General features: G+C 42.5%; 3 non-coding genes across 3 annotated transcripts; 1 reads left to right on the forward strand and 2 right to left on the reverse strand.

The window, feature by feature from the left end:
- Nucleotides 1-10,273: 10,273 nt before the first annotated feature.
- Nucleotides 10,274-10,348, reverse strand: Trnat-ugu (transfer RNA threonine (anticodon UGU)). Its single transcript has one exon. It is a non-coding gene; the product is annotated as a tRNA-Thr (tRNA).
- Nucleotides 10,349-27,044: 16,696 nt separating this feature from the next.
- Trnav-cac (transfer RNA valine (anticodon CAC)) lies at nt 27,045-27,118 on the forward strand. Its single transcript has one exon. It is a non-coding gene; the product is annotated as a tRNA-Val (tRNA).
- Nucleotides 27,119-70,220: 43,102 nt separating this feature from the next.
- Nucleotides 70,221-70,294, reverse strand: Trnat-ugu (transfer RNA threonine (anticodon UGU)). Its single transcript has one exon. It is a non-coding gene; the product is annotated as a tRNA-Thr (tRNA).
- Between the last annotated feature and the right edge of the window lie 1,795 nt (nt 70,295-72,089).

Below are 72,089 nucleotides of genomic sequence, written 5' to 3' on the forward strand. Positions count from 1 at the left end.
AAAGGCTGAGCAAATTAAAAATCTCAGAATATTGAGCTGGATTATGCAAGGTATAGTGAGGGCCACAGTAGCCCAAGCTACTTGTCCACGTGAGTGGGGACACAATCATGTCCCAGGGCTGAGTGGAGGGTGGGCTGAACTTAGCTCCCTACTTGCCTCTTTGGTGGGGGTATTCTTGGAGGAAGGGTCTGCCCAAGAATCGCGGGAGCTGTGGGTGTGAGTCCTCCCCTTCTAGAAACGAAGACTCTGAGACTCAGAGTTATGAAGTGATTTCATCCAAGTTCACACAGCCTGACAGTTACAAAGCTGCTGTGGTCTGCCATTTCCTCAGCTGAACCCTGGCCCTTATTCCTCCTGGCCCCATAGAACTGTCTCTTTGCCTCTCCAGCCCATTGTCGACCTCTGCCCTCTTTGCCTCTGCACCCAAAAACACAGGCATAACCCTGTGTTTTGCTCTGCCAGAATTTTTATTTTTTTATTTTTTAATGTGGTGCTGAGGATCAAACCCAGTGTCTCACACGTGCTAGGCAAGCGCTCTACCCCAGCCACCCTGCCACAGAATTTAATTGAGACTTGGAAGTCCAGAACCTACTATTTACTTGAATTGAGTGAGGGAAACTATAAAAAGAAAATGTATACATAGAGAAAAAAATTAATTAATATGTCAAATTATTTACTCTTCAGTTCTACATAAGGTTTGGCTGCCAGATAAGTCTAAAATTATTACTAAAGTCCCCAAGCCCCTCATTTTGCAAACCAGGACACTATGCTCAGAGAGACAATTTGATTCATATTGTAATGTAAAGGGGGAAGTTTCATGTGACTCAGATCGTATTTTATTTATTTTATTTTATTTTTATTTTATGGAATTGAACCCAGGGGTGCTCTACCACTGAGCCACATCCCCAGCCCTTTCTATATTTTATTTTGAGACAGGGTCTTGCTCAGTTGCTTAGGGCCTCACTAAGTTAATGAGGCTGACTTTGAATTTGTGATCCTCCTGACCCAGTCTCCCGAGCCACTGTTAGATAGATCACACTTTAAATATGTTTCTGAAGCTTATGTTTTTAAGCCAATTCCTGGATAAAATGTGCTGTGAGCCTAAAAATAAAAAATCTTTTTTTCCCAGATAAGCATCTCTCAATTTTATCTGCTTTGTGAGCTTGGATTTTGGCGTAAAGAGTTTTCTTAGAGTAGGTTCAGCTGTGTTTCCTAAAGAATTATTTTTGTAGGATGCAACATGTGCTTGGAGGATCTTTTTTCCTCAATGTTCCCAGAAAGAAAATGTCTGCTAATGGTGCAAAAAGATACAGTTTTCTTTGGTGGTTTTACTACACAGATGCCTGCATCTCTCCATAATAATATCACCAATTCTTTCCACCCCAGCCCCTGCCCTAGCCCGGCATTCGATATTTGCATGTTCTGCAAGGAGTCATATTCAATTCACTTAGAGAACTGGCGAGCTGAATGCAAAATATGGGCTTCTGCATGCTGGGAGTAGCGGTCAGCTTACAGACCCTCAAATGCGAGCTTCCTCTGGAAAGAGCAATGGCACCCTGATCCCCACAGCCTGAGACGGATGGAAGCCAAGATGGACTCTAGGGCAGGGGCCACAATAACCCGGAGAGGCCTTGTGAGTGTCCATACCTTGTCCAAATGGACATTGGGAGCAGAGAATACTTGTCTCCTTGTCTTGAGGGGAGGGTAGAATTCCATGATGGGGCTTCTGAAATCAAGGGAAAAGCAAGAGTAATAACAGATGATAGTAAGAGCAATTCTTTTTTGTTTGTTTGCCGTGTTGAGGATTGAACCCAGGGCCTCACGCATGTCAGGCAAGTGCTCTTCCGCTGAGCCACATCCCCAGCCCCTAGGAACAGTCTCATCATAGCTTGAAGGCAAATCCAGACAAGCTACTTATTATGTAGTTGTGGATACCTCTAGCAGGCCTGATACAACTAGTTTTCTATTGTGAGACTTTGATATAAAAATAATGATCCCGACTTTTATATGATGTACACTGGTAAAAGTGTGACTTTGTCCGTTCTCACAAGGACCTTGTGAAATAGGCACTGTGGTTATACCCATTTTACAGATGAGGAAGCTAAGCACAGAGAAGTCAAACTGATTGCTTTCATCACAGAGCAAAACCACTATTTGAACCCATATCTCTCTGACTATCCAGTCTTTAGTTTCACTTATTTATCTTTGTGGTACTGGGGATTGGACCCATGTGTGCTCTATAACTGAGCTACATTCCCAGCCCTTTTTAATTTTGAGATGGGGGCTTGCTAAGTTGCCCAGGCCAGCTTTGAACTTAAAATCTTCCTGCCTCAGTCTCTCCAGTACCTGGGTTTACATGTGGGCACCACCACACCTACCTCAGGCCACCAGTCTCAGCCGCTGTGATGGTTCTTGTTAGGTACACCAGTGATCTTAACCACCACGTTGGTTAATTTTCTGTGTCAACCTGAACGGATCACAAGATGCCCAGATTTTTGGCTAACCATTATTTCTGTTTGGGGAAAGAGATTGGCATGGGAATCAATAGACTGAGGAAGCAACTGGCCTTCACCCATGTGGATGGGCATCATCCAATCTGCTGAAGGCCTGAATAGAATAAAGAGGCAGAAGAGGGGAGGATTTTCTCTCTACCTGAACTAGAACATGGATCTTCTCCTGTCCTCACAATGACTCTTAAATAAGTAATACTCCTAGTTCCCAAGCCTGGATCTCCCCATCAACCTTCCCAGGTCTCTAGTTTGTAGACTTCACATTGTAGAGATATTTCAGTCTCCATAATCACCTAATTCATTTCCTCTTAATATGCATAGACACACAAATATATATATATATATATAATATACATCTCTCTATATATATCTAGACATATCTACATATTTATAGATCTCTCTATGTAGATATATAGATCTCTCTATATAGATTTTTATATATCTAGATATATACATCTATAGTATAGATCTAGATAGCTATATACATCTATAATATATAAAATATATATTATGTAGATATATATCTAGATATATACATAGAGATCTATATATATCTATAATATAGATCTATATATCTAGATAAATATTTAGATATATAAGATTTAGATCTATAGCTCTATAGAGTTATATCTATATATCTTATATAGATCTAGATCTAGATCTATCTGAATAGAAATATATCTATCTTCTGTTGCCTCTGTTTCTTTGCAGAGCCCTGACTAATGGGATCCTGTGCTGGACAGCTACATGCTAGGTGTACTGAATCTCTCAGCAGAAAGAGGGTACATTTGCACATTATCTCCTTCAGGTTAGAGAATATCTGAATGACAAATTCAATTAATGATAGAGTGAATATGATACTAAATCACCTCCTTGGAGTCCAAATTTAAATTAACAACGTGTGTCAATTTTCTTGGGGGCATTGCGAAAGAGAATTTCTCAATTCCATTTAATAGGAGTTTTAAGTTTTCAAAACACCCCCTCAGGAATTCCTTTAATGACTTTCAACATCAACACATGAGATGATGTCCCAGAGAAGAGAGGGAAAGTTACAATTCGGGTGGAGAATGGAGAAAAGTATACTGATGACATCTACCCAGCACACCGGGGACACTGTCCACCCTGTATTAAAAACTAACGTGACACGTTTAGGGGATTTTCCTTCCTTCATTCTTTCATTGATTGTCAATTTGTTACTAAGTCCTGATCACACGCCCACAAGGCCTTTCTAGGGGGAGAGAGGATTCAGAAAATCGAGGTAACAGTATCAAAATACAGTTAGAAGGAATAAATGCTAATGTTCTGTCACACAAAAGGGTATTTATAGCTTACCAAAATCTATTATATATTCACTAAGAGCTAGAAAAAAGAGGAATTTAAAGTTTCCCAATACAAAGAAATGGTATATGTTTAAAAAAATTGAAATGCTAATTACCCTGATTTGATCATGACACATTTTATCCATATGTTGAATTATCACTCTACACCCCATAAATGTGAGCAATTAAAAAAAATATTTTTTTAAAGAGGATGGACTCTGGATCCAGGCCACATGACTCTGCTATGGGGTGTCTGTAAGATCTTGGGCACATTATTGAATCATTTAATGTCTCAATCTTCTCATCAATAAAATGAGGATATACCGGGCATGGTGGCATGTGCCTGTAGTCTCAGTGGCCTGGGAGGCTGAGGTAGGAGGATTGTAAGTTTGAGACCAACATCAGCAACTTAGTGAGGCCCTAAGCAACTTAAGGAGACCCTGTCTCTAAATAAAAAAATAAAAAGGGTTGGGAATGTGGTTCAGGGTTAAGCACTCCTGGGTTCAATCCCCAGTACCAAAAATAAAATAAAATAATAAAATGAGGATAACTCTCCTTCCTCCTCTCAACTGTCTAAACTATAGTTAGAATTAAGTTAGTTACTATTTAATACATGTAAGTGGTTAAGAGTGGGCATGGTCCATTAATAGGCATCACTTATGTCTTCCCTGTTATTATATAATAGAAAATGTGCTGCCAGTATCTACCCAGCTGCTGAGGTTAAAATCCTGGGAATATCCTTCCTTTTCCTTTAACTCCATGTGCCCATGTTATGGTTTAGATGTGGTATCCTCTAAAAGCTCACGTGTGAGACAGCGCAGAAAGGTTCTGAGGAGAAATGATTGGGTTGTGACAACCTTAACCCAACCAGTGAATGAATCCCTGATGGGATTAGCTGAGTGGTAACTGGAGGCAGGTGGGTGTGGCTGGAGGAGGTGGGCATTGGGGGCGTGGTTTGGGGGCGTGGCTTTGGGTATATATTTGTATCTGGAGAGTGGAGTCTCTCTCTGCTTCCTGATCACCATGTGAGCTGCTTCCCTCCACCACACTCTTCCACCTTGATGTTCTGCCTCACCTCAAGCCCCAAGGAATGGAGCCTGCTGTCTATGGACTGAGACCTCTGAAACTGTGAGCCCCCAAATACACTTTTCCTCCTCTACAGTTGTTCTGGTCTAGTCCTTTAGTCATAGCAGTGAGAAAGCTGTCTAAAACATGTACTAACACTTCCCAAGTCATGTGAGGCTTGAAGTACTCTGCTAGTTACTTCATACAATTTACCTCATTTAAATCTCAAAATAACACTATGAAGGTGCTCCTGTTCTTGCCTGCATTTATTTTTTTGTTTACTTATTTAAAATATTTTTTAGATGTTGATAGACCTTTATTTTGTTGATTTATTTATATGTGGTGCTGAGAATCGAACCTGGTGCCTCACACATGTGAGGCAAGCGCTCTACCACTGAGCCAGAACTCCAGTCCCTCTTGCCTGCATTTAAATGGATGTCATCATCATTATCACCTTCATCATCACCATCATGGCCACCATAATTACTATCACTATCACCATCAGCACCATCACAATCACCATCACCACCATCACAATCACCATTATCACCATCACAATCACCATCACCAGCATCACAATCACCATTATCACCATCACAATCACCATCATCACCATCACAATCACCATTATCACATCACAATCACTATCACCAGCATCACAATCACCATCATCACCATCACAATCACCATCACCAGCATCACAATCACCATCACAATCACCATCATCACCATCACCATCACCATCATCATCATCACAATCACCATCAGCACATCACAATCCCCATCACCACCATCACAATCACCATCACAATCATCATCATCACCATCACAATCACCATCACCACCATCACAATCACCATCAGCACCATCACAATCACCATCACCACCATCACTATCACCATCACAATCACCATCACAATCACCATCATCACCATCACAATCACCATCACCACCATCACCATCACCATTATCACCATCACCATCACCATCACCAGCATCACAATCACCATCACCACCATCACCATCACCATCACCATCAGCACCATCACAATCACCATCACCACCATCACCATCACCATCACCATTATCACCATCACAATCACCATCACCACCATCACAATCACCATTATCACCATCACAATCACCATCACCAGCATCACAATCACCATTATCACCATCACAATCACCATCATCACCATCACAATCACCATTATCACCATCACAATCACCATCATCACCATCACAATCACCATTATCACATCACAATCACTATCACCAGCATCACAATCACCATCACAATCACCATCATCACCATCACCATCACCATCATCACCATCACAATCACCATCACCACCATCACAATCACCATCACCACCATCACAATCACCATCACCACCATCACAATCACCATCACCATCACCATCAGCACCATCACCATCACCATCACCATCAGCACCATCACCATCACCATCATCACCATCACAAACACCATCACCATCAGCACCATCACAATCACCATCATCACCACTACAATCATCACCACCATCATCACTGTCATCACATCACCATCATCACCATTACAATAAACATCATCAACACCATCATCACTACTATCACCATCACCATCACCATCATCACCATTATCATTACTATCATCACCATCAGTATAGTCACCATCATCATCATCACCACCAAGGACATTGTAATGTTAAGCATTTGTCTCTTGGCTCCAAATCTTTCACAGTCTGTCATGTGATGCTGGGGTCAGGACTCTGCAAATTCCATTTCTGTTTTGCCAGCAGCTATCTGTTAGGGTCACCAATGAGGGGCACTAGAGGGAGCCTGCCAGATGGAGGAGAGTAGAGCCTTACTCCTCCTGGTTTTTCTTGCCATTGTCAGAATCTCATCTGTAAGTCCATTGGCAAGTCCACTGGTTCCAGTAGCATGAGCTGGCTCCAAGTTGCAGTTTTAACTACTATCAGAACCAGGATCATCCAACTCTGTCAGAGAGAGCAGCACCAGCAAGTCCTTCCTCCTCAAAACAATGGCCTCCTACACTGCGGGCTCCTTCCCCAGCCTCTTCTCCCTCCCTCCCTTCTCCTCCATCTCTCTTTTCAAATTTCCTGTTAAGTGTCAGAAATCCCAACTTCTTAGTTCCCTCAACATGTAGGGTGGTCACCACTTCTTGTTGTCATTCCCTCTGTGATATTTCAGGGTCCCTTTTTGTCTTTTTGGTTTTCTAATACATGATGAATAATACTTGACATTAAGTTCTTTCTAAGGAAATAATTGGAATCTCAACCAAGCTCAGGAGATTGAGTACCGAGAATAAACAAATAGGAAACTGACAGCCTAGCAGGAGTAAGTTATTTACACAACCAGTTTCAATAAAAGGAAGAAAGTCAGAAATGTCCCTAGAGAGGAACAAACAAAAGAAAAAGAACAGTTTGGCAGCATCTATTAAAAGTTATTGCAATGCACACCCAGAGAACAGGAACGCATTGTATGATTTTGGCAGGTTTTGCTTTGAGCTGGAGTAGGACAATTCTTGGAAAAAGAATGTCAAAGAGACAATCCAGTCGATGTCCACTTCATCATTTTTAAGACCCAACCCAGTTATGGCTTCCTCCAGGTAATCTGCTATGGAGTACTCTTGGATGCTCCCCAGTACCCCCAAACTCCTTCTTCCTAGTTAGTGTTCTGTGAGAGAGAGAGAAGAAAAGTCAGAATACTTTCTGACTTTGGTGTCCCTTGAGGAGGTACGGAGAGGGCTAGGACTTATTTTTTATTCTTTTTTTGTTTTTAAATTTAATTTTGATTCATTGCACACAAATGGGGTACAACTATCGTTTCTGTGGTTGTACACAAAGTAGAGTCACACCATTTTCATAATCATACATGTACATAGGGTAATGATGTTTGTCTCATTCTATTTTTTTTCCTTCCCCCACCCACTCTCCACTCCTTATTTTCCTCTATACAATCCATCCTTCCTCCATTCTTGCCTCCCTCCCACCCCCTGTTATGTATCATCCATTTGGCAGAGAAATCATTTGTTTTTTTGGGACTGACTTATTTCACTTAACATATTCTCCTACTCCATCCATTTACCTGCAAATCCATAATATTATTCTTCTTTATGGCTGAATAATATTCCATTGTGTATATATACCACAGTTCTTTTTTTATCCATTCATCTGTTGAAGGGCATCCAGGTTGGTTCCATAGCTTAGCTAGTTTGAATTGAGCTGCTATAAACATTGATGTGTCTGCATCACTGTAGTATGCTGACTTTAAGTCCTTTGGGTATAGGCCAAGGAGTGGGATAGCTGGGTCAAATGGTGGTTCCATTCCAAGTTTTCTAAGGAATCTTCACACTGCTTTCCAGAGTGGTTACACCAGTGTGCAGTCCTGTCAGCAATGTCTGAGTGTGTCTTTTCCCCCACGTCTTCGCCAACACCCACTGCTGCTTGTGAGGGCCAGAACTGATGGCCCAGTTTTTGCCAATGAAATAGAAGAGTAGGGTGGAGTATGCTCTGTAGTGGAGGAGCCCCCACAGACACAGGCTCTGGGTTTGATCCAAACATACCACACGAAACACACCACACAAAAGCAAAATGGAAGAAGAAAGTTCTAGAGGAGGCATCTGATTGAGACAAAGTCTTTTCAGGGATACCAAGAGCATGACCCTCGTTACCCACCCCCCTTTTATTCTGCTCTGGCTACTTCCTGTCCTTGAATATGCTTGAGATGCTTGAAGCTGTGGCTGCCATATTGAATGAAGAGGTGACAAACCCAAAGAGGAAGGATTACTGGGAAGGACAGAAAGAATCTATATTTGTCAGAACTCTGCAGAGAAACAGACCCACTGGAGCTATAGACCTATCTCCTAATCATAGGAGATCTTGGCCCATGCGATCATGGAGAAAAGGTCCCACCATCTGCAAACCAGAGAATTCAAATGCTGGTGATGTTGTTAGAAGGCCTGAGAGATGAAGGGCCAACGATGTAGATTCCAGCCGAAGCCCTGAGAACGGAGAGAACCCAGGGAAGGAGAATTTCGATGTCCCAGCTCAAGCAGTGGAACAGGAGGAGGGTGAATCCAACCTTCTTCTTCTGTCTTTTGTTCTATTCAGGCCCTCGATGGACTGGATGATGCCCACACATGCTGGGGAAAGCCACCTGCTGGGCTTGTTCCAGCCATTCAAATGCTAATCACTCCATGATACACTGTGCAGGCACACCAAGAGATAATGTCTAGTTATACATCTGGGCATCCTGTGGTCCTGTGAAGTTGACACATAAATCAACCATCACAAAACCTGTGTTCTCCAGGAGGCAGCTGAGTTACCTAACCAGGTTAGGAATAGCTAGCTTCAGAATTCTTGCTAAGAAATCAAACCTTCCTGTCATCCCAGTGGCTCAGGAGGCTGAGGCAGGAGGACTATGAATTCAAGGCCAGCCTCAACAACTTAGGCCCTAAGCAACTCAGCCAGATCCTGACTCTAAGTAAAATAGAAAAAAAAGGGCTGGGGATGGGGCTCAGTGGTTAAGCACTCCTGGGTTCAACCCCTAGTACCAAAAAAAAAAAAAAAAAAAAAGACATTAAACCTTATGGTTGAATAATTTATTGGTTCATCTGTTTCTTGTACTAAATGCCTTTTACCTGGTAGATCTTTCAGTCCCTCTTGGGACTGTATTTCTCTCCTCTTGGTTTATCAATGTTCTTCTTAGTTTCCCTATAATTTTTTTTAGGGTGTGGTTTACTTCCTTTTGTATATCGAAAAGAGTTATTCGTTCACCTTCTTTCCCCTGCTAGATATCCAATTATGATGGCCAGGGACTCTAATGCTTCTGGATATTCCACAGAATACCTAATACGTGGTAAGTACCTAATAAGTGCATACCATATCCTGTACCCATCTATGTGAGTTATAGCTACATCTCATATCATAGTCACTGTTTATAATTTGTTCTGTGAAAAGAATCTAAGTTAAAAGCACCAACTGTGGATTCACTTAGAACTGAGTTTACATGTTGGCTCGATCCCCTGTGAGCTAGGAGGCCTGGATAAATCCTGATCATCTTCCAAGTCCCCTTCTAATGTGACCTCCTACCTAAAACTGCCTGGGCTCACTCCCCTCCAAATTGCAAAGCATGATTTCTCTCTTCTTAGCTCTTCACTCCTTATTCTGAAATGTAGACTTTTAAATTCATGTTTACACATACATGTGATCATTCTACATGAATTCTGTTGCTACTTGAGGTTCTTTTGTTTTTTTTTAGTTCAACATAATATAGATCTGCCTTATCTGCATAGTATTTAGTAAGATAGATTAATCAAAATTCAATTATTCCATTATTAATGGACATTTTTTTTGGGGGGGTGCTGGGGATCGAACCCAGGGCCTTGTGCTTACAAGGCAAGCACTCTACCAACTGAGCTATCTCCCCAGCCCCAATGAACATTTTTTATTTCTACCTTATATACAGGATATAAATTCACAATTATTGTACATGCTTCTTTCCAAAAACATGCACGTGTCTCTAGGACAGACACTGAGCTGTGGAACAACTTGTAGCGGATAGACACGTTTAGCAAGTAAACAGACTGTACTTCTAAATAGGTTGTCACATTAATGGGAGTTGACGAGCATTCAACTGCTCTTCCATTGACATATCTTCTCAGATCTAGAACAGAAGGAAGGGGCCTGTCAACTGCTCAGAAGAGCTTGTTGCCTGGGGTTATTACCCATTTCATCTTCCACAGCCCTGTTCCCCTCTGCGGGGTGGTTTGGTAATGAGATGGAGGAGCATAGGCTTTGCAATCTACCAAACAGCTCTGCCACATTCTGAATTCATTTTTTGTTTACCTTTCCTTTCCTCCCTTTCTTTTTTTTCTTTCTTTCCTTCCTTCCTTCCTTCCCCCCCTCCTTCCCTCCCTCCCTTCCTCCCTCCCTCCTTCCCTCTCTTCTCCTTTATTCTCCCTCCCTCCCTCCTTCCTTCCCTCCCTCCCTCCCTCCTTCCCTCTCTTCTCCTTCCTTCCCTTCTTCCTTCCTTCCTTCCTTCCTTCCTTTCCTCCTTCCTTCCTTCCCTCCCTCCTTCCCTCTCTTCTCCTTCCTCCCTCCCTCCTCTCCCTCCCTCCTTCCCTCCTTCCCGTCCTCCCTCCCTCCTTCCCTCTCTTCTCCTTCCTTCCTTCTTTTACTTTCAGTTGAACCCAGGGGCTCTTAGAGCCTCCCTAGGTGGAGGAGGCTGGGTTCAAACTTTAAATCTTCCTGCCTCAGCCTCTGGGCTCTGGCAAATTCTGGTTGCATGGTCTGGGAAATGTGCCAGGCTTCTTTGAGCTTTGTTTCCTACTTTGTAAGATTGGGTGAGGAGTCTTCCAGGATATGACAGTAACAGAAGGTGCTTAGCCAACCTCTTTGCCTTACTAACTACTTCTCTGTGCTACCTTTCTTCCCTCATTCTTTCCTATCATCCTTCAGTCCTGGGAGGTCTTGGGGAATTTATTATATTTGTACTCCAAGTCGGTCAGGCAAATTGGTTTAAAATAAAGATGGGCATTGATCTTCTATGTAGGATTTCATTCTCTGGGATGGTTTGCTTCTGAATGGGCCCATTCATATCTAAATCAGGACAACTTTCTGATTGTTCCCTAACCAGTTTTTTGTTTGTTTGTTTTGCTTTGTTTTGGTTTTGGTACCAGAGATTGAACCCAAGGGTGCTTAACCACTGAGCCACATCCCCAGCCCTTTTTATTTTTTATTTAGAGACAGGATCTCACTGAGTCACTTAGGGCCTCACTCAGTTGCTGAGGCTGGCTTTGAACTCACCATCCTCCTGCCTCAGCTTCCCGAGCTGCCAAGATGACAGGGTCCACCACCATGCCCAACACTACCCATTATTAAGTCCCCAGCCAATTCCTGTTGAAGAGATGAGTTGATTCTCCTTCACAGCAGTTCCAGGATAGAACCTTTTTGGGGATCAGAGGTTTCTGAAACAAATAAAAGAAAAAGAGACCAATCCCTATTTGCCCCTTTGACAATATGATAATTGAAGTGTTATCACTTCAACCCAGGCAGGCAAACTTCTCACCACAACAAAAGGACTTCTAAGAAGGGTGAAGTGGCACATGCCTGTAATTCTGCAGGCTTGGGAGAATGAGACTGGAGGATCCCAAGTTCAAAGCCTCAGCAACTTCGTGAGACCCTAAGCCACTGAGTGAGACCCTGTTTCTAAATAAAAAATGAAATGCGCTGGGGATGTGGCTCAGGGGTTAAGCACCCTTGGGTTCAATCCCGGGTACCAAAAAAAAAGTGTTGGGTGTCCTTCAGAAGAACCCTGTGGGATGCCACAGAGGTGGGACACGGGGTTAGGGGGAAAGTGTCGCAAAATCACCAGGCCATTTGTATAGATTCAGGAATCAAACTCATGGGTGGGTCTGCTGAAGAAAAGCAGGCAGAGTCCTTTAGAAATGCAGCTAGAATAGAAAATCTGTCATGTGCCACACCAAGATGAAGGAAGAGGGGTCCGGATAAAAGCAGGGCTTCTCAGCTCGTGCGGCTCTGTGAACAGGGCGACATCCAGGCAAGCCCTCTCCGAAGCAGAAGAAATGCACAGATGCTTCATGGAAAAAGCCCGGCATAGAAGGAAGACCAGAGTGGGGGCGTGGGGGTGAGGGGAGGGAGGGGAGGCAAAGGGGAAGAGCTGGCAAATGAAGGTGACCAAATTATGCCAGATGCATGTATGAACATACCACAATGCAGTCCAATTTGACACATAACCGTAAGGCATCAATTAAAAAATAAATAAACAAATGGAGGGAAGACCAATAGAGTAGAGGAAGGTGATGGGATGCGGGGAGGAAGAGAGGGAGCTGGGGCTCAAAATGGAGAAAACGATGTCATATGCATTGGTCAATACGTCCAAAGGAACCTCGCTATCACGTACAACTATAACACACTGAAAAAAGAAAAGACAAAAAAGGAAAGGAAAACAACATCTCAAGTGAAGATTATTGTTTGGATAGTGGTTAAAAATGTAGCATGTTGGCTGGGCGTGGTGGTGCACGCCTATAATCCCAGCAGCTCGGGAGTCTGAGGCAGGAGGATCGTGAGTTCAAAACCAGCCTCAGCAATTTAGTGAGGCCTTAAGCAACTTAGTGAGACCCTGTCTCTACATAAAATACAAAGCAGGGCTGGGGATGTGGCTCAGTGGTCGAGTGCCCCTGGGTTCAATCCCTGGTACCAAAAGAAAGAAAGAAAGAAAAAAAAAAGGTAGCATATTATAAAAAACGTTTTGCTACTATTTTAATAAACTTTATATAAAAAAATTGTTGCTTCCCCCAAAGGGAAACTTTTTAGGATAGAAAGGAATATGTTTCTTAAAACCAAACAAAAATTCAATCTCCTACATTGTAAAAACAAAACCAAAAACAACAACAATAACAAAAACCCTCTCCTGGTAGGGATTGGAATTGAATTTATAGATTGAGAGGCAATTAAATTTAATTAAACATTTATTTTATTAAGTATCATAACATTATATCTAACAATAAATATAGAATTTATAACATGTAATATATACAGAATATAAAGTAACATATCATAGATATAATATATAGGATATGAAATATAAATCTAACAAAATATAAGAAATAAGATAATTTAGTATTGTTATACTAAAAATAGCTGATATTTATGAAGTGCTTTCTAGGCACCCGGCTCTGTTCTAAGCATCAGAACAGAGAGGTGCTCTTAAGTGTACACGAGGGATTCAGGACTTAAAAGGGTTGTTAATCTGCCCAAGGTCATGCAGTTAGTGAGGGGAGATGCTGGAATTTTAACCAAGGTGATGTGACTAAAGAATCCACAGCCTTAACCGTTCCAGTATATGAAGTTCTGCGCTGGGCATTATGATGCAGGTTGGAGATGAAGCTCAGCCGTCCTGAAAGACGTTACATCTAGCAAAGGAGGTAGAGACTCCTAGGAATGGCTCCAATACGAGGTGGAAGAGATCATGTGTCAAGAAGAAATTCCGATGGCATGCAAGAGAAACTGGTTGAAGCAGCAAAGGAAGTTATGATAAAGACATTGATATTGTCAAAGAATCACTGGAGAGACTTATCATTCATATTAGAAAATGATCAGAGATAAAGAGAGATGGGTCTGAAAGCAGGATCATCCTTTAACCAAAACTAACTATATTGAATATTGTTCAATATATTATAGGACAAAAAGATGGAAATAAAAGATGTTCTTAGTTTGTTAAACACATAGTACCCAGGGTTAGTTTATGGGTTTTGAACATTCTTAGCTCTCTAGTATGATTGTGAATAGAAAGGACTGAGAATAAAAAAAGAGTCTGATTGATATTCATGTGAGGGTATTAAGAGTTTGTATTTGTGACGTCTTACTGTATCAAGGAGTTGTCAGAATGGTCTGAATTCTGAAAAGCAAAAGATTGGTGAAAAGGATCATCATATTTCCCAGCAAAATTTAAGTCCCAATTAAAATTTAAATTTAATCCCCCTGGCCATCTTAAACATATACCAAAGACCGCTATGCTAATTAGCTTTGTGTCACTATTATAAAATACTTGAGATAATTAACTTATAAAGAGAAGAGGTTTATCATGGTTTATGGTTTTAGAGGTCCCAGTCTACGATTGGGCAGACACATTGCTTTTAGGTCTCTGGAGGGGGTGCCAGATGCCAAAGGTGGTGAGCGTGTGATGGAGCAAATGCTCACCTCGTGTTCAGGAACTAAAAGAAGAAGAGGGGTTGGGGCAGTCCCACAACTTTCTAGGGGCACATCCTCAGTAACCTAAGGGCCTCTCGCTAGGCCTGCTTCTTGAAGGTTCCATCACCTCCCAGTAGTACCACCCTGGGAACCTGCTGTTATCACATGAATCTTTGGGAGCCATTTGATGTCCAAACCATAGTTATCTCACAATGAGGAGGATGGTAAGTGACAGAACAAAATCTTTTTGGAAGAGAAAAAGTTCTTCTTTCTTTTCAGAGAATATCATGCTGCTGGGTCTGATGCTCACTAACTTTTAGAAGACAACCAGGGAAGAATGACAAGTGACATTGGGTAAATGACTCTTCCTGACACCTGGGCATCGTGCGTTTTCTATGGGCCTACCAGCAGCACCTTTCTGCTCTTTCAAGAAGTAGAGAGATGAAATGAACTTCTCCTTCCTTGACTATAAACAGATGGCTTATCAGCTCTAGGGTTTTGATTGTACATTCAAGTCCCTACCTGCCATCTCTCAGAACATATCTAAAAATAATCACCCAAGCTGTGAGTCCAGCTTTTGAGCTCAGGAAATATTTGCTGATTTATGAACTGCACACATTGGTAAAACTGACAAAGCTCCATCCATCACTCAGCCTAGGCTGCTCCTCTCCAGCTCCCCCCACCTCCCCTGCATGGTTTAGAATCCCCATTTACAATGAGACTGGAACAACACAGCCTCATAACCTTAGCAGGCTTTCAGCTGGCACTGACCTCTGAGACCATCCAGGGAGGCTCATGCCAGCTGGACCCATTGATGAGATGCTTTCCTGAGCAGAAAGCCCCAACCCAAACTTCTTTTAGTGAAATTCCATTCCAGGCAGACACCTGGTTTCATCCCACTGATTGGGCCTGTGCAGACATTTGTCTATCTTCTGAGAATTATTCTTCAAATGCTGGGGAATGTCAAGGCTTCTGTAGCTCCAAATCCAAATGAAAAATGAGATTTGGCTTATGTGCTATGAATTGAAAAAAATCTTACTACTTCTCATACCTATTGGTCTCTCAGCAGAATGCTTCAATTTCCTCTGTTTCTTCTTCTGCTACTTAACTTCAGATTGCTTCAAAGTTTCCAATACAATGGTATAACCCACTCAATTAGAATAACTTCTTCCTCCTCAGAGAAGGGGGAAAATTCCTCTGCTTCTCTAGAAATATGTGAGGAGATGAATCCCCAAAGACAGATAATCCTTGGTTATATTTTGCTGGCTTCAGAAAGAGCAGAGACCAGGTATGGTGGCACACGCTGTAATCCCCGCAGCTTGGGAGGCTGAGGCAGGAGGATCACAAGTTCGAAGCCAGCCTCAGCAACTTAGAGAGGCCCTAAGTAAATTAGCAAGACCCTGCCTCTAAGTAAAATATAAAAAAGGGTGGAGGATGTGGTTCAGTGGTAAAAGTGCCCCTGGGTTCAATCCGTGGTACCCCAAAAAGGAGCAGAACTAGACTCTGGGTCATATGATTTTGAAACCACTGCAATGTGCTGCAATTGCAAATCCAATTGTCCACTGAAGCCAGGCAATAGAAAAAGTGGAGCAGGACATATTTGTCTTATAGTGGCACCGTGGTGGAGAGGTTGCTGCTTACAAGATACTCTGTACTACCCTATATTTCCCAGCCTCCCCTATGGTTAGGTTAGGGCCACGTGACTGGTTCTGACCAATGGGCTTTTAGTGGAAGACCTTTATATTACTTCTGGGGCATGGGCGTTAACAGACAATGTGCCTTATCTCCTCCTCCTTCTTCTGGGTCACATCTTTGCACGAGAAAGATAGCTTGGGGTCTACATTTTTGCATGATGTGAAGTAGAAATAAATCTTCTATTTTTATTTTTTATTTTTTGGTACTGGGGATTGAACCTAGGGGTACTTTACCATTGAGCTACATTCTCAGCCCTTTTAATTTTTTTAAAAAAATTGGAGACAGGGTCTTGCTACGTTGCTTAGGGACTCCCTAAATTGCTGAGGCTGTCCTCAAACTTGTGATCCTCCTTCCTCAACCTCTCAAGTCACTGGGATTATAGGCCTGCACCACCACCCCCAGCAAGAATAGAAATAAATCTTTATTGTTACGTTTCTGAAATTTTTTGTCTGTCTAGAGTGGCCTCTAATGTTAGTTACTCAAATACAACCTCTTTAAGTTGTATATTTCAACACAAGACACTTTATCAAACATAATGACACTGCACTGTCCTAAGAAAGCATGCTATTTTCTGTTTTTCTTTAAAATCTTAACAGAGACAGTGGTCAATACTTATTTTATCTTCACCATGTCCCTTTATTATCCCCAGTTTACAAATGAGAACACTGAGGTACAGAGAAGCTAAGACACTTACTTAAGGCCACACAGCAAGCAGAAGTAGGGTTCCCAGACTTCACAAATAAAAATACATGGGTCATGATTATCATAAAAGATTATTCATTATTTATCTGAAATTCAAATTTAATAAGGTTTCCTATAGTTTATCTGGCAAGTCTATGTACAAGGAGCCACAGAATTTGACCCCCAGCAATCTGATTTCAGAATCCACAAGCTTAATCTCTCAATTTTATACTTTTATTAAAAAAAACGCATGCAAGGGCTGGGCATATAGCTCAGTTGGTAGAGAGCCTGCCTTGCATGCATAAGGCCCTGGGTTCAATCCTCAGCACTGCCAAAAAAAAAAAAAATTATGCAAAGATGGATAAAAAAATTTTTTTTCTCTCGAATCTATTCTTGAAAACAGGTGTGAACACAGCAAGCACATTGACAAATCACCACGATGTTGGAGCTACAACATCAGATATAAGATACGGGGCAGTGGGGACCCTGGAGAGGTGGAGACCATGTGTCAGCCGTCACTACTGAGCTATTGTGCATTTTTGCCACATGGGAATCTAGGATTCTTCTAAAAGAGGTCAGACATTCAGATTTTTTTTTATATGAAATCTTGCCACTTGAAGAGGGTGATACATCAATTAAAAAAAACCGGAACCCTACATGGGTTCAAACTGTTCAAGACAAAGAATCAACCAAAGCTCTACAGAACCAAGCTGCGGGTCACCAGGTTTTGGACTCCACCTTCACCTGAAGAATCTTCGCTAGCTGGTGCTGCACTCGTCTTAAGGTTCCTGGGAAGCCTCTGCTTCTGCATAGCTTTCTTCCTTTGGGGGAGCCGGGCTCAGTCAGCACTGTGATGTGAAACTTGAAATCATGCTTACGGCTCTATGCAATTTGGGTCGATATCTAGTTATAAAGCCTCTGCTAGGATCAGGCATTGTGCTGCAGACTGAAGGACTGCGGATGTGAGCAAGTCTCAGCGCGCTTCTTCTCTCTCGTAAGGGTCAGTACAGTACCACAGCAGGCTGGGGTGAGTGGTGAGGAAAGGGACAAAGGAGAGGCAACTGGCTAAGTCAGCCTGGAGGAGTTCACTAAAAAGGTGACACCAGCTGGGCATGGGGGCGTGCACACCTGTAATCTCAGCAGCTCCAGAGGCTGAGGTGGGAGGATCCCGAGTTCAAAGCCAGCCTCAGCACTAAGCAACTCAGCGAGATCCTGTCTCTCAATAAAAAATCAAAAGGGCTGGGGAGGTGACTCGGTGGTTAAGCACCCTGGGTTCAATCCCTGGTACCCCATCCCTGTCTCCAAAATAGAAGGTGACCCTTAAGAAAGGTCATGGTGGGGCAGGATAGTAGCATGAGTGATTAGGAGACTCCACACCATTTTGCTTAACTGTAGCAGACAATGCTTGCAGAAGGTGGAGCAATGTCAGGTTGAAAAAGTAGGCCAAGGATTTCAAATGCTGGTGAAGGAAGATTAGCATCAAAACAGCACATTCTTCGTGATGTACCTTGATTTAATTTTTTATGCTATGAGGGATCGAACCCAGGGCCTCACATGTGCTTGGCAAGTGCTTGACCACTGAGCTACATCCCCGCCCTCTTTATTTTATTTTCAGCCAGGGCCTCTCTAAGTTGCCCAGACTGGCCTTTAATTTGGGATCTTCCTGCCTCAGCTTCCCAAGTAGCTAGATTAGGTGTACACCATTGCGCCCAGCTTCTCATAATGTATCTTTTTTGGTTTTATTTTGTTTTTGTGTCAGGGGATTGAACCCAGGAGCACTTAACCACTGAGCCACATTCCCAGCTATTTTTAATATTTCATTTACAGACAGGGTCTCGCTGAGTTGCTCAGGGTCTCGCTAAGTTGCTGAGGCTGGCTTTGAACTCACGATTCTCCTGCCTCAGCCTCCCGAGCTGCTGGGATTACAGGTGTGCACCATTGTGCCTGACTCAAGCCTGTATTTTGGATAGGTGATCTTGCTGCTTCCTTTTTATTTGGTTATGGATAAAAAGAAAAATTTAACCTTAGACTTTAAATTTTCGATAGTAATATTCTTCTCAATGAGTTACAGGGCAAAGGCAGGGACGTTCATTTCTTTTTCTGGGCTCCTTTTCCTTCATCCACCAGGCAAGCGCCAGCTTCTGAAATGCTCATTTGGGGATCTTGCAACCCTGGCTGAGGTGCTGAGAAGTCAAGACAAGCTCTAAGAGTGTAAGAGAAACTTGTTGATAAGTAGTAAGTGCGGTTGTTTTGAACTGAACCTTGTCCCCCACTGGGGCTGTATTAACTCTAGCCAAGCACACTAGCGCCACCTATAGGGAGAAATACGTGTTAAAAAAAAAAAAAAACACAAGGTCGTAAAGTCTAGAGTTATAGAAAATTACCTCTCTAGATGGCAATTTCCCTGCCAAAGAAAAACAAAGTTAAGTCAGTTCACTGAAGGAAACTTAGGTGATCTGTAGGTATTCTGTTTTGGAAAAAAAAATAAAGGGTGTTCATTTTTCAACTTGATAGCAAAGAAAATATTAATACTGAAATACTAGACCAATGGATATCATAGTTCAGGAAAGGACCTTCCTACACATGGCCATGTGACCACCCTGATGGGGTGGGTGTAAGCACAGAGGGTCCTGCCAGTGTATTAGGTGACTTTCTCATGGAGTTCTGCTATAGAAGGACCCAGAAATCCAGAGAAGAGTCGGGAAACTATGAGGAAACTTCATTTATCCGTTTTTTTTTTTGTTGATGTTTTTTTTTTTTTGTAGCAGGGATTGAACCCAGAGGTGCTTAACCACTGAGCTACATCCCCAGCCCTTTTTTATATTTGACTTAGAGACAGGATCTCACTGAGTTGCTTAGGGCCTCGCTTAGTTGCTGAGGCTGGCTTTAAATTCTCCATCCTCCTGCCTCAGCCTCCTGAGCTGCTGGGATTACAGGTGTGCATCACGGCACCCAGCTCTTTATTTATCTTTTTATAGAGGGAGAAAAGTTTCCTCTTACTAATTGAGAACATAGTTTGATTATAAAGTATAAAAGTTTTGTGTGTGTATGTGTGTGTGTGTGTGTGCATGCTTTGGATTAAATCCAAGGTCTCACATATGCTAGGCAAGATTTCTACCACTGAGCTACAATCCCTTCCCTTTTTTAAATATTTTGGAGCACGGTCTTCCTAAATTGTAGAGACTGGGCTTGAATTTGTGATTTTCCTGTCTGGGCCTCCCAAGCAGCTGGGATTATAGGCATGTGCCCCCCCACCCAGCCCACCGATGTGCATTTAATGAAGTACTATTAAATCTGTACAGACACCCTGGTGGGGGGGATGGTGCAAAGAGTTTAACCAACTAATAAGGCAATACATATAGATATGTGATATGCATAAATTAAGAGGAGGAGGAGGAGGAGGGAAAAGCAGAGGAAAGGGAGAAGCAGGGAAAGGAGAGAAGGAGGAGGAGGAGGGAGAGAAAGGGAAGACCATGAACTAATAGTGCTGGCAAACAGCATAAACATTTTTCCTGAAAGGAGTAAACAAATCAAGCAAAACCAGCAAAATCTATTACAGAAGTTACATTTAGGGAAAGGGAAGCAGAGAGGGAAGATTTCACTTTCCGGTTCATGTTTCTGTGTCTTTACATTTGCCTGATCATACAGACCTGCATTTATTTGCTAAGTGAAGACAGAAATCGCAAGGCAAAACTAATCGATGCTTTGAGAAGTGCAGAGACTGTCCTCAGAGGTGGGGGGCCAAGGAGACCTCTTTCCAGAGCTGGGGACGTTTTCTCTTGATCTGGGAGCTGGTACCAACAACAAAGGTGCAAATCCCTCATGCTGCGTGCTTCCCATGTGCATACTTTTCGGTACATGAGAGAAGATGGAGTAAAAGTTTCAAAAATGATTCAAAGAGGACTTTGGGGGCGATTAAGATGATACACCATTTGTTTTCTTTCTATTTCCATGTATAAAACTAACACATATTATAAAAATAAGTGAAAATAAAATAAATCTAGTGTTTTTTTTTTTTGGGGGGGGGGGAGGGGATGGGTCTACCAGGGATTGAACCCAGGGGCACTTAACCACTGAGTCACATCCCCAGCCCGATTTTGTATTTTATTTCGAGACAGGGTCTCACTGAGTTGCTCAGAGCCTCTCTAAATTGCTGAGGCTGGCTTTGAACTCGCCATCCTCCGGGCCTCAGCCTCCCGAGCCGCTGGGATTACAGGCGTGCACCACCCCATCACTGCGCCCAGCAAAACCTAGTTTTGATCATTTTTTATTCTTCGAATGTATGTCGCGAGGACTTGGTTTACACATTGTAATCCATAGAGTGGCATCTGGGCTGGAAGTTGTCTTTGCAAGAACAGGAGATGCACCCCTAGCTTGGGATGTAGCCTCACTCACAGTGGCTCAGCGGAAGCCCAATACCACATACGGGAACCTTCCATAACCATTGTAAAAGCCTCGGTGTTCATTAATGGGAGCCTGACCAGCAGCCCCAGACCCAGCAGCCCCACTCTGAATCAGGGAAGCTCTTTCCTCCTTCCCTGGCACGGGATCTCAATGGCTCCCTGTCTGCAGGAATCCACCTGTTCAGATGACCTGTTTACCAGCGAACATTTGATGGGCTGGCAGATACCATGGCAGATAAGTTTTCAAATGACCGTGCCTGCCGTGTCCTTTATTTGGAAGAGCCACAATATACCCTCGCAGCTGGCGAACAAGTGCGCTGAATTTCCTATGCGCTTCTGATAAGGCTGGGGGAGGCGCAGGAGCAGGTAGGGTTTCAAGGCAATCGCGAGTCTGACCAACTTCTCGGTACCCCCGGGTTTTGCTTTCAGGGGATTAATAATTGCACTAAGTGCACAGGCCAGAGCTTTAATCTTGTTCCACTCAGATGGCAGATAAAGTTTGTGTGAAAGCTGCAGATAAAGTTTGTGTGAAAGCTGCGAAGGAGTTTTTTTTCTTTTTCTTTTTTTTTCTCTTAAAGAAAGGAATATTAGGAGCTAAACTCTTTGCTTTTGCAATTTTCACTGGTATCCTTTCCTTTTTAAAAACCAACTGAGTTAAGTTCCCACATGTACTCTTTTCGAAGGCAGTGGACATTCCACAGTATGTTAATAGATTTGCATATTAAAAGCCAAGACAGAAAAGAAAGGAGAAATCTAGAATTAAAAAAAAAAAAAAAAAAAAAAAAAAAGATCCAGTTTCTGGCATGAATTCCTAATTTTCACTAGAAATTTACATGGAAAATGGACTTTATTTCATCAACAAAATGGAGTAACAGTAGTGACTATAATGGTAGTAATTATAGAAGCTGCCATTTATGGAACACCAACAGTGTCCCATGTGTTGAAGTTCAGCTTTGGAATGCATTAATTGATTTCCACCACATGTCACTCATGTGTCATGATATACAAGAACCATATATAAGAGTCTTACGTAAGAGTCAAATCCCGAGACATTTGACAACTGGCCCTGCTTCACACAACATCTCTGTGATGTGTACACAGGTCATATATATGGAGGTGGGATGTGGTCTCAGAGGTTTGACTCTGACACCTGCTTTTTTTCCATATGTTGTTCTGAGGTATTGCCGTGGGCCTTCCCACTCTCAAAGGATTTGCCGCTGAATGATTTAAGGCTAACAGTTGACCCTCACTTTTGGGAGACCCAGGAACTCATCACTTCACCGCCAACCCTTGCAAGGTCACAGCTTAGGAGACACCATCTTTTACCTCTGATTCAAGGAGTGCAGGTGGGTCTTTGTGACATGAAAGTCATTCCAGAGTCTCATAGGCAGAAAGAGTTTGAAGAATGGCTGGGTGTGGTGGCACACGCCTGGAGTCCTAGCAGCTGGGGAGGCTGAGGCAGGAGGATCGCAAGTTCAAAGCCAGCCTCAGCAATTTAGGGAGGCCCTAAGCAACTCAGTGAGATCCTGTATCTAAACAAAAAATTTAAAAAGGGCTGGGGATGTGGCTCAGTGGTTAAGCACCCTGGGTTCAATCCCTGGTAAAAAAGAAACAGTCTGAAGAATGGGTCCTAAGAGTCTGGAGATCTTGTGGTGACTGGTGAAAATTTGGAAGAGCTGGCTCAAGTCATGCCAGAAATGCTCAGGGAACCATGTGGTAAAGAGAATCCTTTGCTAGGGGCACTGAGAGGCAGTCATGGTGGTAGGAACCTACCTTATTTGTTTCTGGAGTTTGAACTCAGGGGCGCTGTACCACTGAGCTATATTTGCAGTTCTTTTGATTTTTTTTTTCTATTTTTAAAAGTTCTTTTTAGTTATGATACAAGCACTTTTGATTTTTTTATCTTGAGACAGGGTTTCACTGAGTTGCTTAGGGCCTTGCTAAGTTGCTGAGGCTGGCCTCAAATTTGCAATCCTCCTGCCTGAGCCTCCTTAGTTGCTGGGATTGCAGGCGAGCGCCACTATACCTGGCCCTTATTTGCTTCTTAAATATCCAGTCTACAGACCCACAACTCCTGACCAAACTATCTATATTCACCAGGAGAGTAAATTGATGCATATGTAAGAGAGATAATCTGAAGTACAGCAAAAGTATATTAATCTAGAAATGGCATATTTTTTAGACTTGTGGTTGTATTTGATAGAGGCTGACTGTGTACAGGGCAGTAAATGTAAAGGTGAAATGGGAAAACAGATATTCATTCCACTTAACCAATTCTTAGGGAATGGAACTTGTGTACGTACATATGTTCTATATTTTAGTCTTCGCTTGGCTTGGTGTTCAACCCTGTGGCAATGTGAACTTTGAGGTCAAGTGGTCCTATGGTCCCAGAAGCAGCCATAGGAATATTGCTGCCCATAGAAAATGACCGTTTTCAGCAGCAGATCCCCCAATTGCAAGAGGTCACATGAGGCGGACTTTACAAAGTTTACATAACAAAGAGCAATTCTGTTAAGCAAAATGCTTGATTCCCGTTAGCACACATCAAACAGAGCTGTTACAAAACATGATTGTCTGGGTCCACATTGCAGAGTTAGGGTTTTTCACAAGTTTCATTTCCAATAACTCTTTTGATAAAGCCAGAGCTTTGTGTGTGTGGGGGGGGGGGCGGGGTGAGCAGACATTAATTTCCAGAAGAATCTCTGAATGGGAACCGAGTAGGCTGCTGTCTTAAGCGTGAGATGTGTGGCCCTGATGTGGAAGGAAAAAGACAACAACCCTCTGAGGAATGGGGGCCTTCCAGGGATCCGGAGACTGGAGACAGATGCCCTGGCGGTACAAAGGGAGGATTGTCCTCTTCAGAGACAATGGGGTATTTAGAAGGCTCCCCGCATCAAAATTCTACCTCAGTCCTTCAAGACATTTTCAAGTTTTATGTCTCACTGCTGCCAGTAAGCAGGGGAAAGTCCTGTTTTATGAGCGTTTCTAGAAGGGAGACAGCCTGATTCTGAAAGTATTCTTTGCCCGCAAGCATGGTTATTCTTGATGGGTCTCGCCATTGGACAGGCCCGTTTTCTGCTTCTTTAGAATGGAGTTGCAGGAATGTGGATCAAGCGCTGAGCTCCCACATCCACAGGTCAGGATCTGAGTGTCACCTCTGCCTGTTATCCCGGTGACCTTCATTCTGACGCCTACGATTTCCTCACTGGTAGAGAATAACCACTGTCTCCAAGACTATTTTTCAGGGTTGCTAAGAAAATCAAAAGCAATAATGGATGCAAAGGTGGTTTATTGCAGAGTTTAAAAAATGCAAACAAGTGGTCATTATCATTAGCAATCTCCCTTAGAAGACTTGGAGTAGGAGGGTTTCCTAGGCTGATTTGGACTTGCTCCCTTTTACTGATCCTATACTTAGGCTACTGAATCTCTTCAGCTTTCTGATCATTTGATTAAACTAGCAGTTCCCAAATGATTGCAATAATAGGAATAACAGTAAATCTTTTGGTAGAGGGGACTTGTCATCTCCTCTGTCTCTGATTCTGAAATTATTCTCATTTTTTTTCCCAAAGACAATACATCCCACACTGATACGCTTTCTTTTTTCTTTTTTTTTTTTTGCCCATTTAGTAAAAATGAATTGTCAAGAGTACTGTAACTTTCTACACAAAAATGACCGGCACTGTCTTGAGCAATAAGGACCCAAGAACCCAGTTGCAAAAATAAAATTCTAAAGCTAGAAGAAGAATAACATGTAAACACTTAAAAACTGCAGTTGTCTTTCGATGTCGGAATACATAGGAACAGTTTGCATGACAAACTGCATTACATTTGGGTGCGTAAGTCTTGATTTCATTCATTTACACAGCTTTGGGGGAGAAACAACAGTTACCTCTGAGTTCATCATAGATTTCTTTTTCCTTCTTTGCTTTCTTTGGCTAGTGGACTACAAGAATCAAGTGGAAATATCACACCAGATCCCAGACATTTTTAACAGAAATGTACCATCCATATATGGACAGTAAATGGGAAGAGAGTGGTTCGATTTAGGATTTCTGGAACAGATGATCACAGGTTCCTGGGAGAGGTTAAATAAATTGTTCAATGCCCTTGCTGTAGCAGAAATGATCTTGGAAGTCACCTTGGCCAGTACTAGGAAGGGAAATTGCATTTAAGGCCCCAAAGGGGGGTTTACACCAATATTCATGAAAGGGAATATGAGAAAATGTTTCATATAAGGACCTTCCAGACCCCAGGGTGACTTTTGGAATGAGAGGTTGGGTGAGATTGTAAAAGCTGGTAGAAGTTTGGTCCGCTGGGACTGGGAGGTTCCACAGCTAGCATCCAACCTAGGCCGAGGCTGAGCTTGGGGCTGGGGGATATTTTGCTATCAACGATCAGCTTCAGGATATGCCACAGATCCTCTCTTCTGTCATCCAGATCCTCTTTTCTGCCCTGATCGTTGGAGGTGCTATCAGCTGCGCCCTGGTGGCTCTCGGATAGGAAGTGGAGGTGCTTGAAGACACATGGTCTGAGGATGGAGATGGGTACCTCCCAAGCTGAGGAAGTGGGTGGTGACGTGCTCATATACGTGCCTTCTCTAATGCTGGGATTTTTTTTGAGACAGTTCTCACAGCAGCTGTTTTTAAATTCTCTCGTCTTTGAAATTCTGACCTAAGCTTTTCCCACCTTGAAGACATATTGCCCTGGTCACGCCTCTTGTTGGGGGTGAGCACAGATACAATGACACCCAGCCTGGCTGAGGAAGGCATGTCTGTATCAGGAGTTGTGTCTACCACACAGCTGACATGGTTTTATTTTATTTTATTTTATTTTTTTGGTACCAGGGATTGGGGTTGAACCCAGGGGCACTTAAACACTGAGCCATATAACCTCTTTTTTTTTTTTTTTTTGTTCTTTTTAGTTGCACATGACAGTAGAGTGCATTCTGACACATCCTACTTACATGAAGTGTAGCTTCCCATTCTTGTGGCTGGACATGGTGTGGAGTTTCACTGGTTGTGTGTTCATATATGAACATAGGAAAGTGACATCCCCTTCATTCCACTGTCTTTCCCGTTCCCATCCCCTCCCTTCTCTTCATTCCCCTTTGTCTAATCTAGTGAACTTCTATTCTTCCCTCTCACGCCTTATCAGAGAGAACATTTGGCCTTTAGTTTTTTTGGGACTGGCTTATTTCACTTAGCATGATAGTCTCCAGTTCCATCGATTTACCAGCAAATGCCATCATTTCATTCTTCTTTATCGCTGAGTAATATTCCCTTGTATCTATGTACCACATTTTTTTTTACCCATTCATCTGTTGAAGGGTATCTAGGTTGGTTCCATAGCTTAGCTATTGTGGACTGAACTGCTGTAACCATTGATGGGGCTGTGTCATTGTAGTATGCTGATTTTATGTTATATGTAGAGACAGGGTCTTGCTAATTGGCTTAGGGCCTTGCTAAGTTGCTGAGGCTGGTTTTGAACTCATGATCCTCCTGCCTCAGCCTCCTGAGCCACTGTGATTACAGGCGTGCACCATAGCACCTGACCCGACATGTGTTTTGGTGAAACAAAAATTTAAACTTGCCAAACTTTTGTGTTTCTTTTAATATAGTATTTACTAGGGGCTGGGGATGTAGCTCAGTTGGTAGAGTGCTTGCCTCACAAGCACAAGGCCCTGGGTTCAAACCCCAGCACCACAAAAAAAAAAAAAAAAAAAAGTATTTACTAATGTGTTTTAAATGGTTCTTTGGGGTTTGGCTTAAAATACTCAGGTTTGTAGCCTTGCAGAGGGTACTATTTCATGTGTGTTTAACAGCAGAATCCACTTCCTTTAAAAAATGGAATCAATTATTAAACATATCACTTAGGAATCAATTCCTCCAAGTTCTCGGTTTGCTTGCCCTTAAGCTATGCCTTCCCGTGTCCGTAGAAGTTGTTCTTAGCAGCACCGAGACCCACACAGATGAAAGATAAAGCACGTGCTTGGTCTACAACCTTGAGTGCAGCAGGGTTTGATGTGACGATATGGTTTCACCTCGGCTAAGATTTGGCCACTGCCATGGGTGTGCTTTCAGGTCAGTAGAAAGTCATTTACGTGGGGCAAAACATCCCAGGGGTTAAAGTCAACACATGGGAGACTCAGCCTAAAACCGGCTCTCTTTAGAAATCAAATGCTACAAGTGGCATGTGACAGACACGTAGCATGGGGTCTGCTAGACGTAGTACATACTTATTTCAATCAACCCAAAATGGTTAGCAAGTACCCACCATGTGTAGGGCTGGTCTTAGAGCCTGGGTGAACATTTTTTTTTTTTTTTTTTTAATTCTATACTCGGCAACTTTAACAGGTTCCAATCAGTGTTTGTTTTCCATTCATTAAACACTGAAGGTTTTTTTCAGTAGGCCATGTAATCATATCCAAGTATTTGCCCTTTTCTGGGTTTGACAAAACAGTTCAGACACACAATCAGGGAAGGAGGACTATACAAACGTCTCCCTCTGATAATAGGGCTTGGTGGCGACTTCAGTGGCTCCAAGACCTGGGAAAGTTTCCACTGCCTCCCTGGTGCCCTCCTCCCCCTGGACTGCAGGGACATGAAGCAGCGCCAAAGGTGGGGACCAAGGTGACTGTCCTCACCTTTCTGAATGAAACCCCTGGAAGGCCTCTAGGCCAGGGACCTGGAGGCAGGGGTTTAATGACCAGTTCTCTCCACTGTCCTCTGGGCCATTCCTGTTTTTAGAATTTGTTCTTCTCAGATATACATGACAGCAGAGTGTATTTTGACATGTAATACACACCAGGAGTATAACTTGCTCTAATTAGGATCTCATTCTGTGGTTGGACATGGTGTGGAGTTTCACTGGTCGTGTGTTCATATATGAACGTAGGAAAGTGACGTCCCCTTCATTCCACTGTCTTTCCTATTCCCTCCCCCTCCCTTCCCTTCATTCCCCTTTGTCTGATCAATGAATTTCTATCCTTATCTCCCTCCCCCTTATTGTGTATTAGCATCAGCATATCAGAGAGAACAGTCAGCCTTTGGTTTTGGGGACTGGCTTATTTCACTTAGCATGATAGCCTCCAGTTCCATCTATTTTCTGGCAAATGCCATCATTTCATTCTTCTTTATGGCTGGGTAATAGTCTATTGTGTATAGATACCACATTTTCTTTATCCATTCATCTGTTTAAGGGTGCCTAGGTTGGTTCCATAGCTCAACTGAGCTACTATAAACATTGATGTGGGCATGTCACTATAGTACGCTGATTTTAAGTCCTTTGGGTATATGCTGAGGAGTAGCTGGGTCAAATGGTGGTTCCATTCCAAGTTTTCTGAGGAAGCTCCACACTGCTTTCCAGAGTGGTTGCACCAATTTGCAGTACCACCAGCAATGTATGGGTGGACCTTGTCCCCACGTCCTCGCCAGCATTTATTGTTGCTTGTATTCTTGATAATTGCCATTCTGACTGGAGTGAGATGGAATCTCAGTGTAGTTTCAATTTGCATTTCTCAAATTGCTAGAGATGGTGAACATTTTTTCATATATTTGTTGAAATATTTCTTCTTTGGTTAAGTGTCTGTTCAGCTCCTTTTGGGCCATTGCTTTTGTATTATGGTGGACACCGAGGCCATGAGAGAAGGGATTTAGGGAAGTCAAGCTGCTGATCAATCACTGCTCCAGTAATGGAGCCCTGTCCCAGGATCCTGTCTCTATGTTCTGTTCTTTCCTTTAATTTAAATCACCTTCATCTTTCTGATTTCTGGATGAACCACACCCCTTCTCACCTCTGAGCTTTTGCACATGGGCTGTTTCCTCCATGTGCCACACTTCTGTCTCCCCATATCACCCTTAAACCTTCAACCAGTTGATTCATTACTCTAAAATCCTGCTTAAAACATCCCTTCCTCTAGGACGCGCTTCCTGAGCCTCTGAGATGGAATAAGGTGCCTTTCCAGTTGATTCTACAATTCTGCACTAAGGCTGATTCCAGTCCTTACCCTATAGTGCAATCATCCAGAGCTCTCGCACACTGCAGGCTCAGTGAGGACAGGAACCTGTGTCATCTTATGGATGCGTTCCTGATTTGAGCATAGCATCTGGGATTCACTAAATGAATCATGAGTGGAGAAATGAATAACAAGCAATCGCTCTCTCTTGCCAAAGTGTAGGTTGAGGGAAGAATGTTAGTGATGGATCCAGGGGTGTGTTCTTGTTCTAATGCACTGGCCTGGCGCAGCTCAGGCAGGAAAGAGAAGAGAAGAATATTCTTGTGCTAACACATCCCAGGTGCCATGGATCTCCAAGTTATATCTCACACAAGGTACTCACTTCCCAGGGTGCCTCTTGGAGACAGCTCTCTTACACTGTAGTCCAAAAGAGCTTCCCTGGCAGAATTGCATGTGTGGATTTAGAGAATACGGATTTCCTGCTGTGCATGAAGCAGGTACCTTATTCTGGAGATCAAGGACCGTGGGCTGTGATATCTGTAGAGTAACAAGGCTCTTGCTTCAGATGGACTTCGTAGCATTAGCTACTGTATGCAACACAGGGGTCTTCCTCAAAGCTCAATTCTCAATTTGGACTATGGTGGGGCTCATAGTACTTTGCACACAGAAAAAAAGGTTTTTTCCTCCTCCTTATTAGGTGACCTCTCTGACCTTCCATCATCTGTTTTCATCATCTGTAAAAGGACAGATTTGAATGATCTCAAATCCATCAAAATCTATCTTACTTCTAAAATTCTTTGCTTTGATTCCCAGGGTCCTTAGTTCCTCTCTCAGAGCATTTTCTCCAACATGCTCAGAGCATTTTCCCCGCCCATGAGGACATGCTTAAGAGTCCCCAAAGGAGCAAGTCCTTCAAGCCCCAAAGTCCTGGCTATAGAGGTCTTGTCATCCTAGAGTGAATTTCTTGCTTTGCAGTCCAAACAACCCAACCCCCGGTCTTCACCCAGGATACGCTGCTTCCTGCAAAACCCTCCCCACAAGTATTTGAGGCAGCAAGTTTACCCCATGGTTGATGCGTGGCTTTGAGCACTACTCTGTGCTCTTCTTTGCAGGTGGTGGCTTCCCTACCATAGAGAATCTGACCTACTCCTCACCATGATCTGCTTCAAACAGATGTTCTCTGTTGGAGGCCATGTTGGACCTCCATGCAATGGCTGTGTACCAGCCTGGTGTAAATGGAAAAGGCTGATTCTTTGATTTCCGTTTGGGAGGATGCTCCCTTAGGAAGGCAGCAGGCATGGATTCTCATCTACTCATTTGACCCAAAACTTAGGGAAAGGACACTGCCAATATTTGTTAGTCCTGAACATGCATGCAGAGGGCTCCCCTGGGGATCATTATTCACTAGAATAATGATCAACGTGCTCTACCCAGAGTCTTTTTGTCCCACTGGTGATTGGGTTTGTTATTCAGTTTCTCGTTCCACTTCTCTCTTTGCTCTGAGGTAAGTCCTCTTGGAGAAATATGATAAGTCCAGATTCAGTGTGGGGGCTCCTCATTAGTTTACCAGGTACTCCCCAGCACATCTGGGTTCCAGCAATGAATAGGGGTCTGGAGAAGTTCAGGAGAGATCCTGGTTGCATAAAGACTTTTGACCTCTTACAGGATGAGATGGTGAACGCCTGTCATCCCAGAAGCTTGGGAGGCTGAGGCAAGAGGATCACAAGTTCAAAGCCAGCCTCAGCAATGTAGCATGACCCTAAGCAACTTAGGGAGACCCTGTATCTAAATGAAAAATAAAAACTGGCTGAGGATGTGGTTCAGTGGTTAAGTGCCCCTGGATTCAATCCCTGGTACCAAAAAAAAAAAAAAAAAAAAAAAAAAAGACTTTTGACCTCTTATCCTAACTCACTTGTTCTGCTTAGTGGTTTTCTTTCAGTAACTGATGGACCAAGAATGGGTCTCATTATTTGGCTTCAAAACTCAGTGGATGCTGCTATGGTTTGTATATGGTTTAAGTGCATAGTGCGTACTCCTGGGGCTGATACGTGGAATATTGGTGCTCAGCATACCACTGTTGAGGTGGTGGAACCTTTAAGAGGTGGAGCTTAGTGAGAGGTGATTAGGTCATTGGGAGTGCCACTCTCAAAAGTGATTAATATAGCTCTATGGAACCCCAACTAGTTCCTGCAAGAGTGAGTTTTTAGAAAAAGAGAAAACTTGGCTTCTGAATCTCTCTGGCTTCCTTCTCAATATGTGATCTCTCCCTCTCATAATTGCTCCCATTATGATCTATGTGCCAAGTGGTAATATAGTCAGAAGGACCTCACCAGAACCAAGTGGATATTGGTAACATGCTCTTGAATCTCCAGACCATGAAATAAATGCCTTTTACTTTATAAAGTACCCAGCCTCAGACATTTTGCTATAGTAACAGAAAACAGAACAAGACAGGTGCCCACAGGTAATACTCTGTGGGCCTTCAGAGAAGATCTTGAAAGCATTGCACCCACTCCAGAAGAGCAAGAAGGGGTGTGTGGAAGATGGCTTCAGGTTTCAGGAGGTTTGCCAGTCTTAGAAGAGAAGGGTAAAGAAGGGAATAGGTGCAATTTCAAGGGACCAGCCACTGAGATGACCTAGAGTTGGGAGTCTTTACCTGTGATCATTGTTGAACTTTCTGCTTAATTCACTCTTTCAGGAAGTAGTTACCAAGTGCCCACTATGTGCTGACTGTGGTCTACAGTATGGCTGTAGGCATCAGGAATCGTGTTGAACAAGATGTCCAGACAAAAGCCAGAAAGCCCATGGCCTCTGGGTCAGAGAGTCTTGCTGTTGGACCCCAGAGTCAGACAAATGGTAGAAAGAGTATTATTGGTGATGTTGGAAGGCCCCTGATGTGCCAAATTTCACAGCTCCACCATTCCAGAACTGCAAACATGGGTGTTAAAAATAATTGCCTTAGGCAATCGTATATAACACAGTGTCAGAGAGAGAGCTCTGATTGATGAGGAAGATGAGATAGCATCTTCCGGGTAGGGAGACTGGGAAATCACCTCTGTGGGGAATCCTGAAAAAGGAGTAGAAATCAGTCTTATTCTGCGTCTCATGGTTGAGAAGTGTGGTATGCACTCTGCGCCTGCTCTCTGGTCAGGGGAATGGGGATGTTCTTACGGTTCCTGCCTCCGGTGACCAATGGCCTAGATTTAAATGATGAGGGTGAAGGGTGAAGTCTTAGCCACATGAAAAGATACATCCAAATGACAGGAACAGAAATGAAATATAACCTGCAGCACATTCAGGATTGCTTATTGCAACCTCGAAGTGTGCTTTGCCCTACAGAACTGCTCAAGAGGTGATAAGTGATTTTAAGTAAGGGAGACGGGAGGCTGAAGCAGAAGGATGGAAAGTTTGAGGCCGGCCTCAGCAACTTAGTGAGACCCTGTCTCAAAATAAAAAAATCAAAAGGACTGGGGATGTGGCTCAGTGTTAAGCACCCCTGGGATCAATCCCCAGTACCAAAGAGAGAGAGAGAGAGAGAGAGAGAGAGAGAGAGAGAGAGAGAGAGAGAGAGAGAGAGGGACTTGGGGACAAATAAGCTTCAAAAATGCTTTGCTGATCAAGGTTTCTTTACCACAGGGTTCCTCAGAGTCTTTAATAAGAATGTGTACATTTTGAAGTCCTGGGGTGGCGGACAAGAGAGACAGTTTGTAGCAATTTGCAAACCTATTTGGGAACAGGGAACCCCTCCCTAGAGATGCCCCACACCGGGCCTGTGTCCTTGGAAACGCTTTGGGAAACAAAGGTTTTGGATGTTGTCATCAGGCTGAGCTGACATTTAGCACAAGGGAAATGTTTGGCTTTTCTCTAAGACTTGTATTTTAATTTGAAGACGCTGATTTTCTTTAGCCTTCTAATATTTTTGAAACTGTCAAGCTACCTATTAGGAAAAAAGAAAGCTTAAATCAAGCAAAAAAATAAAAAACAACAACAAATCCTTTAGTCCCCTGTATTTCAAAAACACATGTTTTTATTAAGCTTAATAAAAATCACCAAAGAGTCTTAGTTTTGCATAATGTACTTGTTTTTATCTTTTAAAAACTGATTACTACTTGCTTTGAAAGAATTTTTAAAATGTTAGCTAGACATAAAGATCTCGCTCTGCATCTCCTATATTTATTATATGTCTCTATTATCTATCTATCTATCTATCTATCTACCTACCTATCTACCTATCTGTCATGTTTATATGATCCATTGGTGAAGAGGTAAAGTGTGTTGGACATGGTGGCACACGCCTGTCACCCCAGCACCTTGGGAGGCTGAGGCAGGAGGATCACAAGTTCAAAGTCAGCCTCAGCAACTTAGTGAGGCTTGAAGCAACTCAGTAAGATTCAGTATCTAAATAAAATATAAAAAAGGGCTGGGGATGTGGCTCAGTGACTAAGCACTCCTGGGTTCAATCTCCAGTACCAAAAATAAAGAAATACATAAATACATAAAGAAAGGAAGGAAATAATAAAGAAAGAAAGAAAAAAGAAAGAAAGAAAGAAAGAAAGATAGAAAGAAAGAAAGAAAGCACCTAACCCTAGGAAAGAGCTAACAATAAAATATAACTTTTATGGAGACAGGTAGAGACTTGAAATGGTAATAAGAAAGGAGGAAATAAAGTAAAAATCAATCTACTTAAAACACTTAAAATGATATTTAACCTATATTATTTGTTTGTTATTAAGGATTTGGTAGGACTGCAGCAATTCCAAAACTTCCTGGAGGGTAGATTGGGCTTGTTATTCTCCAGGCCTCCACCCCAGAGATTCTGAGTTGGCCTGGGAACCTGCATTGTTAACAGGCAGTACTGGTGATTCCGATGCATGGATCCTACTTTGTGAGAAGCTGAGTTGGAAGTTAAGAATCAATATTAGGTTTTGAGAAACATCGGACTCAAACTTTAGGTATGACGCAATGGACTATATGCAAATTTAAAGTAGCCAATATAATTCTGAAATAACATATGAAAACTATGTGTAATTATAATAAAATGTTCCCAGGCAGCTTGCGTTTTGGGGTGGGTGTCAGAGAGTTGGCACGGACTCCTTCTCTACTGTTCCGCTCTGCTGACAGATGATATGTTCTCATGTCCCAAGTTTATCTGCTTGGGGAGGAAACGAGATTGGTCAATATTTGCAATGGCAGAAGCATTTTGCATCTGCTTCATGTGTTGAATTTTGTGATATATAATGTTACAAAGTATTTTACTCCATAAACACAGTTAATAGGGCAGATTAGATTGGCCCTTCTGACAGATTAGATAGGTTTCCATCTCAGCCTTTGATTGAAGTGCAGCAAGAGCACAAGGAACACAGTTTTTTTCAAATGTCATCTGAATAAAAGTGTTCTGGGGTTAGCTCTTGGCTCCAGCCACCGCCACAAGGCAGTGACTGAGAGCTCTCAGTCGCTGCCACTTTTTGTACACAATGTCAGGGGAAGGGCGGTCCCTGTTCTCCTGAGTCAAGATGGTCATGGCCGCCTTGTGCAAAGGTCCTGCTGCCACGCTGTTACCCCAAAAGGCAGATACTGGGTGAACTCTGAGGGTACTCACCACCACCCAGAATGAATCCCAGGTTGCCTTAATTAAAAAAAAAAAAAGAAAAGAACTTCTAAAGGCAGCTTCTTTCTATGCAGTTGTAGGCCATTGTTTTCCCCCACCACCTAAACATGGGGTTCTGAAATGAGTCAATCCACAAAAATCAAAGGCAGGACGTTCTCTCTGATATGTGGATGCACACAATAAGGGGGGTGGGGAGGGGAAGAACAGAAGTCCAGTGGATTAGACAAAGGGGAATGAGGGGAAGGGAGGGGGATGGGAATAGGAAAGACAGTGGAATGAATGGGACGTCACTTTCCCATGTTCATATATGAACACACGACCAGTGAAACTCCACACCATGTCCAACCACAAGAATGGGAAGTCACACTCCATGTGTGATATGTCAGAGTACAGTCAATAACTAGGCATGGTGGCACATATCTGTAATCCCAGAGGCTCAGGAGGCTGAGGCAGGAGGATCAAGAGTTCAAAGCCAGCCTCAACAACTTAGCGAGGCCCTAAGCAACTCAGTGAGACCTGGTCTCTATGTCAAACATAAAAAGGACTGAGGATGTGACTCAGTGGTTAAGTGCCCCTGAGTTCGATCCCTGATACAAAAAAAAAAAAAAAAAAAAAAGCCCCAAAACAAAAAACACTCTACTGTATTTCTAAAAAGAACTATTAAAATAAATGGGATTCTTAAATGTCAAGTGTCATAGACCCCTTACTACTGTGTATGAGTTTGCATTTTCCTATTTGTCTATTTGATTAGTGAAAGGAGATGGGCACATAGTGCCTTCCATTGGCTGATGCCTTTTTCCTGGTATTTAGTACAAAATGTCAATCCTCACTACAGCCAGTTTTCTGGATGGGGAAACTGAGGCACAGAAAGGATAAGAAACTTGCCCAAAGTTCATACAGCTACTACTTGATGAAAGTGGATTTGAACCCAGGTTCCAGAGTCTATCCTCTTAACCACTCTTCTGTGCTTCTCCGATGATATTAGGTTTGTAACATAGTAAGGTTCATAGGGGTTCAGCAAGATCAGACTGGATGGACAAATCTATAAGAATCAAGATTTCACAAGTGTGAAGAGCAGTTCAACAGAGTTATTAATAAATGAATGTTCTTTAACTTCCAGTGAGTCTACCCTTGATTCCTCCTTCATTACAAAGCTTTATTAGAATGAGTCCTAATTGGTCTCAGAAGAAGAAGTGATAGTGGTGGCAATAAAGAACAGCAAATTAAGAGTAGCAGAGTAGAAATGGGACTAGTTATCACGGACGTGTGTTGTGTATTTGCTATCTCAGAGCCTCCATCCAGACTCCACCTAGGGCATTTTGTATACATCATCTCCTTTAATCTTCTCAGTGAACCCATTTCACAGGTGAAGAAGTAAAGTTCAGAGAGAGCTGGTGTAATGTGATTTTATGTAATTTGATCCTAAGTGTAGCTTGACCCTGTTATTTGAAGATTTTGGTTTTGTTATCGCAGCAAAACTTAATCAACCCTGACTCTGGTCTCCACAATTAGGTATAACCTCAAAGACCACTGGATTTCTGGAAAGTAACCCTTTCCAAAATGAAAATGTTTCCTCTCATCATTTGAAGATCAAGGTGATTCTGGGGAGAGGGTGATAATAGTCAATGTTTATATGTTTTTCTTTGCTTTTAGGTATTAGAAAACTGGTGTTATTTGAATCAGATTGGGGAGGACTCCTGACCAATGAATGCCCACAGAATTTGATAGTTAACAGATCTGATAATGATGTAAGAGGAGGTGGTAGTGGGAATATTAAAGGATTTGTTATGTAGAAGGTGAAAGAAAATGATTGTAATGCCAATGCTCCCCACAGGAAGTAAACAGTCAGAGTGATTTGGGACTCTGTGTCATTTGCTCATCCTCACAGCAGGGCAAACTATTCCAAAGCAGGTCATGTGAGGAAAGATGTGTGCTTTCCCAGAATGGCTGATGGGGTAATTTTGGTGGCGATTCTTCAAATGATGAATCTATTTTGGAAATTTCTTTTCTTCCCCCTAAACCATTATCTCAGATTATTTTGATCAAGACTTAGTCTATCTCAGGACATGGAAACAACCTCTTTGAAGATATTACCATAAAATGTCAGCAAGTAAGTCAGCAAGTAAAAAACTTTTAAGTGTTTGAAGTCATATTTAAATTTCCATTGATCGACTAGGGGCTTCGTTTGAATTATTTTTTAAATCATTGGTGTCCATGTAATTTCAAAAGAAAATTATTATTGCAGAAATTGAAGATTCACCCTTAGTTATAAGAAATCATAACCCCAGCAGCTTGGGAGGCTGAGACAGGAGAAGGCCAAGTTCGCAGCCAGCCTCAGCAACTTAGCAAGGACTTCAGCAATTTAGTGAGACCCTGTCTCAAAATAAAAAATAAAAAGGGCTGGGGATGTGGTTCAGTGATGAAGCACCCCTGGGTCCAATAAAAAAAATCCCTGGTACCAATTAAAAAAAAAAAAGTATAGTAAATATACTTAGCTATAAGAAATAATTCAGAGACTGATTCCAAGTACCTTTCACCCAGTTTCCCCAATGTTGACATTTTGCGAAACTCTAGTACAGAGTCATGACCAGCAAATTGACGTGGCTACAATGCACTAGTCCTATTCAGGTCTTTACAGTTTTACTTGGCCTGGTTTGTCTCCTTGTGTGTGGTTAGTTCTATACAATTTCATCGCACACATTGGTTCATACACTCACCAGCAAGCTCAAGACAGCAGTATCACAAGGGTCCCTCATTCTGCTCATTCACACCCATATCCATCTCCCTCCTGACTTTCTCCTCCTATCATGTATGGTTCCCAATCACCATGGCAACAGGTAATCTGTTCTCAGTTTCTAAAATTTTTGTCATTTCAAAAACATTTATATACCTGGAATCAGTCACCTATATGCAGTGTTTTGGGGATTGATTTATTATTATTTTTCACTTAACTCCCTGGAAAATTTTCCAAGTCGATATGTGTATCGATGGTTGGCTCCTTTTGATGGCTGAATAATATTTCCTGGTGTGTATGTGCTGCTGTTTGTTTAGCCAGCTACTTGTTGAAGGACATCTGGGTTGGTTTCAAGACAAAGGCTGTTATGCATAAAGCTGCTATATACATTCATGTATAGGTTTTTCTGTGAAGATAACTTTTTTCTCTGCAATAAATGCCCCAAGCGTGATTGCTAGGCTGCATGGTAACTTCATGTCTAGTGATAGAGGAAGCTGCCAAATTGTTTCTCAAAGTGAGTGTGCCACTTTGCCTTGGTACCAGCAAGGTTTGATTGGTCCAGTTTTTCCTCACAACTCCCAGCATTTGGTGTTATTACTATTTTTGTTTTGTTTTATCCATTCTGATGTGTGTGTAGTGATAACTCATTCTGATTTTAATTAGCATTTCTCTAATGGCTGATGATGTCAAACATCTTGTTATATACTCTCTACATATCTTTTTCAAAGAAATGTATATTCATGTCTCATCCATTTTTGCATTATAGTATTTATTTTTTTTACTGTTGAGTTGTGAGCAGTCTTTATATATTCTCAATATCAATTCTTCATCTCCCAGTATTTAAGTGTTTTCTCACTCATTTTATATGGGCTTTTGCAGAGCAAAATTTGCCTTATAACTTAAGGTATCTTTCTGAGGATTTGCAGTAACTAAGTATGCTTATGGTTTCTCATAGCAATCTGTTATTTAAAGTTCTCTTTGCTTCTCTTTTTGACCTATAACTATGGAATAAAGACATTTTTTTTTCCCTTCATGAGAGATTATGGGGAAATAGTCTCAGAAGAGAATGAGCAATCGTCTTTGGAGAACCAAACATCCTGTCTCATCTTTGGCAGAGCTGACAAGGAAGATTCTTCCGATACCGAAAAAGAAAGAGGACACACACCATTTCAGAAAAGGAAGCATGTGAGTGTCCGGGGCTCTGACAGCGGGGTCCATGCGATCTGTGTGGAGGGAAGAAAACGTGCCAGAGTTCAAATGGGGCTTGCGAGGGCGAGAGGAATTGGTAGCCTGAAACAGCTGGTCAAGGCTGGTTGTTTGGAAGCTAGGGAACACAGTGCCTTAGCTCCATCACCGCTTGGGAATGCAAACTGGTTGAAATGGAGCTCTACCAGGAGCCAGACCACCTGAGTACTTCAACTGCGCTGCCCACAGCACATGTTTGCAGAGAGCTTGGTTCACTGATTCACATTTGGATTTCAGTTTTCTAACTGAACTTTAAAATCCTAACAACATCGAATCTGCGATATCGTATAATTTTTCCCATACATTTTATGAAAATGTTAACATATTCAGTTGTCCCTCAGTATCTGTGGGGGATTGTCTCCAGGACCCCTGTGGACACTGACCTCTGTGGATGCGCAAGTCCCATACATAAAATGGCGTAGTGTTTGCACATAAGCTACACACATCTTCCTGTCTTCTTTCCATCGTCTCTAGACTACTAATCTGAATATGATGTAAATGCAAGCAAATTGTTGGTGTACTGTGCTGCTTAGGTTATAATAAGAAAAAGAGCCTGTGTATGTTCAATTTAGGCACAATTTTTTTTCCCAAAATATTTTCAGTCCATGGTTGGTCAAATCATAGATTTGGAAACTGGGGATACAGAAGACCAGCTGCATACGATTTTAACTGCATATGGAGGTGATCTTAATACTTCTGAGCTGCATTAGCAATGACGTTGTATAAAATATGTGGAGGTTACGCTAGAAGAATTTTCATCCTACTTAACACGCTATCTAGCAGAGTGGTATTAGTGTCTTCTGGTCACTTTCTAGATAACTTTCCATTCTTTCTCAATGGGAAGAGTGACCTCTAGTGTTTCATTCTTTTAAGAATTAATAGTTGAAGTAGAATGATTTGGACATAATTTCCTATGCTCATATATGAATCTGCGACCCGTGTAACTCTACATCATGTATAACCACAAGAAGGGAATGAAAACTGTAAAGGGTTGCAACCCACGTAGGTATAATATGTCAAAATACATGTATATCTAGAAACAACAAATTTAAAAATTTACTTAACAAAAGAATTAATAGATGAATTAGAATGAAAGGGACGTAACTTTCCTGTGTTCATATGTGAAGACAGTGGTAATTCCCATTCACAAGAATGGGATCCTAATTAGAATAAGTTATAGTGCATGCATGTATGTCAGAATACACTCTACTGTCATGTATATCTAATAAGAACAACAAAAAAAGATTTAATAGACGAAGTCTCATGGTGAGTGATGCTTGGGTACAAATTGTGTCCGAGATGAGTGCCACAAATATCTACATCTATGAACCCCAGTGACTCAAATCTGCGGTATTCTATGATTGCTTTAAACTGAGCCTGTTCTGGAATTATCTCTCCGGCATTTACATTATAAGTCTGATAGACAACATAAAGGATCAAAGACTATAAAATAAGGGCTGAGGGCTGGAGTTGTGGCTCAGTGGTAGAGCCCTGGCCTAGCACGTGTGAGGCACTGGGTTCGATCCCCAGCACCACGTACAAAAAATAAACCGAAGTTGGGTTTAGGGAGGGGGGCAGGAATGGAGGAAGGAAGGACTGTATAGATGGAGGGGAAGGGTGGGAGGGGAGGGGGGGAAGGGAAAAAATGGCAGGATGAATCAAACAACATTACCCTATGTAAATTTATGATTACACAAATGGTATGCCTTTACGCCATGTACAGACAGAGAAAAAACATGTATCCCATTTGTTTACAATAAAAAATAAAATAAAATAAAATAAAATAAAATACTAAAAAAAAATAAAATAAACCTAAATAAAAATATTAAAAAATAAAATAAAATAAGGGCTGGCACATCACTAAATCAAATCAAGATATAGAGAAAGATCTGCACTATTCTGTTTATAAATTTAAAGTAGTTATTTCCTGAAACCCTTCCTCTTATAAACAAACCACTGTATTCAGAGATTGGTTCTTAAGAAAAAAAAAATTTCTTCAGAGGTATAATTTCCCAAAGACATCAAACCTTTAATGTCAGGGATGGTAGTTTTTCATGAGAACAATCCAAGAAACTTTTAAAACATTTCATCAGAGGAAACTGCAAACATTCACAGAAGTAGGGAGAATGGTATACTTAGCCTTCCATTATCCAGGCTCAGCCATTACCAGTATTCTGTCAACCTAATCTCATCTGTACCTATCTCTTCCCCACTGAGCCTCATCATTGAAAATGACATTTTAATCATTTTAAACCATTGCCATATTTTGAATATCAAAGTCTATCACTTCAGTGCTTAAAACCTAATCCATTGTACTTATCTCTGTTTGCATGAGGGGAGGAAACTGAAGCTTTGGGGGGAAATAAAAATAAGGTGCAATAAGGTGGGCATGTTGGCACCTACCTGTAATCCCAGTAACTCAGGAGGCTGAGGCAGGAGGATCGCAAGTTTGAGGCCAGCCTCCACACTTAGATCCTAAGCAATTTAGCGAGACCCTGTCTCAAAATAAAAAATAAAAAGGGCTGGGGATGTCGCTCAGTGTTTAAGTACCTCTGTATTCAATTCTTAGTACTTCCCTCACTTCCCGGGGGAAAAAAAAAAAGTAAGGTGCTTTAAAGGTAACATAAAATTATCTTCGAACTATTAACTATGACTAAGGAAAGAAAAATTATACCATCAAAAGAATAAAGAGCGAGCCAGGCGCGGTGGTACACACCTGTAATCTCAGAGGGTCAGGAGGCTGAGGCAGGAGGATCGTGAGTTCAAAGCCAGCCTCAGCAAAAGTGAGGCACTAAGCAACTCAGTGAGACCTTGTCTCTAAATAAAATACAAAATAGGGCTGGGGATGTGACTCAGTGGTGAGTTTAATCCCCGCTATGACCCCCCCACAAAAAGAAAAAGAATAAAGAAAGAAACTTATGGGTTGAGCAGGAGCAGAGAGGAAAAAGAGGCAAGAGAGAGGACTTACAGGAAGCTTCCTTGGAGCCCTCCTCCACATGGTTGGAATGAACCACTCCTTTCTCAGCTTCATTTTTATTTCATTATATTTTATTCTGCCTCATTTTAATTAAATTGCTGCAAATATCTGTTTCCACTAATAGTTACATACTCGTTGAGGCCAAGAATATATTTCTCTCTCCCTGTACAAGCTGAAAATCTGAAATCAGAAGTGCTTCACACTCCAAAGCTTTTTGAGCGCCTGCTTGGCGCCACAAGTAGAAGCTTCCATGACTGACCTCATGTGACAGGTCGCGGTCAGAATGCAGGTGCGCTCAGACGATTGCATATAGCTACCTTCAGACTGTGTGTGTGAGGTGTATATGAACCATAAAGGAACTTCACTGTTTCGACTTGGGTCCCCTCTCCAAGATACCTCAGTATGCATATGCAAATATTTAAAAATCCAGAAACATCTGAAATCTTACACGCTCTGGTTTCAGGCATTTCAGATAAGGGCTATTCAACCCTTAAACTGAGCCCGTTCTGGAATGATCTCTCTGGCATTTACATTGTAACTCACCCCACAGCAGTCAGGTGAGTCTGTTGAAACCTGACTTGGATCACATCACTTGTTTATCTAAACCTTACACGGTTTTTTTTTGCTTTTATGGCATTACATTATTTTTTATGCCTCAAATTATTTTGTGTTTGTAACTACATGATTTCATGCGATTTTTCTAAACAATGACATAAGATAGATTTCCTGGTGTATAAATAACTTACTCTCCATAAAGTAAATGCCATGTAGACTAAACCTCAAGTTCTTACGATGGTCTCAGACATTTCAGGTGTTCTCTGCTTTGGGCCCTTTGCACACACCCACTTGCTTAATTCATTCACTTTTTTCAATATCTTGCTCAGTGGCTGGGGTTGTAGCTCAGTGGTAGAGTGCTCGCCTAGCACACATGAGGTACTGGGTTCGATCCTCAGCACTGCTTGAAAAATAAATAAAATAAAGGTATTGTGTCCATCTACAACTAAAAAATATATTAAAAAAAAAGATTTTGCTCAAATATTACCTTGCATTACCCACCCACCCTTTCTTTCTCTCTGTCTTTTTTTCTTTCTTTCTTCTTGAATGAACCAGTGAATGAATTCTCATCCACACTTGCTCCGAATAATCAAGTAACTAAGAAAGTAGAAGAGACATATTCAAAAGTTAGACCAGTTGAAATTAAATTTTATTTTATTTTTTATCTTTTGGTATTGGGGATTGATCCCAGGGGTGCTCAAACACTGAGCCACATCCCCAGCCCTTTTTATACTTTATTTAGAGACAGGGTCTCACCGAGTTGCTTAGGGCCTCGCTAAATTGCTGAAACTGCCTTTGAACTTGCGATCCTCCTGCCTCAGCCTCCAGAGCTGCTGGGATGACAGGCGTGCACTGCAAACTAAATTTTAGAACATGAAGAAAGGCAGCGTCCCTATCAACATGGAAAAATCTATCTGTGAACGCAGAGTATGAGCTATAAGAAATCAAGTGACTTGTCATGTTTCAGGGCCCGCTTTGAATGCTAAATGCCGCATGGTGAGATTTGCCTTAAACATCAGGTCCTTTGAGATGTTGGCAATCCCCGCTCACCCTAAAGCCAGTGTACCCTACATTGGGTGCTTCAAAGTGAGCTTCTCCCTCCCTGGACGTTTTCTGTTTAATTGTTTCTCATGTTAAGTGGCAACATAACCCTCTCCAAAAAAAAAAAAAAAAAAAAAAAAGTTCCTCTTGGTCACCCTGCAACCATATCCTTGGGAACAAAATAAAAAGTCTAGAAATATCAAGGGCAGAGCACAAAGGTCCTTCTGCAGTGGGTGGTCAGTATCACTTTAATTCTTCATTGTAATCCTTACAAACCCAAAGCCCTGTGAACTATTAAATTACTATGGGGATTTCCTCTGGGCTCCTTGCCCCAGCTGGTCTCAGGATGTTCTCAGCAACAGGCAGTGTGGGTAATGTTCTCTGAACACCTGTCACCTGTTCCATACAATAATCTAAATAGAATGTGCATACAAAAGGCCTATTATCAATTATGCAAAGGCCAGTTTGGCTCAGGCTGCACATCTGTGGGGCCGCCTTTGGAACATGCTGACATTCCCTTAGCAGGCACATCAAAACACGGGCAACAAGAAAGGGCATGAAGAGACGGCTGCTAACTCAGTAGTTCCAGGTTCAGGCAAGGGAACTGGGGGTATGGAGGGGATCAGTGGGTGGAGGCAGATATTTGTTTGAGGCTCAAGGTGTGATGGGCTGACAGATCTGGCTCCACGAGAGTGTGCTAGGCCAGACTCTAAGGGAAATGACGAAACAGGCTCCATTTTGCTCTGAGACTCCAGGTTAGGTAGGAAATAAGCTTCTCCCATGGGAACACCCCGCCTCTGTGCCCATCATCAGTTACTTAGTGTGACATGTTTAACAGCACAGAATGACAATTCTTATGTAATGAAAAATTGCTCTCTTTTGATTCCTATCGCTCCCTAAACAATGTGCCAAGTGAACAGTGATTGTGTAGATGTTAGTAACCATTCTTTAGTTTGTACCTAGGTAAGGGTCATTTTGACCCACTTCCCCTTCTGTCGATGATCTCATGATGTCAGTTTGTAATTTTGAATCATAGCAACAGAGACTTATGATTGATGTGATTTTTGGTATAAGAACCCCTACAACCCTGTGGTCGGGGCTGTTCTCCCAATAGCCGTTTTGGGGGCATTGTGTGAGATAGTCAGCCGGCTGGCTTAATAAAGACTCTCAAATTTGGACTTCTCAGTGGTGATCGGTCTGTTCTTAAGTTGCGCCCCATAACAAAGGCAGGGCACCAGAGGAGGCTTGTGTTACCTAAACTCTGAAGTATGCATCTGTCTGTCTGTCAATCCATCTGTCCTCTTTGTGTGCATGTGTGTGTACACATACATGTGCATTTAGTGAAAAGTTTTTCTGTCTTTGTTATTAGATCAAATGATATTCAAACTCTTGGTATTAGAATCTTTTTTTTGGCAGGGAGTTACTGGGGATTGAACTCAGGGACACTCGACCACGGAGCCACATCCTCAGCCCTATTTTGTATTTTATTTAGTGACAGGATCTTGCTGGGTCGCTTAGGGCCTCACTAAGTTGCTGAGGCTGGCTTTGAACTCATGATCCTCCTGCCTCAGCCTCCCAAGCCGCTGGGATTACAGGGTGTGCTAACGTCCCCGGCAGTATTACAATCTTGATTTCTTTTTGTCACCACATTTCTTTAATTGGTGCAGTATAGTTGTGCATAATGGTGGAATTTGATGTCACATATCCCTACATACACACAATATAACCCTATAATTTGGATGAGATCATTCTCAGTATTTCCTCTTTAGCTTCCCTCCTCCCTCCCCCGTCCCTTTCCTCTATTCTATAGCTCTCCCTTAGATTTTCACCTTTCTTGCCCTTTTTCCTCTCTAGCTTCCACATATGAGAGGCAGCATACAACCCTTGACCTTCCGGGTTTGGCTTATCTCACTCGCCATCACGTAGATCGCTGGCTTCTTACCCTCCTCGCCATCTTTACTTAATGCCCGTTATGTGCGGGGTAACCAAGGGCCCCACCGTGCAGGACAGAGGGAGCATGGGGCTTTCAGGGCCCCACGTGGGAATGTCCTGGGCAAACTGGGACAAGTGGGTCACTTTGTTTCAGTACTCAGATAAGCCTGCATGGCATCTATCTTCAGTTCATCAGTATACACGCCATGGACCAATGATTCCAAGAGGAACTAAGATAAATATTAAAGACATTCAGAGAGCAAGAGCAGAGGAGGAGTAATCATGGAGCCAGTCACATATGGAGGCCTGGGAGGCAGTGGGCACAGTTTCTCCAGCAGTGCACCGCGAGGGGTTACAACATCTGCAGAGGATTTTAAAGCAATAGTAAAACCAATTACATGCAGTCTGCTTTCAATTATCAGCCTGTAGCAGTGAGTCATTGATGCAATACTTCTGGCTGGTGCCAATGCCCTCAATCGAACCTTCCCCTTGGTGTCTACTGTCTGTTATCTGGAAGTGTCTCCTTTATTCAGGGCTCGTTATGGTTGCACTAAGCCCTTTACATGATTTTGTCCCCCTCCACCCTGAGGTACTGGGGATTGAACCCCAGAGGCACTCTATCACCAAGCTACATCCTCAGCTACTTTTTTAGTTTGAGACAGGGTCTCCCTAAGTTGTCGAGGCTGGCCTCCATCTTGCAATCCTCCTGCCTCAGCCTCCCAAGTAGCTGGGATTACAGGGATGGCTACCCTGCACAGCCAGCATGGTTTTCTAATTAATGGTCTCATTAACTTTTCAGGGACATACTTTCACCTTATCTATTTCTGTAGATGAGGTACTAAGAAGTAAAGCAGTCTGTTACTTGAGGTCACACAGGTGGTCCTTGGGCAATCTGAATCCCAGGATTGTTTGAGGGCAAAGGCAATGGTCTTGACCCTGGAGCTCAGTTGGTTTTGCATCCGGCTCCCGCACAAACCTAGGCTGAAGGTTATGTCCATGACAGTCCACACCCACGGGGTGGGCAAGAAGGTGGCGTTGGTGATTTTGATGTAAGAGTTGCTTAACAAATATTCAGTGACACAAGAGGGAAGAACTCTGGCAGCTTCATAGCTTCTAGAGAGCTTCATGTTCAAGATAGAATCTTACTCATTTTTCCATTGGTTGGGAGTTGTCTTCGAGTTGATCCAAGGAATTGGAACATGGAGGACCGACCTGGTTACCATCTGCCATTCTCCTCTTTGGGCAAGATGCTTAATAATAATAGTAAAACCAACTACAGGTAGTCTGCTTTCAATGATCAGCCTGGGGCAGCAAGTCATTGATGCAATACTTCTGGCTGGTGCCGATGCACTCAATTGAACCCTCCCCTTGAGCTGGGCCAGGAAACATGAATGTCTTCCTTCCCAGACTAGTTTCTTTTAGCTCATGATCCATCCCAGGACTGAGATTGCTTCCAAAGTTTTACTGCAGGCCATGAGGCCATCATGAATGGAATTCCCAAGAAGTCCCACCTCTTGCAAATCAGTCTGACACTCAAGATTGATGCTCCCTGCATTTCCTTTGGACAGTCCGTTCTGAAAACTCTTCCATGATTTCAGGGATAGATTCTAAACTAAAGGCTGCATACTGATGTTCCATGGCCTTCATTTGGTTAGTAAACATATTCTGTTTGGCCTGCACAGTTACGAACCTTTTATTGGTGAGTTAATGCTTTAAAGAATAGAGAGATTTTGCATAAAATGTGCATTTCTGGCTTCCCCTGAAACACTGGAGAAGTTATATACCTACCTAGAGTGTGGGGTGAGTCCTTCAGGCTTGTGTCTGTGCTGGTCACGTGTCCCACCTGCCCTGTCATCTCAATCCAATTTATTTATTTCTTTCTACATTTTTCATACTGCTGATTTAACCCAGGGGGCTTTGCCACTGAGCAACATCCCCCAGCCCTTTTTATTTTTTGAGACAGGGTCTTGTTAGGTTGCTTAAGGCCTCGCTAAGTTGCTGAGGCTGGCTTTGAACTTGCGATCCTCCTGCCGCAGCCTCCCGAGTTGCTGGGATTATAGGCGTGGTCCACTGCACAGGGCTCACTTCACTTATTCATGGGGTCTGTCTGCTTTCTCAAGGTACTGCAGTTTACAGTCCTTGCATTAGGGTTACATTCTCCAATAGGTAGCCATGAGTCATATGTGACTAGTTACATTAATATTGAAATTCATTAAAATCAGTGAAATTTCAAATGGAGCTCCTCATTGGCATTAGCCACACTTCAAGTGATCCTTAACCAATGGCGTTAGTGGCTAGGAACTTGGGCAGAGCAGATGAGCACATTTCTATCATCACAGGGAGACTGTGGGAAAATGCTGCTCTAGATGTTAACCATTCTAGACTCCTGGCCAGAACCTAGCATGCAATTCTCCCTACCTTATACCACTTACTACCTGCGCAGAAGATTTAATGTCCTGAAAAATGCTATTATGGAAAGAGGAGGAGGAGAAGGAGGAAGAGTCATTTAACCTCTGTGCTAACACTATGGAAAGGATATCCCATAAATTGTCTCATTAATTTGTTCAAGAGATAAGGGAAATTATAACTCCTTCTCATTCTCAAAATGAAGAAAGAAAGGTTTAAAAGTCAATAAAATGGCTGGGTGTGTGGTGTACACCTGTAATCCCAGTGTCTTGGAGGCTGAGGCAGGAGGATCACAAGTTCAAGGCCGGCCTCAGCAACTTAGTGAGGCCCTGTCTCAAAATAAAAAAATGAAAAGGGCCAGGGATGTGGCTCAATGGTTAAGCATCAAAAGAAAAAATGATGCAAAAAAAATTTAGTAAAATGAAGAGGTCACAATGTTAGTATATGGCAGAGCCAGGATTTAAACCAAAGTCTCTTTGGTCGTAGAACTCATGGACCATTCAATGATGCAGGGTCCATAAAAATATATCCACAGTCTCAATTAACAATGATCTCCCTGGAAAGTCAAAGGGAAAGGATTCTGTGCCTTTGGTTCACTGGGTGAGAATTCACAACTGCCAATTGTTACCTAATTATAAATATGTTTAGTTACTTCATTTATTAAGAATTTATTTTCTCCCATAGTGTAGGCTCTCTCTTCAGGTAATTGATTGTTTCCTTTGCTGAGAAGAAGCTTTTTAGTTTGAATCGATCCCATTAATTGATTATTGATTTTACTTCTTGAGTTTTAGGAATCTTGTTATGGAAGTTAGATCCTAAGCAGACATGATGAAGATCTGGGCCTACTTTTTCTTCTATTAGGCTCAGGGTCTCTGGTCTAGTACCTAAATCTTTGACCCACTTTCAGTTGAGTTCTGTGCAGGGTGAGAGACACCTCAGATACAGCATTAATCTTCAGGATGAAGAACTCAAAAAATTTAGCACCAGAACACCAAATAACCCAACCACTAAATGGGCTACAGAACTGAACAATTCACAAAGAAATACAATCAATAAACAAATGTATGAAAAAAATGTTCAATATCTCTAGCAATTAGAGAAATGCAAATGAAAACTACTTTAAGATTTTATCTTACCCCTAGTCAGAATGGCAATTATCAAGAATACAAACAACAATAAGTGTTTGTGAGGATGTGGGGAAAAAGGCTCACTCATACATTGCTGGTGGGACTGCAAAGTGGTGCAACCACTCTGGAAAGCAGTATGGAGATTCCTCAGAAAATTTGGAATGAAAACCACCATTTGATCCAGCTATCCCACTCCTTGGTTTATAGCCAAAGTACTTAAAATTAACATATTACAATGATGCAGTCACATCCAATATTTATAGCAGCTCAATTCATAATAATTAAGCTATGGGATCAACCTAGGTGCCCTACAACAGATGATTGGAGGAAAAAAATGTGGTACATATACATAATGGAATATTGCTCAGCCTTAAAGATAAATGAAATTATGGCATTTGTTGGTAAATGGACGGAGCTGGAAAATATCATGCTAAGTGAAATAAGCCAATCCCAAAAAAACCAAAAGCCAATGTTTTCTCTGATAGGCAGATGCTAATTCACAATGGAGGGTGGCTAGGGAAGAACAGAGGTACTTAAGGTTAGGTAGAGAGGAGTGAAGGGAGGAAAGTGGATTTAGGGGTAGAAAGGATAGTAGAATAAATTGTTATGGGGCACAACTTAAGAACAGACCAATCACCAGAGAGAAGTCCAAATTTGAGAGTCTTTATTAAGCTGGCTGGTTGATTGTCTCACACAATGCCCCCCAAAGTGGTTATTGGGAGAACAGCCCTGACCATAGGGTTATAGGGGTTCTTATACCAAAAATCACATCAATCATAAGTCTCTGTTGCTATGATTCAAAATTACAAACTAACATCATGGGATCATCAACAGAGGGGGAAGTGGGTCAAAATGACTCTTACCTAGGTACAAACTAAAGAATGGTTACTAACATCCACACAATCACTGTTCACTTGGTACATTGTTTAGGAGCGATAGGAATCAAAAGAGAGCAATTTTTCATTACATAAGAATTGTCATTCTGTGTTGTTAAACATGTTATGTAAAACATGTTATGCTAAGTAACTGATGATGGGCACAGAGGCAGGGTGTTCCCATGGGAGAAGCTTATTTCCTACATAACCTGGAGTCTCAGAGTAAAATGGAGTCTGGTTAGTCATTTCCCTTATAGTCTGGCCTATAACATTCCCACAGAGCCAGATCTGTCAGCCCATCACAAAATCAGACATTATTACCCCATGTACATATATAACTATACAAATGGTGGGATTCTACATCATGTATAACAAGAAGAATGAGAAATTATACTCTGTTATATATTATGTATCAAAGTGCATTCTACTGTCATGTCATTAAAACAAATTTGAAAAATAAAAAAATTACCACCAAAAAAAAAAAAAAGAATTTACTTTACCATTCAAATGGAAAGGCACTTTTCATTTTAAAAGAGGGTTTAGCCAGGTGTGGTGGCACACTCCTATAATCCCAGCAGCTCAGGAGACTGAGGCAGAAGGATCACAAGTTCAAAGCCAGCATCAGCAACTTAGCGAGGCCCTAAGCAACTTAGCAAGACCCTGTCTCAGAATTAAAAATAAAAACAGTTGAGAATGTGGCTCAGTAGTTAAATGCCTCTGGGTTCAATTCCTGGTACAAAAAAATTAAATAAATAAAAATAAAGGTTTTTTTTTTTTCTATTTTTTAGGTACTTGGAATTGAACTCAGGGGTACTCAGCCACTGAGCCACATCCCCAGCCCTATTTTGTATTTTTAAATTTAGAGACAGGGTCTCACTGAGTTGCTTAGGGCCTCACTAAGTTGCTGAGACTGGCTTTGAACTCACCATCCTCCTGCCTCAGCCTCCCGAGCTGCTGGGATTACAGAAGAGGGTTTATCTTTAAACATGTTGTTCTAGTCCTACTTAGAAGCATCATTTTCACAAATCACATTTACTTAAAATCATTACATATGCCCAGAATGGTTACAGATCTCTTGGGAAGAGGGAGGATGTTAGATTAATTAATCTCATTGTGGATGGGAATTGTGATATTATTTTCTTGTCTTTGGGCAAAATAATTGTCAGGGTCCATGAATGTGCATGAATGTGTGCTATTGTTGCTTCTCTGGGTGTAGTCTACAGATTCTTCTTGAGTATTTTTCCTGATTTATTTGTAATCCTTAACTATTGGATGTCTCTTTTTGTTCTCTCTCATTGCTCTCCATTTCCTTGCTTCCAAATTATGATTTTTCTTTAAAGAATGCAACACAAAAATCACAAGATACTATTTGACACTGAAGAGTGAAAATATTTGTAATTGGGTAAGACTACTTTTAAATGTAAGAGGACACATTTCGTCTGCCTTGTGTCAAACTTTTTCCGTGTTCTATATTTGATAGTTATCTTGTAGTTGTCTAAACTAAAAACATTTATCACAAATATTTTTATGACAGGATCTGCTTTTTCCAGGGCCCATAATTATCACCTGCTTTGCTTGCCAATGAAGAAGAATGTTTTCAACTGGATAAGTTTATGCATGGGGTGGGGGCAGGAGATTTTCATCTATTGCCCAGAGGCTGTGGGGAATTGCTTTTTTAAAAAAGTAAATGGTATATTTGATTTATATAGTGTCTCATTTCAATTATAACCACATATGATGCAGGCTCCCCTCTGAATGACTGCCATTGGTCATATGTATATATATATATATTTTTTAATTTATTTTTATTGTAAACAAATGGGATACATGTTGTTTCTGTTTGTACATGGAGTAACAGCATACCATTTGCATATTCATACATTTACATAGAGTAATGATGTTTGATTTATTCCGTTATTTTTTTCCTTCCCCCCACCCCTCCCACTTCTCTTTTCCCTCTATACAGTCCCTCCTTCCTCCATTCTTGTCCCCTCCCACCCCCCATTTGTGTCATCATCCGCTTATCAGTGAGATCATTCGTCTTTTGAATTTTTGAGATTGTCTTATCTCACTTAACGTGATATTCTCCAATTTCATCAATTTGTCTGCAAATGCCATAATTTTATTATTCTTTATAGCTGAGTAATACTCCATTGTATATATATACCACAGTTTCTTTATCCATTCATCAATTGAAGGGCATCTAGGTTGGTTCCATAGTCTGGCTATTTATATATATATTTTTGATGGAACCTAAAAAAACATTTGAGTACCCTTCATCCAACATGCTTGGGCCTGGAAGTACTTCAGATTTTGAAGCTTTTCAGATTTTGGAACATTTGCATAGATTTTACCAGGTGAGCATCTCTAATCTAAAAATCCTAAATGTCCCCATATTCAAAACTCTTTTTTTTGGTGGTGGTGGTGCTGAGGATTGAACCCAGGGCCTTGTGCATGCGAGGCAAGCACTCTACCAACTGAGCTATCTCCCCAGCCCTCAAAACTTTTTGAGTGTCCTATTGATGCTCAACAAGTCTCAGATTTCCAAGCATTTCAGATTTCTTACTTTCAGATCAGGGATGCTCAACCTATCCTTGCCTCTTGAGACTCATATTTATTGACCAGATTTCCCACCAGTTTAGGAAGAGTTTTCTCAAAGAGAAAATGAATTTGAATCAGAGAGTAACATTCAAATATGAAAGGAAAATGATTTCTCAATGCAAACGAAACTTGCTTAGAAGTAAATATTCAGCTGGAGAATGTATTTATTCACTCCTTCAATGAACATTTTCCCACGCCCACGATGTGGCCCTCAGTGGGCTCTACTCCTGAGTTCGTCAAACTTCGATGGGCAAAGGAATCACTGAGGGTGTTGTTAAAGATCAGGTTCTGCTGCAGCTGGTCTTGAGTGGGGCCTGAGCTTCTGCGTTTCTCACAAGCCCAAGACGAGGCCTTCGGTTCTGGTCCAGGGACCACACACTGTGCAGAGCACTTTTGGCATCAGAAATAGGGATGAACAAAATACAGCCCTGTGCAGGGCTCTTGAACCGATGGAGGATAAATGAGTGATGGACGGATTACGGAAAGAGCGAGAGGACTTGCTTTGGGCATCATTTCAGTACTTTTTATTTGAACAGCACTCCTGTGGATCACAATGATAAATTCTAGACAAACCTAACAAAACAACTGTGTGAAGACCCAGGGTAAAGCCACCAGAAAGCAGATACTGGAGTGGATTGAACACTGGCAGAATGTTTTCCCAGTTTTTGATGGTTTTTAACCTGAGGGCTATCCCTAGTCTCTGTGGGGCAACTCAGAGAGGAAAGCTTGCAGTTGAACTAGATTGAAAAATGAGATGCTAAAGCACCTGCAGAATGTGTGTGTGTGTGTGTGTGTGTGTGTGTGTGTGTGTTGTAATGGTGTCCTACCACTGCTGTGGCTTAGGCCCAGGACGCAAGGTTTGGGGCTTCAGCAGTTGGAAGAAGATCTGAGGCGCAGTTGGGATGGTCGGAGTTCTTTATTCGGAGGAGGCTTTTCCATAGGCCTTTCTCTTATACAGGCCAGACAAAGAAGGCAAACTGCCAAGAGGTTACATCAGTGGGTGCAGCTCATGAGCAGATGTTTAAGACCTGGAGAACATACTCTGAATCAGGGTGTTTATGACCTTGGCTACATACTGAAAACAAGCCCTCCGGAAGCCTGCCTGGGGAACCTAACTGTAGCCATTATGGGCCTGCTCAGCGAAAGAGAATGGGGAGTGAGTCCCAAATGTTGCGGATAAATCCTGTTCCCAATCAGAGGCCACTCCCCAAGTCATGCAGGCATGGGGCAGAGTCTCAGAAACTCAGGTTAGATAAAAAGGACAGAACGAAGACTTCAGCTGCTGCCCATAGCAAAGGAAGAAAATATCTGCAGTTTGAGTTCGGCAAAGTTAAAAACCAGTAGCCTCAAAGGACCATAACATAACAGATTCCAGTCTTTTCCATATATCATTCTCAATATCCATGATATTATCAAGGCTTAGCAAACTTCTTCTGTTAAGGGTCAGATAGCAAATATGTTAGACTCTATAGACCAGTATTGTCTCTGCTGCATATTCTTCATAAAACACCTTTTAAACACATGTTTAAAAAAAAAAACATTCTCTGCCTGGAGGATATACAAACACCAGGAAGCCCCCGGGTTGATGTTTGCTGATCCCAGGGAAGGGGAAGGACCCTTGAAGACACATGTCAGTAGAATAAAAACTTAAAGCAGAAGTTGTTTGGGAAAAATAAGTGTCTTGCACATTGAATTTGTGAATTGAGGTTCAGATCACCTCCTGTGACTTCAGGTTATCAGGATGTAATCATTGGGCTCAAGTGACCCGGATGAAATCCAGTCAACTTCTTTGGCTCCAAGTTGGTCTGAGGGAAGGAATGATGTTTCCTCCGAGAGACCCTCTGACCTCACAGTCCATGTACAGTCTGGGGGCTGTAAGGAAGTTCTACTTATTAACTCCTAAATAACAAATTACTCCTGTATTAAAAAATTACTCCATGACAACCATTTTATTATATTTCAGAACTCTCTGGGTCAGGAACCTGGGTGTGGCTTGTCAGAGTGATTCTTCTGCCCCCTGCGGTATCACGGAGCTCACTTGGTGATATCCTGCAGACAGATGGGCACATCTGGAGCCCTGTGGTGGCTTTACTCATGGCCTGGAGCCTTGCCTAGCAGGCTGGGCTCAGCTGGGACTAGCGAGTGAGACTAGCGGGGACCGTTGTGCATGGCTTCTGCAGAGAGGTCAAGAGTAGCTGGACTTTTTCATGGTAACTCAAGGCTCCAAAACAGAGGAGGTGGCGCTATCAGGGCCTGGAAGCCCAACCCTCAAATTGTCACAACCAAACTTCCACCAAAATTTTCTGACCAAGGCAGTTACAGAACCCACCTGGGTTCAAAGGAGGAGATCCCACCTCTCAGTGGGAGGAGTATCGAACATTCTTGGCTCTGTTTAATCTGCCATCAAGGGAAATTAGCAATCTTCTACCAAGAACAAGATGGTGGGCGTGCGTCATGGAATTCTACCTCTGTTATGCTGCAGAGACACAGGAGGAACACCACCCTTACAGGAATCACATATGCTTAAATTCTTAGGAAATTAAGAAAGAATATTTTGTTACTCTACACTCTGATGCAATCCATCACAACTACAGTGCGGTAAAAGCACGTTGGTTTCTGATAGAAATTGGTAGAAAAAGGTAAAAAAGAAAAAAATTGAAAACTTAATAAAAGGTTAGACAGTAAAAGGAGGCCAAACAAAATTGTGTTTCAAAAAGAGAGAGTAAGATGTTTCCAGAGGTGAAAGGAAGACAGTGAGCTGGCCTTAGGGGACAAACAGCAATAGAGAACAGTAGAGGCAGAAAAATAATTTCAGCAGGGCATGGTGGCACATGCCTGGGATCCTGGCTACTTGGAGGCTGAGGCAGGAGGCTCTCAAGTTTGAGGCCAGCCTCAGCAATTTAGTGAGGTGCTGTCTCAAAAAGAAAGGAGAAGTGGGATCTGGAGATTTAGCTCAATGGTAGAGCACCCTGGGTTCAATCCCCAGTATTATGAAGAAGGAGGAGGAGGAGGGGGGGGGGGGAAGGAAAAGGAATGGAGAAAAAGAGGGGAAGGAGAAGAAGAAGGAGGAGGAGGAGGAGGAAGAGGAATGGAGAAAAAGAGGGAAAGGAGAAGAAAAAGAAGGAAGAAAAAGAAGGAGGAGGAAGAGGTGGAAGAGGAGGAGGAGGAAGAGGAGGAGGAGGAAGAGGAATGGAGAAAAAAGGGGAAGGAGAAGAAGGAGGAGGAGGAGGAGGAGGAGGAGGAGGAGGAGGAGGAGGAGAAGAAGAAGAAGAAGAAGAAGAAGAAGAAGAAGAAGAAGAAGAAGAAGAAGAAGAAGACTAGTAACAAACATGTGCTTGAAGCCAAAGAATTAAAATAAGGTTAAACTTCCGCTGTAAAGATTACAAGGACAAAGTATCCAGGAGAACAGAGTACTTGTAGAACACAGTTAAAATTTGAGTAACGTTTCTTGTTAGGAAAAACATTCTGTTTCACAATCGTTATTATTATTATTATTCATTATCTAAATGTAATTAGGAACAATTTAAAAGTCCCTAGCTTTCCAATCCAATTCTGAAATACAAAAACAAAGGACCAATGCAAGTAATAAAAAACCCCAAATTTCACCAACAGTTTACTCTGTCTCCTACTTTAAAGTTCATCTCATGGACTTTCCTCGCTGTGAAAGAATGAGCAAGGTCTATTTTCTCTGTGACCTGTAGCGGAAGAACATTTGCCTCTGCACTTCCTTGTAGGTGGAATAATTTTTTTCCCCTGTTTTCCTGGGCTCCTGCATAGGTAAAGACAGAGACAGTTGTCACAGATGGGGTTTCCCTCTGACAAGGTGGCTAAAAGAGACAGGACATAAAAACACAATTAACCCAGGAGCCCCAGGGTTTTTCCAGGGAGTGGCTGGAAAAAGCCCCAGAGACAGGTAGTAAGAAAGAAGGTCCATTCTAGCCAGGTGCGGTGGCACACGCCTGGAATCCCAGCAACTCAGGAGGCTGAGGCAGGAGGATTGCAATTTCAAGGCCAGCCTCAGCAACTTAGCAAGACCCTGTCTCAAAATAAAAAAAAAAAATAGAAAAAAAAAGGACTAGGGATGTAACTCATGGTACAGTCAATTCCCAGCACCAAAGACAACCAACCAACCACCACCAACAACAAAAGTACATTTTGTTTTCAGAAGAACTCTAAAAAGATGAACCAAACTGGGACGACATATTCATTTCCTGAACAAAAGTACACCACCTCAAAATCAGTATCCTTGTCCCTCAGGCGCCATTTATGCCCCCCCCCCCCCCCCCCCCCCCCGTTCAGTCCCTTGTCTTAAGGCAGTGCTTTGGCTTTCAATGCAGAGAAGAAAGCAAAGGCAGCGCCTGCATGTGTGCAGAGGGGAGGTGACTGGTCATCATGGCCATGCATTGTGCTTCCGTCACCAAGGAGCATGTGGAGGACCGGAAGGCGCTCGAATCAGTCTACGCACAGTGATGTACCAAGTGGCAACCTGAAGCTCAAAGAAATCACTGCACTTCCCAAACTTAGAGAGAGAATGAATTTCTTAGTGGCAATCCACCTTGTTCTCTGGTATTCCGGCCAAAGATCGGATTGTGGCTAAATCCAGATGGAAGCTCAACCTTTTCGTGGTAGCCAAAGCAGCTTGGTTTTGCTGGGCACAGTGGTGCACACCTGTAATCCCAGATGCAGGAGGCTGAGGCAGGAGGATCTCAAGTTCAAGGTCAGTTTCAGCAATTTAGCGAGATCCTGTCTCAAAACAAACAGAAAGACAAAACAGTTTAGTTTCATATGACTGATTTTTATAGGTGATTTCCTCAATAGAACAAGTTTTCTTCTCCTCCTCCTCTCTTCCTCTTCTTTTTCTTCTGCTTCTCCTTCTGCTCCCTCTCCCCATTCCCCTCCCCCTCCCCATTCCCCTCCCCCTCCTTCTTCTTCCTTTTCCTTCTCCTCCTCCTCCTCTCCTCCTCCTACTTTTTCTCCTCTTCCTCCTCCTCCTCTTCTTCTTTTTCTCCTCCTTCTTCCTCCTTTTCTCCTCCTCCTCCTCATTCTGACTCTTAAAAATTTGTTCTTTTTAGCTATACATGACAGTAGAGTGTATTTTGACATATCATACATACATGGAGTGTAACTTCTCATTCTTGTGGTTGGACATGGTGTGTGTTCATATATGAACATGGAAAAGTGACGTCCCATTCATTCCACTGTCTTTCCTATTCCCATCCTCCACCCTTCCCTTCATTCCCCTTTGTCTAATCCAATGAACTTCTATTCTTTCCCTCTCCCCACTTATTGTGAAAACATTTGACCTTTGATTTTTTGGGACTGGCTTACTTCACTTAGCATGATAGTCTCTAGCTCCATCCATTTACTGGCAAATGCCATGATTTCATTCTTTTTTATGGCTGAGTAATATTCCATCATGTATACAGACCACGTTTTCTTTATCCATTCATCCATCGAAGGGCACCTGGGTTGGTTCCATAGCTTAGCTGTTGTGAATTGAGCTGCTCTAAATGATGTGGTTGCACTAAAGATTCTCTTTTGAATGTGAATCAGGCAAATGAAAGGTCAGGCACATATGAGTTGTAGCCTTGTAAAGAGGGCTGTGTACCTTCAGAACTTTTTACACACACACACACACACACACATGCACACACACACCACTATATTTTTCTGATCCATGACAATATCTGAATAGGATTATAGAGAATATCTATATGTAGAATCTGCCTTATACATACACTTATGTTCACATGAGTTAATCATTTCCGGTAATGGTGTGTTGGGGGCACTTTGGACTAAAAAGAGAAAACATAGCACAGATGTTCAAGGAATTATGGAAAGCTCAGTTGAGAAGAAGGGATCTTAGCGGCTGATGGGTCAATCTAATTTGAAACCTGGAGGAAGCCAATGATTTTGCTACTGTTATGCACCTCGTAAGTGCTGGAGTCAAGACTGAGTCTGCTTCTTCTGACTCGCAATTCGCTACTCTCTCTGGATACTTTAGTCAACCATCTTCTCTGGTCTCGATTGCTAATGTGGAAACTGCGATGAGGAACTGCAAGCTTCTACTCTCGGTGGCTCAGCAAACCAAATTATTCATCCGTGCCAATCAGGGGCAGGTCAGTGGAGGCTCTCTCTGTCTGGCAAAGTGAGGGGACAGATTCTCCTCAACAGGAGCCACCATGATGGCAACCGATGACTGTGGGTCAGCACAGCGGTGATAAAGGAGGACGTGGACCACCTCACCAGTTCTCAAATGCTGCAGCTTGCTAAGTTTTCTGTTACGGCCACTCACACATTGTTGGCTGGGAATAGTTAAATAGCCCCATTAAACCCAAAGAGGACCTGGGCAATGGGCTCTCCAGAAAAGGGATGAGCCAGTGAGCTCTTGTCCTCTCTTCCATACATGTACCCCAGTTTTCAGGAAGCACAGGTACAGTAATAAGAGCTATGAGGCATCGTGGGTGGTCGGAAGGTCACAGCACGACGTATAACCTCTCCACTAAATTCTTACTGAAGTGTGGAGGCCTGGGAAGAATTAGTGGCTTCTGAATCCACCTCTTTAAGTCCAATCATTCTAAATCCCTAAGCCAGACTTTCACAAACGTTACCATCCAAAATATTATTGGCCACCTGCTTTGTCCGTAAAAATTCCAGCATTCTGGATCTTTCTTTCCAAGGCACTTTGCGGCTCGCAGCTGGCCCCGTGTCAGAGGGAGCTGTGCCACCAATAAAATGAGCATAAATATTTGTGAGACCCGTGGACTGGAGCTCCAGAGCCAGGTCAGAGCCAGGTCCCGGAGAGCTTGTGCTTTGCTGGCACACGGCACGTCCCACTCATGTGGCCCAATGAGTCTCTGGAAGTTTTCCAGCTCTGGAGAACTCTGAAAAGTTCAGCCATGGGTCCCTGGTAAAGTCCAGCATCTGCTTCTTGTATTTCCATTTTTTTTTTTTTTTTTTCTGGTCCTGGGGATGGAACCCCATGCTAGGCATTGTTTTATCACTGAGCCAGCCTCTAGCCCTTTTAAAATACTTTTCTTTGCACATCTGAGGCCAGTCTGGGCAATTTCGCTAGACTCTGTCTCAAAATAAAAAGGGCTCGGGATGTAGCTCAGTGGCTCAGTGCTTGCCTAGCCTGTGCGAGGCCCCAGATTTGGCCCAGGGTACCAGTTCCCCTGTAGTTACCTGCTTTGCTGTTGAAGCCTCTGAAGGACCAGCCTTGAGCTATTATTTATGCCTTGCCCCTGACTCCCAACTCATTCCCACAACTGGGATCCAGTGTCTCTGCACATGGAAACCCAGTCCCTTGCCACAAGGGGAGACAAATTCCAGGCTCAGTTTCCAGGTTAGGGCTCTTTAGCAGAGTGAAACCACATCCTCATTCCATCCTGCTTCCTTAAAGATTTCTCCAGAGTGCTGTGCTGCGCTTCCACCAGGAACCCCATCTTGGGCTAGGCTTCCAGGAAGCCTTCCTAACACATATGCAGGCCAGGCTTTGAGAAACAAGTCTAGAATGTTCTACAACAGCTAAGGGCGTCGGGTAGGTGGACTTTGGGTTAAGCAGATCAGGTTTTTGAGAACTTTAGCTGACACCTTTTTCTCCTACTGTAGGAGAGGAGCTGTTAGATGCCGTTAGGAATTGAGGCTTAACACCTTCAGGACAACTCTGGAGGAGAAACCATACTCAGCTCCATTTTGCAAATAAAGCCAAGAGATCAAGCAAAGCATCCAAGGTGGTCCACCTAGTGGCAGAGCTGGGACTTGAACCCTGCTGGCCTGGATCTGCAACCTGTGCACCCAGTGGCCATGACCGCTTCCTGCTTCTATGGTAGTTGGCTGTATTTTCTGACCCGCTCCCCCCACCCCACCCCCAGGCCTCATCTGTCAAATAGGGATTATAACAACACCTTTGGGGATTAGTCAAGGATTAAAGGAGATAATTATATGAAGTGCCTAAATCAGAACTGGGCACATTTTAGGTGCACCGTTGACTTTTTTAAACTCATTTTTTGGTACTCATCTGGGACAGAGATCTCAACAGATCAGATTTCAGAGACCATTGACGAGTCTGGTGTGGCGTGTGTTCTTTTGACAACCGGTCTCAGTTTTCAGGGCCTGCTTGCTTTAAGAGAGGTGGAATTTTTATTTATTTTTTATTTTTATTTTTTATTTTTGCAGTGCTGGGGACTGAACCCAGGGCCCTGTGCTTGCAAGGCAGGCGCTCTACCAACTGAGCTATCTCCCCAACCCGAGGGGGATCTTTTTGGCCACACTTGTCATAAGCCCTGCTAGATGAGGTTCCCGGGTGTTTTACTAGAGAAGATGGACACCTGACAGTCATCTAAAATGTTTTCTGAAGCAATAATACCACGGTGCAACACTGAAGCAAGAGCATATTGGGCGATTAGGGCAATATAATTATATATGAGAGTGGGATTCATGGTGGGATGTTCAAACACGGTCATAGCATGATTTATTCCCAGGATTTCCCTGGGCTCTCCCTGCCTCCCTCCCTCTACCTCTCCTTCCTCCACTGTGTTGGTCTCCTTTCTATTTCTGTAAGATTAATTTGTTTTTTCTCTCTAGCTTCTACATAGGAGAGAAAACTTAGCTCTTCACTTTTTGGTTTTTTTTTTTTTTTTTGGTACTGGGAATGAACCCAGGGGCACTTAACCACTGAGCCACATCCCCAGCCCTTTTTTGTATTTTATTTAGAGACAGGATCTCACTGAGTTGCTTGGTCTCACTAAGTTGCTGAGGCTGGCTTTGAACTCTTGATCCTCCTGCCTCAGCCTCCCGAGCTGCTGGGATGACAGGCATGTGCCACTGTGCCTGGCTCAACCTTTGACTTTCTGAGTCTGGCTTATTTCACTGGGCATGTTGTTCTCCAGTTTCTAATAATAATAATAATAATAATAATAATAATAATCATAGGAAGTCCAGTAGAGGAAGAGGACTAGGGAGAGGGAGGAAGGGAAAGAGGGAGATATTGGAGAATGCAGTTGATCAAATCATGCACATGCATGTATACAGACAATGAATCCCAGTATTATGTGTGATTATGATGCTCCATCAAAAACCCCCAAAACACAGTGGGTACGGAGGGGTCTGTTGGCAACATGCCAGGAGGCTCTCATACCCACGGTAGAATCTGCCAGGTTTTTCAGGGTAGCTGTTAGGAATTCAAAGCCAGGAGAGTTTGGCACGATTGTGTGTCTTGAAAGGTGAGGTTGCTGAACACTGACCCCTCTAAATGTCCTCCCAAGAAAGCAGAATCACAGGTTCAAATAGAAAGTGCAGAAGAGACCTATTAAAGTGCTTCAATAGACTCAAGACCATTCTGTCAGAGGGCAGAGCAGTGGTTCCCTGGGACTGAGGTGGGAAGAGAAAGGCAGAGATGAGAAAGGGGTGCAAGGAGGCTTTTTGTGGGGGTGATGGATATTTCCATGATCTTGATTGTGGGCATAGTTAGAGGTGTGTATACAGATGTCAGAACTCATCAGATCATTCACTTTAAATGTGTGCGTTAACACATATTCAATTATACCTCAAAGAACTGAAAAGGGGGCTTATTTTGCCAATAACAAAGATTCACAGAGGTGAAGGTTTTGGGGACAGATTACCAAGGGCAGGAGGTCACGAGATGATTTTCAGACTTCTTAATGACAGTATCATCATCACTTTCATCACCAAGGCTAGTATTTTTCTTTTTGATTTTGGGGGGCTACTGGAGATGGAACTGAGGACCTCACAAATGCTAGGCAAGCGCTCTCCCATGGACCATACCCCAACCTCCAAGACTAGGATTTATTAAACACTCACTCTTAGACAGGCATTCTTCAAAAGTTTTACTGGTACTGAAGTAGCCCCCCAAAGACCTTTGCCATAATTTAGCTTCTCCAAGGACCCCCACCATAATTAAGGTTCTGGTCAACAAGATTTTACAAAGAATGCCAGCAGGAGTTTTGCAGAGAGCTCTCATTGTGGTTTGTAGCTTCCTCTTTCTTATAAAAGCTAGGTTCGCATTCAAGTTTGTTGCTGTGCTAAAGATACTATCTCTGTTTTCCTGGTAAAACTTTGTGAAACCAGCCAGGTGTGATGGTGCACACCGGTAATCCCAGCGGCTCAGGAGGCTGAAGCAGGAGGATTGCAAGTTCAAAGCCAGCCTCAGCAACTTAGCAAGGCCCTAAGCAACTCAGTGAGACCCTGTCCCTAAATAAAATTCAAAAAGGGCTGGGGATGTGGCTCAGTGGTTAAGCACCCCTGGGTTCAATTCCCAGTACCCACAAAAAAGAAAGATCTGTACTTTGCAGGGCCTGCATGAATGTATCAAATGTGTGGCCTGATCTCTAGACTTTCAACAATAGTTGAAAGTCTGTCGTGAACATGGTACTTAAGGACTTGTGTTGGGTCTGTGGTTGGAGCAGGGTAGAGTTAGGGTTTCTAGTCATGGTGAACCAGTGGCAGAATTGTCTAAGTTTGGGTTTGGTTACTTCATTAGTTTGTAGAATATTCCAAACCTCATTTTCTGTAGGAAGTTGTTGCCTCATATACACACTGTAAAACTGATCTCTTTCACCATTTTGAAGCATATAATTCAGTGACACGAGATGTATTTGTTACCATAATTTTATTTTTATGTTTTGTGGTGTTGGGAATAGAACCCACGGCCTTGTACTTGCTAGACAAGTACTTTACCACCACTGAGTTTCACTCCCAGTCCTTTTGCCATATTAACTTTTTATTTTATTTTTTATTTGTTCTTTTCAGTTATACATAACAGAATGTATTTTGGCATGTTATACATACATGGAATGTACTATTCTAATTGGGATCCCATTCTTATGGTTGTATATGACGTGGGGTTTCACTGGTCACGTATTCCGATATGAACATAAGAAGGTGATGTCCCTTTCATTCCACTGTCTTTCCTGTTCCCATCCCCCTCCCTTGCCTTCATTCTCCTTTGTCTAATCCAATGAACTTCTGTTCTTCCCTTCCCCTTCTTATTGTGTATTAGCATCTGCATATAAGAGAGAACATTTGTCCTTTGGTTTTTTGGGATTGGCTTATTCACTAAGTGAAATGCCATCTTTTCATTCTTCTTTATGACTGAGTAATATTCCATTGTGTATATGTACTACATTTTCTTTATCCATGTATATGTTGAAGGACACCTAGGTTGATTTCCTAGCTTAGCTACTGTGAATTGAGCTGCTATAAACATTGATGTGGCTGCATCACTATAGTGTGCTGATTTTAAGTCCTTTGTTGTTGCCTTATTTGTAAAGTCAGTATTTGATCCTGTGGAGACAGTTGCATGGTGATTAACATGCATGGTTTCTACAGTCAGGATGGTGCTTGATTTCCACTTCTACCTCTTAACTAGTGTATGACCTTGGGCAATTAATTCTCCTTCAGTTTCCTCATCTGTAAAGTGGTGACAGTAAAGTCCTACCAGTCTGTACTTTTGTTTTTTTTTTGACACAGGGATTGAACCCAGGGGTGCTTAACCACTGAGCCACACCCCCAGCCCATTTTTTAATATTTTATTTAGAGACAGGGTCTCACTGAGTTGCTTAGGGCCTCGCTTTTGCTGAGGCTGGCTTTGAACTCACGATCGTCCTGTCTCAGCCTCCTGAAGCACTGGGATTACAGGCGTGCACCACCCCTAGAAGTACTGTTGAAGGGATTAATTGATATCACATCAGCAGATTGCTCAGCATGACTTCTGGCATGGAGTAAAAGCTTTCAATGTGCTATAAGAAATGTAGCTATTATGAGTTTATCAAGTGTTTCTGCAGTTAGGGGAGTTCTTAACCTGGACAATGTGAACACTGGGTGGTTCTTTTTTAAAAATATTTTTAGCTATACATGGACACATACCTTTGTTTATTTATTTATTTATTTATTTATTTATTTACATGTGGTGCTGAGGATCGAACCCAGTGCTTCACACATGGTAGGCAAGAGCTCTACCACTGAGCCACAGGCCCCCTGGGTGGCTCTTTATTTTTTAATTTGTTCTGATGAGTTAAACATGACAGTAGAATGCATTTTGACACATCATACATAAATGGAGCATAACTTCTCACTCTTCTGGTTGTACATGATGTAGAATCACACCAGTCGTGTGATCATATATGTACACAGGGTGATAAGTTCTGATTTATTCTAGTATCTTTCCTACCCCCACACCCGCTCCCCTCCTTTCACTCCCCTCTAATTCAAAGTACCTCAATACCCACCCACCCCACATTGTGAATTAACATCCACATATCAATGAAAAATTTTGACCTTTGATTTTTTGGGATTGGTGTATTTCACCTAGCTTGATTTTCTCCGGTTCCATCCATTTGTCAGCAAATGCCATCATTTCATTCTTCTTTATAGCTGAATAATATTCCATTGTGTATATATGCCACATTTTCTTTATCCATTCATCTGTAGAAGGACACCTAGGTTGATTCCATAACTTAGCTCTTGTGAACTGAGCTGCTAGATCATTGATGTGGCCGTGTCACTATAGTATGCTGATTTGAAGTCCTTTGGGTCTAGGCCAAGGAGTGGGATAGCTGGGACAAATGGTGGTTCCATTCCAAGTTTTCTGAGGCATCTCCATACTGCTTTCCAGAGTGGCTGCACTAATTTGCAGTCCCCTGGGTGGTTCTTGACTTAGCTTGAGCAGGTCTGTAAATCTCCTAAATAATATGCAAATTCACGTGGCCTCCCTCTGTGTTCAGAAACAGGAACACAGCTCCCCTTAGATTCTGGAAGAAGTCTTAGAAGTTCAAGGGCAAACAGAAAGAGGTCATCAGAGAAGTGCTCTTGCAGCCCAGAAGCCTTTGACGGCTTCCCTGTTTTTGCCTTCCTTCTGCAAAGATTGTGGCTGAGCAGCAGAGAAAACGTGCTTGCTCTTTGCTCAGGGCCACTGAAGACTCTGCACCTAAGGGGGTGTGACTCACACTTCCTGGGGCTGTGGTCTGCCGTCTGCAGAGCTCTACCTACTCTGTCCCCTGTCCTTGGCACAGTGTTGAGTGTTCTGGTCACACAGTGCTCCCTGGGCTGCTGGGGGTGGGGAAACAAGAGTTTTCAACTTCAGAAGAGTGAACTTGCCCAAGAGGCTCTGTTGCCCTTGCCCTTAAGTGCCCCTCTAGACGCCTGCCTCACACAGTGCCCTGTACATGTCTCTAACAGTACCTTAATGTGCCCCCAAATCACCTGGGGATCCTGTGGAAAATGTGGGGTATACCTGTCATCCCAGCAGCTCGGGAGGCTGAGGCAGGAGGATCTCGAGTTCAAGGCCAGCCTCAGCCACTTAGCAAGGCCCTAAGCAACTCAGTGAGACCCTGTCTCTAAATAAAGTATAAAAAGGGCTGGGGATGTGGCTCAGTGGTTAAGTGGCCCTGGGTTCAATCCACTGCACACACACACACAAAAAAGTAGCCTCTCATTCCATAGGTCTGGGGTGTGGCTGAGATAGGGGTGGTGAGGGTCTCACCTCTTAGTGTTAGTTTACTTGTCTGTGTCCCAGTTGTCCCTGGGCACATAGAAGGCAAGGACAGGACCCTGTTCTAGTCTCATTGCCAGGAGCTTAGTACAGAGATGACGTACAAAAGTTGAAAGTAAACGCTCCATACATGGAAGGAAGGACAGGCAGGCTGGCTGGAAGAGAAAAGAAGATCCAGCTTGTCACAACCTCACACACAAAAGATTCCTTCCCCTGCTGGGCTCAAGGAAGGCTCTGCTCTTGAGCCAGAAACAGAAGAGGAGACAGAAGCCACCCAACTGACCACTAAACAAGAGATGATTCTTGGTGGGTGCTGTGGTGCATGCCTTCTGCGATGTAGGAGGCTGAAGCAGGAGGATCGCAAGTTTGAGGCCAGCCCCCAGCAACTTAGGGAGGCCCTAAGCAACTTAACAAGACCCTGTCTCAAAATAAAACATAAAAAGGGGCTGGGGATGTGGCTCTGTGGTAAAGCATCCCTGGGTTCAATCCCTGGAAGCAAGAAATGAAGATAAAAGAGAAAAGAAAAGAAAGAATGAAGGAAGAAAGAGAATATTCTTTGATCTCAAGAGAATAAGGAGATCCAAGGTGCAGTGAAATTCATTGGGCAGAAAGTGACCCAGTCATAACAATCTACAGGACGGGGACAGACAATCCCAGGGCCACTGTATTTGCTTGCTTTTGGCTGGGGCTGTTTTAGTTGCCTTCAGCCTTTACCGCTAATGCTTGAGCAATGAAAATGTGTTAAGGCAGGAGGAAGCCCCCCCGCCCCCCAAAGGCAGGTGCAGAGTGGGGTGGAAGGTCCCCGTCCCCTCCTTCCACTTACTTCGTGGCAGGTGGGTGTGGCTGTAACTCCGCTGCAGCCGGGGCTGCACAGAGACGGCACCGCGGGGCCGCGGGTCAGCGTGCTGTGCGTAGCTGTCACAGTATTTCGTCAGTCCATGATGAATCTCACCCTCTCCACGTTCCCACGACCTCTGGGCCACGACAGAAAGCTGAGGAACAATTCTGGGCACTTGATTTCCCTAACAAAGCCACAGAAGGCCCAGATTCAGCTGGTCTCTTTGAAACCTGAAAGGAAGCAGCCTTTGTCGCCTTTGAACGGGGCAAACTGATTAATGGGCAGCCAATAACCACAGTGCGATTCGCTGATTAAATGGGTAGCCTCTGTACGTGCAGAGAAAAAACTTTAAAAAGAAAGAAACACGGAACCTTCTTGAGTAGCCTGAGTTTGCTGGCAAATTTCCTATTTACGAAGCAAGTAACATTTGCAAAGGCAATTTTGGAGGAAGAGCTTAAGAGACACATAGAGAAAAGCAAATACTAACACAAGTTCTGAATGCAGTTTGCTTATTAAACACGACCCTGACATTATGGCCCACATTATGACACTATCTCAAAAAGGATCCCCAAACTGGAAAAAGTAACCCACCCTCCCCGAAATGTCAATGGTGTCTGAAAGTCGCCATGAAGATGAAGTAGCAAGTTTGAAGCATTCTTAAATTGTTTGCTCCTCAAAAGAATATAATAGTTCTCTTTTGCTGGATGTGGTGGCACATGCCTATGATCCCAGAGACTCTGGAGGCTGAGGCAGGAGGACCACAAGTTTGAGGCCAGCCTCAGTAACTTAGTGAGACCTTGTCTCAAAATAAAAAAAAAATAAATCAATAAGGGCTGGAGAGATAGCTCAGTGGTAAAGTGCCCCTGTGTCATATCCCCAATACTCAAACAAAAACAAATATGTAAATAATAAACGGTTCCCTTTTAACCTTAGGGGTTATTTTCCAAGATCCCCAGTGGATTCCTGAAGTCACAGATAGTACTGTGCCTTATATATACTCTATTTCCCCCATGCTATATACTGATGATAAACTGTCACTTTTTCACTTAAAAGAAGCACTTACTTTACAACTTCTCTTTGGTATATTCAAATAGCAAGAATTGATACTCTTGGGCTGCAGTTGTGACTCAGTGGTAGAGCACTTGCCTGGCATGGATTCAATTCTCAGCACCACATATAAATAAATAAAGACCATTGACAACTAAAAAATATTTTTAAAAAAGAATTGCTACTCTTGTGCTTTGAGGCCATTTTTAAGTAAAGTACCATAAGCACTGTGCTACTGCAGTGGTAAGTCAAATAATAAAAAAAGGAAGATCCTGAGTGACCAACGGGCAGGTAGTATATACAGAGTGGATACACTGTGCAAAGGGATGAGTCACATCCTGGGCAGGACAGAGTGGGGACTATGGGTGATTTCATTGCCTTACTTGGAATGGTGTGTAATTTAAAACTGATGAGTTGTGTAGTTTTGAAATCTTGTTTAATATTTCCAAACTGTAGTTGACTATGGTTAATGGACACCATGTGAAAACAGAGGATCATCAACTCCATTTTTACAGTGAGGAATCTGTATTTTAAATAACTTGCATAAAGTTATGCAGGTGGGTAGGGGCATAATTTAAAATTTGGGTAACTTGGCTCTAGCACCTGTGCTTTTGGTAATACTTTGTTGGTATTAATGATACTAATAGACTAATAATGTGCTTCCAGTCTTGCAGATTCCACAGTATCCATTTCAACCCCCATGAGACATGTTTCAAAAAGCAAATGAGTTTAGTTGAAGTGGTTCCATCCAAGTCCATCAAATAATGAATGCCTGTTCCTTACTATGACAACACAAAAGAGGAGAGATGGTGGTGACAGAGGACACTCGTGACACTCAGAACGTGCCCCCTTTCTTATGTCATGTCCTCTGAAAGAGACATTGAACCAGGCATGATGGCACATGCCTGTAATCCCAGTGGCTCAGGAGGCTGAGGCAGGAGGACCACAAGTTAGAGGCCAGCCTTTGCAACTTAGTCAGACGCTGTCTCTAAATGAAAAATAAAAAGGACTGGGGATGTGGCTCAGTGGTTAAGCACCTCTGGGATCAATCCCTGGTACCAAAAAATAAAATAAAATTTAAAAAGACATATTGAACCCTGACAGCCTGTGAGACACTATAAAGGGAAGTCAGACGTACAGGTGGGGATTTTTCTACCCAGCGTCCTTTTGCTCTTCTCTTGCTACCTGCATGTCGAACTTCTTTCAAAGCATCTAATCTTCTGTTCTCTCAAGACACACCTTTTTCTGAGGTCCTGGGGTAGGCAAATAGCCAGGTAAGCCGCTGGGTGTCGTCCTCCTGGGAATTCAGATCTTGAGCTGAATCTTACAAGGACAAACCCTCTCATGTCAACCAAAGTTGCCAGGTGAGCTGGGGAAGCCATTGATTTGACTCTGCTGCCTGGATCTCCAGGTCCCTGTGCTGCCTTGTGCTTTTCAAGCATTGCTTTGATTCCATGAAATCTGCCCCATGCCCTGATCAATCCATTTTGGTCTGTTGCTTGTAACCATGTCACCTCAATTGTACACTCACATGACACATTGGGTCATTCAATAGGCCTGTTAATATTGAGTGACCTGTACTTCCAGTCACTTTACAGCAGCATTCTGATATGGTCACAAGGGAAGCAATTGGGTAAGATTCAAATAAACCCATTGATGAAAATCAGCGTGGCCATATTCTAAATTAAGACATTATGACACTAAGAGTGTATCCCAATTTTTCCTCTGTTCATTTCATTAACTGAACTTAGCACTGAAGTAAGATTCAGAATACCTTGCTGTTGGACCTAGTGATTACAAAGAGACTGTGTGACCTTAGGCAAGGTACTTACCCTCTCTGATCTTATTTCATATCTATAAGATGAAGGGATGGGGGAGTTTGAGTATTCTGCTCCTAAGCTAGTTTCTAATGTTCTAAGTGTGAAAAGATATGCTTTAGAAATCAAAGAGGGATTGAGGAGAAGTAACTCGAGAACTCCTTTTAAATTTTCCTGAAAATAGAGTCAATTTTCTCATATAGATTGATGAATAGGATTAAATTCCAACTTGACCTTTTGGGATGGAAATCCTATGGTTAGCATATTATGAAGGATCCAGTGTCCTTGTGCCTGTAATGATCTTACATTTGAGAGGAGAGTTCTCAAGGTCAGGATTATCAAATAGGTCTTCCGTCTTTTAACTGAAACCTAGTTATGGACCAACCCCATGGTCAGCAGTAAATGTAATTTAATTCTTGGTAATAAATAAATTTTAGAGTAATTTGGATCTTCCAAGGAAATTTATATTGAAGCAAAATTCATCTTAAAGTGGATTGTTCAATTTTTTTTCTTTCTTTTTCTTTTCTTTTTTTTATTTTATGGTGGTGCTGGGGATTTGAACCCAGGGCCTTGTGCTTACAAGGCAAGCACTCTACCAACTGAGCTACATCCCCAGCCCAATTGTCCTATTTTTTGACATCTCTTTCAATGCTATAGTTTCAAGACTCAGATCGAACTCTGAAGAGAACAAAGGAAAACAGTGGGCATTTAAAATAGTTTTAGTTTTGAAATGAATTTATCTTTTCACCTTCTCTCCCTCCAGGATACTTCTCTGACCTCCAAAAGCCACCTAAACCACAAGTGTCCCAAAATCACTCGTGAGGACCTCTTGCTGCTGTTTCTTGAGGTTACCCCTTCGGCAATATCAGGAGATCATTTCCTAGCCAGGTGGTCAGTGTCCTTGAGCTGAGTAAGATGGTCAGTCCCTGTGGCAGAGGGCCAAAGGTCAAAGGATTCCAGTCAATTCTATCTAGAGCTGAATTCATCCAGCAGGATGGAAGATCATTATTGATAGACAGTTTACTTTTCCAAGTATCATGAAAATTCACACCTGCAAACTTGTAAGGCCTAAGAAATAACAAGACATTTATTCTTATTTTATTTTGTTCTTATTAGTTCTATATGACAGTGGAATGTATTTTGACATATTATACATACATGGAGTATAACTTCTCATTCTGGTAGTACATGATGTAGGCTGACATCAGTCATGTAATCAGATATGTACATAGGAAGGAAATGTCTGATTCATCCCATTATCTTACACAAAGGTCATTTCTTGCAAGAACAATTTCAGACCACATTCTTTTTTTTTTTTTTTTGTACCAGGGATTGAACCCAGGGGTGCTTAACCACTGAGCCACATCCCCAGCCCTATTTTGTATTTTACTTAGAGACAGGGTCTCACTGAGTTGCTTAGGGCCTCGCTAAAGTGCTGAGGCTGGCTTTGAACTCACAATCCTCCTGCCTCAGCCTCCTGAGTGGCTGGGATTACAGAGGTGAGCCACTGTGCCCAACAGAACACATTTTTCACAATCATTAATTCTGATTTCATCATTAGGATTAAGATGAAATGAGTCAGGCATGGTGGCATATGCCTATAATCTCAGTGGCTCTCATATTAATCTCATAATCTCATATGCCTATAATCTCAGAGGCTGAAGCAGGAGGATCACAGGTTCAAAGCCAGCCTCAGCAATTTAGAGAGGCCCTAAGCAACTTAGCAAGACCTCATCTCTAAATAAAATACAAAAAAGGGGTTGGGGATGTGGCTCACTGGTTAAGTGCCCTTGGGTTCAACCCCTGGTTAAAAGATAAAAAGATGAAATGAGATAACATGGACAGTCCTTAGCACACTTTGGGGGCTTTACAAATCTATGTCAGTTCTTGACTCTGACATTGAACCAGGCACTGTTATAAATTGTACGTAAGGCGCATCATTTAGTTCTCACTGCCTTTGGAAACAGATCTAGTATTACTGCTACTTTGCTGATAAGGAAATTGAAGTTCAGAGTGGTGGAGTCTTGTGCCCAAGGTCATACGGCTTGGTGGTGAGGGGCAGAGCTGGAGGTCACATCCGGGGTTCAATGCATTTTTTTAAAAACAAGTCTGTCATATTAACAAGTACAAGGTGAATCTGAAGGATAAAGAAAGCGGATTGTGTTTTCTTGAAAACACCGAATTATTAACTGAACATTATGCCAAGGGAAAAAGGTATTTGCCCCCTTTCCGGTGACATCCTTAGGAATGACTGAGCTGCTGTGTGTGCCCGTATGACATCTGACGACTTGTCCATGAGCCACCAGCACAGCCCATGATTGGGCATTTGACCTGAGGGTCTGGGGTCTCCCTGGTGGTAGGCTTTACTGGGGGACGGTGGGGGAGTGTCATTATTCAGCTTGGCTGCTC

This window comes from Sciurus carolinensis, chromosome 17, assembly GCF_902686445.1.
Source record: "Sciurus carolinensis chromosome 17, mSciCar1.2, whole genome shotgun sequence".
Classification (NCBI taxonomy): domain Eukaryota; kingdom Metazoa; phylum Chordata; class Mammalia; order Rodentia; family Sciuridae; genus Sciurus; species Sciurus carolinensis.